The sequence below is a fragment of the Carassius carassius genome, chromosome 21 (genome assembly GCF_963082965.1).
Source record: "Carassius carassius chromosome 21, fCarCar2.1, whole genome shotgun sequence".
Lineage (NCBI taxonomy): Eukaryota > Metazoa > Chordata > Actinopteri > Cypriniformes > Cyprinidae > Carassius > Carassius carassius.
The window spans coordinates 27,155,488-27,227,576 of record NC_081775.1 but is presented as its reverse complement, the minus strand read 5'-3'; the positions used below and the strand labels follow the sequence as shown (position 1 = coordinate 27,227,576).

The 72,089-nt window shown below is 39.5% G+C and overlaps 2 protein-coding genes and 1 long non-coding RNA gene across 3 annotated transcripts in view; 2 read left to right on the top strand and 1 right to left on the bottom strand.

Moving 5' to 3' along the window:
- The window catches only part of LOC132097303 (scavenger receptor cysteine-rich type 1 protein M130-like), an 18,782-nt gene extending 6,352 nt beyond the window's left edge, over positions 1 to 12,430 (top strand). The window contains exons 8-17 of the mRNA XM_059502932.1: positions 1 to 156; positions 4,908 to 5,213; positions 6,583 to 6,879; positions 8,833 to 9,114; positions 9,340 to 9,624; positions 9,804 to 9,986; positions 10,212 to 10,292; positions 10,595 to 10,669; positions 11,257 to 11,409; positions 11,816 to 12,430. The exon at positions 1 to 156 is cut by the window's left edge and continues 165 nt beyond it. Coding sequence (XP_059358915.1) covers positions 1 to 156; positions 4,908 to 5,213; positions 6,583 to 6,879; positions 8,833 to 9,114; positions 9,340 to 9,624; positions 9,804 to 9,986; positions 10,212 to 10,292; positions 10,595 to 10,669; positions 11,257 to 11,409; positions 11,816 to 12,039 — 2,042 coding nt within the window. The 3' untranslated portion in view covers positions 12,040 to 12,430. The remainder of the gene's footprint in view (positions 157 to 4,907; positions 5,214 to 6,582; positions 6,880 to 8,832; positions 9,115 to 9,339; positions 9,625 to 9,803; positions 9,987 to 10,211; positions 10,293 to 10,594; positions 10,670 to 11,256; positions 11,410 to 11,815) is intronic.
- Positions 12,431 to 40,315: 27,885 nt separating this feature from the next.
- Positions 40,316 to 50,180, top strand: LOC132097241 (uncharacterized). The gene is made up of 9 exons (XM_059502872.1): positions 40,316 to 40,498; positions 44,697 to 44,907; positions 45,133 to 45,208; positions 45,283 to 45,542; positions 46,184 to 46,261; positions 46,628 to 46,701; positions 48,991 to 49,188; positions 49,388 to 49,474; positions 49,855 to 50,180. The coding sequence occupies exons 1-7, from the start codon at positions 40,467 to 40,469 to the stop codon at positions 49,004 to 49,006; spliced, it is 747 nt and encodes a 248-aa protein (XP_059358855.1). The 5' UTR covers positions 40,316 to 40,466; the 3' UTR covers positions 49,007 to 49,188; positions 49,388 to 49,474; positions 49,855 to 50,180.
- Positions 50,181 to 51,728: 1,548 nt separating this feature from the next.
- Positions 51,729 to 54,771, bottom strand: LOC132097240 (uncharacterized). The gene is made up of 5 exons (XR_009422702.1): positions 53,882 to 54,771; positions 53,732 to 53,777; positions 53,465 to 53,556; positions 53,179 to 53,291; positions 51,729 to 51,871 (listed from the first exon to the last, which is right to left on the bottom strand). It is a non-coding gene; the product is annotated as an uncharacterized LOC132097240 (long non-coding RNA).
- Positions 54,772 to 72,089: the final 17,318 nt, after the last annotated feature.

Genomic DNA, 72,089 nt, shown 5'->3' with positions numbered 1-72,089 from the left:
ATCCAATTCAAGCCCAGTTACCACTTCAGATAAATAATCTACCTGCCACTTACAGTAGTGTGTACTGCTCAGAAAATGTACAAAATATGACCCTGTGCAATTTTATTCCCAACAAAAACCCCACCTGCAAATCCCTAGCCCACGTGATATGCAGAGGTAATGTAAACAGTCGCTTCATTCAAGACCAAAACATTCACGTTAAAGAGTAACTAAACCCTAAACCAACTTTTTTTAGTTAATGATCTGTAAGAATGGGGCTTTATTAGTGCTGTTCATTGATTCGAGTAACTTTTTTGACATTGGAATATAAAGTGTTTTAATTCTACAATATATGGTGTAAAAACGTCTGAGTGCTGCCCTCTTCAGGTTGAATGGTGGCTACTGCAGTTGATTTTTCCTATTGGATGTTGCGGTGGCAATTGACGTAAGCGGTGGCAGGTGACGTAGGCAGTTTCCAGCTCACCACGCCCCTTGGAACGAGCTACCACGCCCTTGGCAGTATAAAACCATCTTGTTCCGTCAAAATCACTGTAGTGAGTCAGTGAGTTGGAATTGCGAGTATTGAAAACGACCAGGATAGACTATTATAGCATTTATTTAGCTTAGCAATTATATAATTATTTAGATTATTTTGTGTAGCCTATGGAGTTAATTAGCATAGTTGTTAGTGTAATGTTAGTATTGTTAGAAGCATAGTTAGTTAGTAGCATAGTATTGAATCAGTTAGGATAGGATAGCTTCAAGTTAGCGTAGATTTATCTGTATTTAGTACAGTGGCCAGGATGGTACGTAGGTGTAGTGTTGCTGGTTGCGACAGCACTGCTGGACTGCATAGTTTTCCAGCAGACTTTAAAATTAGGTGCCAGTGGTTGCATGCACTTGGCCTGGAAGACCGCGAGTTCCTGCTTAGAAGCTGGAGTGTGCAAACTGCATTTTACGCTGGATTGCTTCTCCAATGCAATGGAGGTGGAAATGGGCTTCTTCACACAGCTCGCGCTGAAAAGCGATGCGGTGCGGGAGTTAAGACCGCAGTTCGAGCCAGCGGCTCGAATTGATATGGCTCAGGCCATAGACACCTCGACATCTTCCACTTCAGGTGAAGGAGAAAAGTCCTCTACTTCAAATGAACGCTCTGTTGCAAAGCTACTTGCGTCACTACAGTCACTCTCCATTTTAGTGACTCTGACAGCAGCTGTCAATCAATCTGTCACTGCGGTTCTCAGGTTCATGCCCCACCCGCTCAGCCCCGCCCTCGGTTCATCCCCTCTATCTCCGCTGTGCTCTGCCCACTTTTCAGCATTTTTCAAATATTGCCAGTGGGTGGAGTCAGGCTCTGACCAGGGGTTTAGTTACCCTTTAACTCCTGCTTTATTTATCAGATTATTTATTTGGGCTGGTCACAGTCAAAATTGTTCAGGCTTACAATGTGTTCTGTTCCATGTTTTACAAATACTTTTATTTTTCAAGGTCCCCTGAAGTTCGCAGCATTTCAACTGAAATGGGAAAGATATAGGGCAGGACATATAGAGCATACCCACCCCCTTTTTAAAATAGTCTTTTGACAGCCACAGTCTAATAGATTACCCCCTAGATTCAATATGAAATTCTAAGTAAAACAAAATAGTGTTCATAATTATGCTGAGGCTGTATAGTTGTAAAGGTTTTTTATATATGCAGACTTGCGCATATGATCTGCTACGTGCGATCATGTCTCTGGACCGGAGCCAAAGTCCAGATCAGACTGTGTGTGCTACCGCGGTTTGCGTGAAATATCGTGAAACCAGACCTCATTTGCCCCAATCGAAAGCATATTTACACTGTCTGAATAGTTCCCTATTACCTACATTGTGCACTAGGAGCCATTCACTGTACTGGAAATACTACACTGTGAACAAGTGACCGACCGATCTGTAGTGCAGGGGGCGGGCGCTTTGGATTCTAGAGAGCATTTGATTGATCAGAAGATTTGATGAGAAGATGAAGTACAATCAAAGACTATAGAGTACCCAAGACGTGTCACACGAACAGTATAGTTTTGAATGGTGAAAATGCTAAATATGGCCGCTCAATTGCAGGAAGCCCCGTCTTCTGAATGAAAGAGCCAATTGCTTATCAGTATTGTCAGCGTGTCACTGCAGCTGCCGTTAGAAGCGTCCAGTTGCTATAGAAACAAGCAGCGCTCTGAGACGTGCATTTAGGTTTGCGCAAGCTTTTTTATAACGCTATTTGAGCAAGAGTAATAACATTTAGTTGATGTCAGATTTCTTTGGTGATTTCAAATATGAAATTTAACCTCAAACTTCGTGAACAGTTTTGGAGAATTTGATGTTTACCCATTCTAAGAGATAGGAGTTGCACTTGGATGCCCGAGAGGTGTTTCAAAGTTGGCGGCCGAGTGACAGGACTTTGGTACAATGTGACGTAAAATAAAATACAAAATAAATAAATAAATTGAAAAACAAGCTTTGAATGCTTATATCTTCTTAATGCGAATGAGAGAGGGGACCCCCCCCCCTCCCCCAACCACTAAATTAGGATTGTGCCATTCTTTTCTGTGAAACAAAAGTTTAATGTGTTTTGCAAAGTATGTTCACAAAGCATGTTTTAGTGACAATTATATCAGCAAAATAATATAAATATAATATAAACATAAACAAAGTATGAAAAATGTCCAGAGTTTTCATGTCATTATAGATTTTTAACAAAAATGTTATTACCACATCTATGAGGCAAAAGGCCCCTCAAGTCTGACAAAGAAATTTGCTTTAAACATTTACAGCAAAATCAGAGTACAGACAGTTTTTTCTTAAAATTAAAAAGAATATGATCAATAATTTTGAATTACAAAATTAAAGAAAAAACTATTTGAAACATTTTGTTAGCTGATGTTAACTGGCTAGCTAACTAGCTACCTGAGGCTAACTTGAGGTATTTTTTAAATATAAAATGCAAATATTTTAATTCAGCCAACTAGTTAAAATACATCTGATGGAAAAACAAAGGATTATGTTCAAAAACAGAATAAATACAGTAATTGCTCATTGCCAACTGGGGGCCTTTTACCCCATAGGCTATGTTTAAAAAGAATTTAATTCTGAAAATATAATTATATTTTTAAGAAATAACACGTCTCTATCTACAGGGCCTACTGTTCTCACATGTAATTAATAATTGCGATGTTCTACAAAACAACAAGCTTTAAAACACTTTTTTTCTTATTGCTGAAAATTAGATAATTTAATGTGAAATCGGTTTTCTCTCCGGTACATCACCAGTGTAAGCTTCATGGTGAAAACTTCTACATCACTCTCGTCAACGCTGTCCATAGTTACAATAAAAATTGATCTTGACTTTATCTTGTGGATATTTTGGGAAAAACAGTAAGGGGTAATAAAAATATTCATGCAAAATGAATATTTTGCCCCCCCCCCCCGCTCTACCCTAACATGTGTGAAAATGCCAATGTTTAAAAAAAACACGTAAACCAAAATTTGCAATCTATATGTCACTTTTCAACAGTTTCTCTCCGACGCTGAAACTAAAACACTGAAACTAAAACACTGAAACTTTTTTGACTGTACAGAGAACATTAATATTTCATGTCACCTGTTGTTTAGTTTAAGACTGGTTGTCAAAAGATGCTCTTTACCCTTTGTACAGAATTATAAGTGTGATATATTGTCAAACCCATGACTAAAATGGGCCTTAAAGGAATAGTTCCCACAAAAATTATAATTTGCTGAAAAAATGTACTCACCCTCAGACCACCAAAGATGTAAATGAGTTTGTTACTTCATGGAAACAATTTTGTAAAAATGTACAATTTTTATATCACTTGCTCACCAGTGGATCATCTGTAGTGAATGGGTGCCATCAGAATGAGAATTCAATCAGCTGATAAAAACATCACAATAATCAAGCACCCAATCACTGCAGATACAAAATTTCTCCAGATCTGTTCCCATGAAGAAACTATTCCTTTATTACACTACCCAGGTGAAAAAAAAGAGTGTACTTGAATGCTATACTTGTATATTTGAAAATACCAGCAAGTGCATTTATAGTACATTCATATTTTTGTGCTAAATAAAATTGTAAAAGTTATACACTTTAAATACACTAATTTAAAGTCTATTTTTACTTTTTACAGTTAAAAGTATGCCAAATACTACTGATATTTGAAAAAAATAGTGCATTGAAATAAAGTATACTACCACAAAAAATATTCAGAGGACTTTCATTTCTGTATTTCTAAACAGTTTGCTTTGAATGATTTAAAAACAAGTTAACTTTTATATAGTTGTTGTTTAAATTAAATTTATTTTAATTAACATATATTAGTAAAGTAATAGTTATAAGTACATTTTCCCAACTGTACTACTGAAGTACACTTAAAGTAAATACACGTTTTCTTTTTTGTACAAGTGGTAGGTAAATACATATTTTTAGAGGGATAAAGTATTTTAAAAGCACCATGGTTCATATGCATGGTGTCCCAAAATAGCACAGTTGAGAACCCTTAGATGTTCTTAATTTTTATTTTCTGCTTAGATTATTTTAAGAAGTACTAAATAATAATTTTTTTACATTAAGTACAAAATTAGTGTTCGGAAATAGAAAATTGCAAGTACATTATGGAATTGTACTAAATAAAGTGATCAAAATGAAGTGAATTTTACTATACTTTTTGTGTAATGTATAACACTGGAATAAATGATCAACTAACCATTTAGTTTCCATCCATTTTCTGGTTCAATATTAAGACAAATGTTAGTATGTAAAAATACATTTAGTTCATCCAAATTTTGGATGGCCTGAGGGTGAGTAATTTTCAGTTTTGGGTGAACTATTACTTAAACAAAGTTTAAAATTCCTTTTAATGAACATTTATTTGACACTCTTCACAGACAGCATCAAAGCTAGACAGGAGGATCCAAGAGACAAATGCGCTGGAAAAGCGTCACTGTTTTACGCTGGGAAATGGACACCCATCTGTAAAGACAGTCTTGATACAAATCTTAAAAAATTGATCTGCAAGGAACTATTTTGTGGCGAGAGCATAAATGACCAACATGATTGGATTTTGAATGAAGAATCTAAATCTACAGGACTATCAAGAATTAAATGTTTGGATAATGCCAACTCTGTTTCCAAATGTGACCTCAAAGAGGTTTCAGAGAAAGAATGTATTGTTGGCTATCTGAAATGCACAGGTACTCACCTTTTTTAATTTTGTGCAGACTTGATCACATTTTTCTCGTGATGGAAATTTTTGTGATCCCAACTAAGTTTTCTCTTTCTTGCAGTCTGGTTTGTATCCTTTTGAGAACAAAAGGTACCAACACTTTAGCCAAAGTTAGTTAACATATTGCCATAACAGATGCATATGAACAAGGTGACTAGATGTCTATCTGAATGTGATAATAATCATAACAACCCATGAATTGAGTAACAACTAGGGTGACCACCTGCTAATAAGCCCAAGGGGGGACAAGGGGTATGTTTCTGAGGGACAATGTGGGACACTGCTTTGCGCGGCGGTGGGTAGACTCCCCCATGGGTAGACTCCCTGATAGTGGTTTGCGCATTTCTAGCACATACCACCTTACATGGTATATTAATAATGCCCTATTCCTCTAAACATGTGTAATTGCTGATGTATGCTCATGACAGAATTGACAGATGCACTTCCACTTACGATTTACTTTAGCTATTTTATTTATTTTTCATTACAATTTAGTCACTTTAAATAAATTATAATATAAAATTATAGGATTAAAATGAATTGTAGTTGCTCAACACCACAGGAACAGTTAAAAAAAGTCTAAAACTCAAGTCCAGAGGTTCACGGAACGAGAAGGGGGAGAAAGGATGGTGAACTTGCCTGTTAGTAAAGGCAGGCGAACAGGAACCCCTTCTCTTTTTTAATTGATGATGGCGGTGCCTCACTTTCTCCATTTTTCGAATTGGAAAGCATGCATCTAAAAGTTCCTTCCCAGTGTGTCTGGTATGCACATGCGTGCGCTGTCATAACAACAACGAAAAAGTTGACAACAACCTAGTCAGCAGTTCAACTGAGGGGTGGGTGTGGCAACAGTAGCGTGCTAAACTGTCAAGTAATGTTCGTTTGGCTGCCTGGGTCTCGAGGATATAGAGCGACCAACTTTTTTTGAGCAAGCATTGATTATGCGTGACACAGTCTCAATTTGTGGGACGCATGAATTGGGCTTCAAACGCTGTGCGCGCACGCACTACGCGGGACGGGTGGTCACCCTAGTAACAATCTGAAGTAATCATATATCAAATGTGCATTGCCTATGAGTTTTCCTGATTTGCACATGAAGAACCAATTATTAGAGATAAATGATATAATAATATCATCTTTGACAAGAAGGTTTGGTTCTCCGTTGCAGTCAGAATAAGTCACCTGTAGATAATTTAACTTTTTTAGGGTTTGTCAGATGCGTAGGGGAATTTTTACCACACTCTCTGAGTGTAGTTTCTGCAAGTCCTCTGACCTTTGACCTCTGCTCCTGCACATGTGATACAAGGTTTTTGATATTTCTGCCCTTTATGTAACAGAATGGAAACGATTGCTCCTCTATAACAAGGAAGGCGAATGCAGTGGTCCAGTATATGCTCTGCGTGATAGGAAAACACCCACTCCAGTCAGCACAAATGGATGGGGCAACGAGGAAGGACAAAAGCTGTGCGAGTATCTACAGTGTGGAAAACACATATCACACATCCCTAAAGACACAAACACAAATGAGTGGTGGAACAAGATCTATAATTGCTCAGGGAAGGAGAATATTTGGGAATGCGAGAGCAATGATCAGCCCGCCCAGAATCAACAGCAGTTAAACATCCAGTGTGACCGTAGGAATGATCTCTTTCTTCCTATTGTTAGCATCCCTAACACTGTCAACTCTAATTAAAGTAGATTAACAGATTTAAAAAAAAGGCATTGCCAATTTAATTCTGAATCATTAATACAATTACAGTTTTATTCATCCTTTGAATTCATTTTTTTAATTATTATTATGTAAGGCAGTTGCCCAGACAATATTTCTAATTTTCATTGTTTAACTTTATTAAAACTTTATTTAAACTACAAAAAAATAGCAAAAATGCACTTCAATGAAACTAAAGTTGAGTTTTATAGACCATAGTGGAGAAAAACTTATTTATTTATTTGTTGCAAATTAATTATACATTTTTATGGAGACATTTCAAGAAACTTTACTAATTTTTGAAACAAATATACTAAAACAATAATTAACCCTTTCATGCATGAATTATGATAACCTCAGTCAGGATTTTTTCTCTTTGTGTTTTTATTGCTCTTATATAGGGCATGAAAAACAAGAATTTATTTTTATTTTATTTTATTTTTTACAAATTTTTCAAAGAGATCTTCATATGTTCACTTGAGTGGACAGTATGCGGTTATGGTTTAAACTGAAGATATACTATATTAAATATAAGACAACAATCAAACAGATAAAGTATGTGAATTTAACAAACCAATCAATACAATTATACATATAAAATCATGTGAAAATGATAAAATATATACAAAAAATAAATATGCGAAATATTGCAAAGGCTTCATACAACCTCATATAAGTTGCACTTCGCGTATCTTTGATATTAGAACATGAGGACGTGATTCCATCAGAATTTTCTACAGCCTGTCAAGGTACAAATGTGGAAACCACTCAGATGCTCCCTCCAGTGCACCAGAGTATGGAGATTTACCCTTATTAGCTGATAATTATGATTATGTTCAAGATGGACATGCCCTCCTCCGAGAAAACCTAGCGATACGTTTTTCCAGTCTCATCTGAAATGATCTGTGTTGGGGGTAATGCATTACAAGTAACATGCATAACACATTCAGATGACTTTTTTGATGTTATGAGTAAAGAAACGCATTACAATAACATACATTACATAATCAGATTACTTTTTGATGTTATAAGTAATGAAACGCATTACAATAACACACATTACATAATCAGATTACTTTTTGATGTTATAAGTAAGGAAACACATTACAAGTAACATGCATTACGTAATCAGATTACTTTTTGATGTTATGAGTAAAAAAGTTTTAAGTTTCAAAAACAATATTCACATTATAATTATGAATTGTAGCTGAAATATAGCAATTGATGCATGACGTCCACTACAGTGGACGTGATTAATCAAGAGTTTTCTCTAAATCTAAATTCAAAACTTGGAAAATTTTACTCTGATATGACTCATTAGATATTGATTGATGCTGCAATATGTTTTTTACCTACAAGAGTCTCCTAAAATAGAAGGAATGGGTGGATATTCTGGAGAAACTTGGCATGTCTGACTGACCCTTGGCCATCTTGGTTTGGAGTGGGAAAAATCGAAACACAACAGCTTGCCACTTGGTTGCAATTTATAGTATGATGCACCAGGGTCCAATGAAGAAGCTGATGTGCAACTTTGCCATAAAAACCTGTGCAAATTCAAGAAAATGCTTTTTTAATAGCTGTCGACTGTAGTGACCACTATGCGTGAAAGGGTTAAATAAAAATCGTATAAATAAATATTTTTATTTAATAAATTAACTCTAAATTAACTAATTTTTTTTACAGAAACATTAATAGAAAAACACGTCTTTTCCCAGAATGTTACCAATTTATTTTAATATCCTTGGTTGCAGTTCAGTCATTCTCTTATAATATCCTGAAGTGAAACAAACAGGAGTCAGTTCTTAAATGATGAATTTTTCTCAACCCTGCACAAAGAGTAATACTTGACTCACATTACAGAAATATCTGATTGTCTGATTTCACTCCTCTCCAGATAAACCTCCAAAAATTAGGCTCTCAAACAACTGCACAGGCGAGGTGCTCATAGATAAAGAGCATGTTTGTGCTTCCCGGTGGGATGCTGGGATGTCCAACAAGTTATGTGACAGCCTCAATTGTGGTAAGGCACTCTACAGCTGGACCACAGAGTCCACAGAAAAAAATACCTGGCATTTCAGCTGCACAGGCATAGAGACATCGGTGTGGCAGTGTGGCTCTAGAAAAGACAGCTGTAAGAACATCCTCTCTGTGGCCTGCAAAGGTGAGTCATACATGTATTTCTGGACTGTAATTAAGACTGTTACTGTAGTTAAATAATGAATAGATGTTGAAATGTAGTTCAGTTTTCCTTTTAAATGTCCCATAAGATTTGTGGATTTGTGTGTATAGAAATATTAAAAAGATTAGTCATATATCACATTAGTCATATTAGAATATACTAAGCTGTGCTTTACTTTCAGTGACCGAAGTTATATTTGTATTGCAGATAGTGTTGAATTCAGCTCTACTGAGAAGTGTGGTGGGAAGCTTGTGATCAAGTATCAAGGGCGATGGGAATATGTCTGTGGAAAACTGACCACGAATGATAACAAGAAGTTTTGTGATGTGCTTAAGTGCAATGATAGACGAGAACTGCTGGAAGAACAGATAATAGAAAAAGAAATAAAGGTGAAAATTGATTGCCCAGAAAACCATTACAACATTTTTCAGTGCATGCACCATCTCAAAAATGATAAATGCAGTCATGGACCTGCTGAAATCAAATGTGAAGGTAAAAAAAAAAAACACACACAGATGCCATACACTTTAATATAGGAAAATAATTTTTATTGTTCTGGGATTTGTTTTGCTGCTGCTTGCCTTCTTGCATGAAGTTAAGTAGCTGTGAGTTTACTTTAATAAATATCCATGAACATTCTAACCTGTGAAACTGTTTCATTAAAACTGCAGGCTATACTCCACAAACTGCAGATAATACTCCAAAACCTGAAGGATATACTCCAAAAACTGCAGATAATTCTCCAAATGGAGGTAATTCTTCAGTGGGTCTGATATTGGGTCTGTTAGGAGCTGTGCTGGGGTTGCTGATTTTGTTTTTAATGTGGAGAAATCGGAAACGACTACTTTTAGCCTGTGAGTATCACTTGCACCAGAAATACATTGTTCTGATTCGCAGATAAACATTATTTTTTTCATAATGAAGTTACAGCGATATTTGAAGGGCCTTCATGTTTTTAACCTGTTGGTGGCAGTGTTTCCCACTCCTTTGGCAGTGTTTCCCACTCCTTATTGTTACATCAAACAATAACCGGTAAAATTAATAGAAGCATAATTTTCTAGCCGTTTCTGTTTTTGCAGTAAGAAATTACAGAAATAAAAAGGGCAAAGACATCAACCCAGATGTGAATGAAATGGATAAGATGGATACAGAGGACAAAGGTATACTGTATAATTTAATTATTATTACTTTGAACATGGTGAATATCAAGACATAAGCAAATGCTTTCCTTAATTGCAAAATGTTATTGTTATTATTGTTATTTATTTATTTTACTTTTGTATCTAATAAGTTGAAAGATAAAATCATTCACACACACAGATAGATAGATAGATATTCACTCTTTTATTCATATTTTGATTATAAAATATTTTCATGAGCAAAGAGATTTTATCTATCTATCTATCTATCTATCTATATATATATATATATATATATATATACACATACATAATTTTTTCAGGTTTTTCTGAAGAAAAGGCATCGTTTTTAGATAATGATGACTACGAGGATGTGGATTCTCTCATGGACAAATCAGGTGAGATATTCATGTTCATTTTAGTCTGTTGCCTGACTGCCTGCACATTTGTCGATCCAAATATGGGGTGGTGTTAGCGCAGTGGATAAGACGCATGCCTGTGGTGTGGGAGACCCGGGTTCGAATCCACTGTGAACCGCCAGTGTGTCCCTGAGCAAGACACTTAACCCCTAGTTGCTCCAGAGGTGTGCGACCTCTGACATATATAGCAATTGTAAGTCGCTTTGGATAAAAGCGTCAGCTAAAATGAATAAATGTAAAATGTAAATGTAAATAAATAATCTATACTAATACTCTACAAAGTAAATTATAAAATAATTATGTTAATCTCAACAAATTATAATCAACAAAACAGCTGATTCTTTTTATGTTTGACAAACTAAAATGTCATGTAAAATACGTTTAAGTGATGTTTCCATCCAAAGATTCAAATTTAACTTCTGCGCAAAACTGGAATATCGCATAAAATTGATAGAAACAAATAAAAGGGCACATTCAGATTCTACAGGGGGAAATGAATAATGTATGAATAAATTAATATAGATGTATATCTATTCATGTAAGAATAAATCATGTTTCTCCAACAGGAGAGGAGGATGAAGATGACAGAAAGAGGGATTCTTCTGGGACAGAATATGATGACATTGAGGGACAAGCCAATGGAATCTCTCCTTCTCACACCCACCATGATGAAGACCTCGACATACCTCTCCTTCCCAAGAGACCCGAGAACATTCTTGGTACATCACTCAAATTTACACTTCACTGTATGTGTGTGTGTGTGTTTTTGTGACATATCAGGACACAACTTTGTATAATGACATGGGTATGACACAGGTATTACAAGGAGAGGGTGACTTATGAGTAACCCATGTTCCCCCTTTTACAAAACGCTTATAAACCATACAGAATTATTTTTTTTTTTTTTTTTGAGAAAGTAAAAATGCACAAAGTTTCCTGTGAGGGTTAGGGTTAGGTTTAGGGTTGGTGTAGGGCGATAGAATATACAGTTCGTACAGTATAAAAACCATTTCACCTATGGAATGTCCCCACTTTTCACAAAAACAAACGTGTGTGTGTGTGTGTGTGTGTGTGTGTGTGCCTTTATGGAAATGGTGCTGAACTTTTCTTTTGTGTTCTCATCAGATCAGGACACCTATGAAGTGGAGACAGAGAAACAGGAGGACTATGATGATGTCATACCTGTCGAGGCTACAGCCAATGAAATTGCAGGGATTAGAGGCACACGAGCACATGTAGATGTAGACGTGGATGAAGGTGCAGATTCAGATTTAGATGCTGGTCTATTTGCAAATGCTGATGCGGATATGTTGACTACAGAGGTAGAAGTTCACGCTCAAGCAGAGTAATAAAGCAGCCATGAGACCAAATTTTTATTTTAAGATAATATTAATAAAATCTAAGATTGTATGTTCTTATGACAGTAAAATATTAAGAAGAAAATATGGATAAACAAATGCTGTTTAATAATGATGCTAGCTCTCAAGATGAATAAAAGAAGGGACACATACACAAACCTGATTTGGAATAACAAAATCTTTAATTATCGTCACAACAGTGTATGAACTGAGGAAAAGAGCTCATTTTTGTACTGACAAACCAGTCAAACTTTTTGTAATTCTTAAGGTTTTGATGTGTAGTTTTGATCTGTTTGTTCCTGCTTTGCTTGATTTGTTTTTTAGTCTGTTAGAGCTCATGAGTAGGCCCACATGAACTCAGCAAAAAAACCTTGAAATTCAGTTATCACTATCTTGTTCATTTGATTTGATAATATTTTTTAAACATTTACAAGATCAATGCTTTTAAAATTTTATCACAAACAGGAGGCCAGAGTTTACTAAAATTTGCAGAATATTTCCAAGAAGAGTTTGGTCACTACAGATAAAAAAAAAAAAAGAATTAGCATTATTTCACTTCACCAATGGATCCTCTGCTGTGAATGAATGCCATCAGAATCCACAAGTAATCCATCGACTCCATCAGTTAATGTCTTCTGAAGTGACAAGATTTGTGTTTACAAGAAACAAATCCATCAAGACATTTTTAACTTCGAACATTGCTTTAGACAAGAATCCAAGTGCATAATCCACTAACATATTTTAATGTTTTGGACTTTTTTTTTGTAAACTTGTGCTTGATCTGCGCATGTTTCTCTTCTGATTCAAACAAGTTGAAAAAAAAAAAGAATTATGATTAGAGTACTTGTATTTAAGCTGGAAGCAGCAGTTTGAAGTTAAAAACATCTTGATGGATATGTTTTCAGACTGGATTAATTGTGGGTCATTGTGATTTTTTTATCAGCTGTATAGACTCTCATTCTGACGGCACCCATTTACTGCAGAGGAATTATTTGTGAGTGATGTAATGCTAAATTTCTCCAGATCTGTTCCCATGAAGAAAAAACCTCATCTACATCTTGGATGGCCTGAGAGTGAGTACATTTTCAGCAAATTTTAATAAATTTTTTCACTTTAATACACAATGTATATATGGACAGATAAATGTTCAACTGTCCATTTAGTTTCCATTCTTCTGTATCAATAATAAGGCAAATGTAAGCATGTAAAAATATATTTAGTTATGCAAAAAAATCAATTCATCTGTAACCACTAGTTTATTTAATGCTTCATAATAGTACTATAAAGATGATGCTCCCAATGTCACCAAAATTGAAAACTGTGTATTTGCCAAAATGCCACCTACAGTATACTGGGTTTTTTTTGTTAAGAGATGTTACTTATTTTAAAAAGAGTTATAGTTTAACACACTTTTACAATAAGATGCATATTTTCCATTTTTGTATATACAGTATTTTGAAAGATAAACTTAATATATGGATTGTTCAGAAATTGTGCAGAGATTTTGTTTGATCTGCCTTTTTTTTTTGGCTTGTTTTGAATGATTTCATATTAAAGTAATTGATGGCTTTGACTCTTTTGTACATGATTATGTAATTTAAATGTGTCAGTTTCATGTATCTCAGTAAATCTCAGAAGTGCTGGAGGTGAAACCGTGTCAGTGGAGTCATGCTCTGGTGCTGTGTGTTAAACTGTATTGTTCTATAACACCTATAGTTTGATTCACAGCACAAGAGTTAGCTCTCCTTGCTTCATCAGGAATTCTCCTATTGCAAACATGTCTGATTACATTTTGCATTTACTCAAACATGGCCAGCTTTAAACACAGTAACAGCTGCCGTGTACTATAACTAGTAGTACTAGTGTTACTGTATTTTGGTGACGTCTTTCTGTGGCCGGGGAAGTTCACATGTCATCGTTTGTAAGTGGTTTGTATAAACAGTTTTTTTGTTTGTTTTTAAGAGAACTAACCTTGTGTCTTTAGGGGCCAGAATCTTTGAATAGAACATTCCAAAATTCAAATGAGGATTATCCAGGATTTATTTAACATTCACTACAGTTCCATTAAGAGCTTTTTTTATCACAGTCTGTTTAAAAAGATTAAACATGGCTGATTGTGCTGATTTTAACTAATGAATGTGATGCTAACTGTTCCCTCACTTAAATCATGGGTGGACATTTTTGTCTTTTGTTCATATTGTCATCACATGACCTTGTATAACTTATTCTAGCAGTTGGTTTGCTAAAGTTATTCAGATGATGACTCAAACATAACCAATCAGATAATTAAAACACACTGTATACACAGTATATATATATATATATATATATATATATATATATATATATATATATATATATATACATACATATATATGTGTCATCTCAACTTACTCCTGTAATCTGTCCTTGTCATTTGACTGTGTCTTCTTGCGTGTCAAAGCTGCATTTGTTTTTTCATTCTGTCGTTAATATGCGTCGTTTCCCTCAGTCGTTACTATGTGGACATCCTCAGACCTCAGTCATTAAATGAAAAGGCGTCATGTCTCAGACTAAAAGGCTTCAAGGGGCGGTCACACTAGACTTTAAAGGTGAGAAATTATTTCGGACGCCGCTGCGAATATGGGCGGGAGCAAGATAAAACGATCTCTCCTCAATTATCACAACATGGATTAATATGTGCTTGTACTGAAAAGCTTCAGGTCTCAGGAAAAACGATGTCAGGTATCAGGTCTCATACAATTAGGCATCAGACGAAACGGACTCAGGTGTAGTATCGCGTTGCCCCGCCCCATGTGACGTCACACACACGCCGTTCAGAGGAAGTGGTATATAATGGTTGATTGATGGCAAAAGGAGGTAATCAGTGTCTGATATATTATATTTTAACAGTTTTATTCAAATGTTACACTAATTAAGTTATATAGGGAAGAGAACATGCATCTCGAGAGTCATGTATGCACGTTTAAAAAGTTAGTTAGCCTAATTCACTTGCATCTTAAAAAGGTCTATGACTCAAGTTTCATATCGACCTCGACTTAGTTTTTCTTTTACATAACTCCTAGCATAAATTAATAAATGACTGTCATTGTAAGATAAAAAAAATGAAGCACAAGTCTTTCTGGTTTAGTTTTGTCGTGGCCACGAGATATTAATTCGTGGGAACATGATAATGTCGTGGCCACGAGTTTAATGAATAAACAATTCATACCATAGCAACCTGAGATTATCAGAGATTGATAAAATATTTTTATCCATCCCACAGTCCCTTGATCATGTCTTTTTATGTACTATATGTGCATATTAGGCTATTATTATTTTTATCATTATATATATAATATGTCCAAGTGGATGCTGCACACTGGTGGTGGTTGAGGATAGACCCCCCACATGATTGTAAAGCGCTTTGGGTGTACAACAATACACAGTAAAGCGCTATATAAATGCATCATTCATTTAATAATATAGGCTAACCGTATATAATAATTGATAATATTATATTAAATAGGGCTATATTTTTTATATTTATTTCCCCTTTCAATTCGTGTATTGCTTACCTAATTAACATTCTGTTATAAATGAGTGTTTTCATTTACAAATGAAACTAGTGAATTGTTCATTTATAATTCTAGTATTTATTATTATAGGGTTAGGGTATTTATATAGTTATTGTTAAATTCATCCTCTAAAGTGTACTTCCAGTAAAAAAAACATCCCAGGTAATCTGTGTTAAGAAAACGCATGTCTGCCCTGTTTTGCGTTGTCACTCACTCAGGTTAATTACCATCTGCTGCACCTCGTTGGGATTATGCCTGAGTCTGAGCCGATGAGTATTAATACAGCACTCAGAGAAGCCTATGGAGAGGAACACTTCTCCCTCAGCCTCAGACTGAGATTGTGTGTTTTGTGTATTGTGTATTTTGGTGAAGTCCTGTTTCTATCCTTGAGTTGAGAGTGGACTCATACTCATTTCGTTTGGTGCTAAGAAGTGATCAGGTTTGCTTTCTAGTGTTGACTTCTTTACCTGTGGGTAATTAAAAGGTATTGTAGGTAGTCTTAGCTTTGTTCATTTTGGGGTTATCTGGGAAAAGTAGGGAGAGGGTGCCTTTTTATTTTATACAATCTTTTTCTCCTGTTTTTGGTTAGAGAGGGAGCTCAGGGAAGTGATTTGTTGTTGATTTTCATCTTTGTTTTTGTACAGGGCAGATAGCTCTCTTAAACCTTATTTAGCCTTTGGTTTTCTTTGTTATTTTAGCCCCTGCTCTCTACTGAAGATCTATTCCCATCCTTTGTCAACCATTTCAATTTATAACAGAAATAAATACTTTCTCCTGTACTTGAATCTGCTTATTTTCTTTTTGCTCTCACTCTGAAGCCTGAGGCCGAAGTGTATCCTCCACGTAATTTTATTTAACGTTACTTTTTTTTAAAAATATCATCTTTCTCTTTGTTACTTCCCCTCCTGACCCCTAGACTGGGAGGACAACATAACATACAGTACCGTGTTTCTTTAGAAATATTGAATGGACAAATGGAGTCTTTAAATGCCTCAGATGTAAAGTTATTTGCTGTCAAAGTGATGCCAAAATGAATGGGAGTCAATGGAATGCCAACTGCAGATGGGGGTCTGTTAGCCAATGGCGGCGCCCAGGGATGCTTCAATAATATATGAAACCCTGCCCCCTGCACCACTTCAGATAAATAATCTACCTGCCACTTACAGTAGTGTGTACTGCTCAGAAAATGTACAAAATATGACCATGTGCAATTTTATTCCCAACAAAAACCCCACCTGCAAATCCCTAGCCCACGTGATATGCAGAGGTAATGTAAACAGTCGCTTCATTCAAGACCAAAACTTCACGTTAACTCCTGCTTTATTTATCAGAACTTTGGGCTTGTCACAGTCAAAATCGTTCAGGCTTAGAATGTGTTCTGTTCCATGTTTTACACATTCTTTTCATTTGGGTTTGTAATCAAAGGTCCCCTGAAGTTCGCAGCATTTCAGCTGAAAATCATTGGTTACCCGTAAGCCAATCACATAATGTTTAGTTATGACATGTGTTATGCGCCGGCTCAGCCGCCTCACACTTCCACTGTAAACACAGAAATGCTTCGAAAACAAAACCATCGAGCAAAATACCAGAGTGAACATGGCAGTTCACAATTATCGCCTTGCCGGACTTTGGCTTTCCCAGTTTCTCACTAACGATCGGTAACAGTTGATAAATTAAACTTTTCCCAAAACCTGTTGAGAGTAGGGCCACAACTTCACGTTGTTCTTGTTCGGGCTTCAGTTGGCAAATGCCAGGACTATTCTCCACAGCAGAGTGAATAGCACCCCATGTCTCCGTGTCTGCAGTCATTTTTGATTTCCTTAACCTAAACTACAGTCCTAAATTCGGCGCTTAGCGCCTACGTCACAGCTCTCAGCTCGGCCTCTGTTCGTTGATAGGCCGGATGTTTTGGAGCCGGAGGAAAACTGGGCTATCTCAGACTGAGTACAGACGCGAACTGAAATTGAGCGGAAGTACGAAGTCTGATGTAGTCAGGCTATATTTTAGTTAGTCTGACTTATTCATGTCCATTGATCTTGCTTCAAATAAGTCAGACTAACCGAATAAGCCTGGCTTGTTTTCTGAAACAGCCCCCAGGTCTACTCGTAAACCTTAGATTAGTGTTATTATTTGCATATTTTAAAGGTTACATTGTTGTTTGACAAGTTCAGTAGATTGTGAACATGTAGAGCAGAGTGGGGGAACCCAAGGACTGTGCAATTCTGTGAAACAAAAGTTTACTATTGACAATGATATCAATTATAAACAATAGTGAAAATGATATCAATTATAAATAAAGTATGAAAAATGTTGAGAGTTTTCATGTTATTATAGATTTTAACAAAAAAATTATTTTTGTACCAAGGGGGCGTTTTACAACATCTATGGGGCAAAACGACTCCCAAGACTGACAAAGCAATTTGCTTTAAACATTTAAAGTAAAATCAGAGTACAGAGAGTTTTTGCTTAGAATTAAAAAAGATTATAATCAATAATTATGCATTACAAAATAAAAAAATCTATTTGAAACATTTTGTTAGCTGATGCTAACTGGCTAGCTAACTAGCTACCTGAGGCTAACTTGAGGTCATTTTTAAATATAAAATGCTAATATTTAAATTCAACCAACTAGTTAGAATGCATCTGATGGAAAAACAAAGGATTTGATGTTCAGAACAGAATAACTACAGTAACTGCTCATTGCCAACTGGGGGCCTTTTACCCCACAGACTGTTAAAAAAATTGTTATTCTGAAAATATAATTATATTTTTAATAAATAATGCATACTCCCTATCTACAGGCCCTACTGTTCTAAATAACCGTGATGTTTTCTCCCACTCTACCCTAAAGGGGCGGTCACAATAGACTTTGAATGTGCAAAAAATTTTCGGATGCCGCAATGAATATATAAAGGTTTCTCCTCACTTATCACAACATGGATTAATCTGTGCTTGTACAGTGTCTTTTGCGACCGCGTCAAAAGCGTCTTATTATATTGTACTCTCTGTCTCTCTCTCTCTCTATATATAAATACATACACACTAAGCAATAAAAAATTATAAAATGTGTCCTCATTTAAATGAACCATCTGTTCCTGTTTCCATTGACACTGCAAACCATGCAGCTTCTTTTTTAATTTTATTTTTATAATCTTTTAAAGATATATTATATAAAATAGGAATCTGCACTACGTATAAAATTAGCACTTCCTTAATTTTTGAATTTCTGTACAGAGAGGTCAAACAATGAGGTATCGATCTTCTACTGGTCCCACGTCTTCATGTGATGCGAAATTGCAGGTCAGAGTTCACCAAACTTAAACTTTGGAATGCAGTGAAATGCTAAATTTTTGGCATTAGCTTGCATTTTCGGTCTGGTGCATTCGCATGCGTATGAATGGAAGTCAATCGAATGAAATGTGCAGTGTGACCGCCCCTTAACATGTGTGAAAATTGAAATGTTTTAAAAAACTTTGCAATCCATATGTCACTATTCAAAAGTTTCTCTCAGATGCTGAAACTAAACTGTGAATGAAAATGTTTTTGACTGTACAGAGCGCATTATTATTTCATGTATCAACTGTTGTTTAGTTTAAGACTTGTTGTCAAAAGATGCTCCTGGGGGCCAAGATGGCGGCATAAGAAGTGGATGCTTTTGCTGATGCTCCTGCCTCACTCAATATAAAACTCATCATTTGTTCAGTTGAGTGCGTAATTTAATGCATGTTGGCAATGTAACCTGAGGTACTATGTCATTAGAAACTTTTTGGCCTGATTCTTTTGTGAAAATGCCGAAACCATCGAAGAAACGCGAGAAAAAGGATCTACCTGAGGGCGCAGCTAGCGAGGATTGCCACACGAGCGACGATGTTGGCCAACTTGATCCAGCGTTATCTAGGGCGCTACAGGAGATGACTGATAAAATCACAAAGGTGATTGACGAAAGGCTTGGGTCGCTTGCGCAGACTATTCAAGCCCATTCGCAACAACTTGAGCAAACGACGGGTAGACTTAATGAAGCCGAGAACAGAATTGCTGAGGCCGAGTCGTCGGTTGATACCGCGAACGCGCGGCTTCAGTCTCTCGCGCGCCAAGTTTCGTCACTCGCCGAACACCTGGATGATATAGAAAATCGAGGGCGGAGGAAAAATTTACGTATCATTGGCCTCCCTGAAAATGCTGAAGGAACTAATCCGACCGCATTTCTTCAGACCTGGATCCCAGAGTTCCTCGGCATTGAGACAAAGTCGGGGATGCTTAAGCTGGAGAGAGCCCATCGCATCTCTATGCCGAAAGCCGACGCCAAGGGTAGGCCTCGTCCGCTTATTGTTCGCTTCCACAACTTTCAAGATAAGCAGCGGGTTGTGGATGCCAGCAGACGCGAGGCACAAAAGGGAGATCTGATGTACAACAGCTGTAAAATATCGTCTTATCAGGATTTTTCCGCTGATGTTCAACGCAAGCGAAAGGAGTTTTATGCGGCGCGGCAAAAGCTACAGCAGATGGGAGCTCAATATGTCATGCTTTACCCAGCCAAACTCCGAGTTACCATCGGTAAAGTTACTAAAGTTTGTGAGTCCCCTGATGAAGTTCTGGCCTTTATTGACTCGACAAAGTGATCATTTTGTCTTGAATGGAGGTGGACTGTACCTGATGGTTTTAGGTAGGCTTAAATAATTTTATGGATCGTTTTGTTTCCCGCCTGCCTTAGTGGTATGTCTAAAAAAGTAGGCCTATCCTAATTTTTGTGCTTGATTTCGTACTCTCTAATCTGTCAATGAGTGAGACAGGTTGCGTTAAAGTGCATGGTTTCTTGAGTTGTTCAGTGTTTATCAAGTAGCCATATCTCTTTGAGGTTTGCAAGAGCCTTTTGCGCTGAACGGCGCTTTGTTGGTGCGCATCGTTCCCCTTGTTATGGGGGAAATACCCCTTGTAAAAGTATTGTTCACTTTTTTTTCTGTTTTTTTTGTTTCTTTTTGTTTTTTGATGATATTTGTTATAATGTTCACTGTTGAAGCTTGGGCAGGCTCTTTTTCATTTGAGTACTTAATCTGTTACTTTATATAGAGGGAGGAGCACTTCCATATATCTGCATTTGCTCTATACATTAAAATTTGCTCTATAGATTAATGTTGGGTAGTAAATTAAGAATATGCACTTGGAATGTTAGGGGTTTGCATGGAACACTAAAATTGAGGAGGGTTATGTCTGTTCTTGTTAAGGAAAGGGTAGATATTGCTCTACTACAGGAAACACATCTGGATGATGAGGCACATTTAAAGTTAAAACACAATTGGATTGGCCAAATCTTTTTTTCATCATTCACAACTAGTAGTAGAGGGGTTGCTATACTTATTAATAAGAACATCCCTTTTATTGTTGTAAAGAGTGACAAAGACCGATTTGGTAGATATGTTTATCTTAATGGGGAAGAGGTATCGCTGCTAAATGTGTATTTTCCTCCAAATTTTTCCCCTGAATTTCTCATCTCAACCCTTGTTAAATTCTCTGTATATCCCTCTGAAACACTTATAATAGGAGGGGATTTTAACTGCCTGATGAACCCTTTGATGGACAAATGGCCTGTTAGAAATCCCTTTCATACTAAGCAGTCAAAGGCATTAGTAGCTATCTGTGAAGAACTAGACTATTTGGATGTTTGGCGAACTTTAAACCCGACACAAAGGGACTTTACCTTCTATTCTGCCCCGCACAAATGCCATACAAGAATTGACTATTTTCTAATTAATAAGCTGTTTTTGCAATCGGTCGCTTGCTGTGAGCTGGGTAACATTCTGGTATCAGATCATGCCGCTGTATATTTAGATCTATTAGTTCAGGGAGCCCCACAACGAACAAGAAGGTGGCATTTCAACACTAGCTTACTTAAGGACTCGGCTTTTCTCTCTTTTTTCTGTACAGAACTCAAAATTTTTCTTTCAATTAACTCTACTGATTCAGTGAGCCCATCTTTAGTATGGGAAACTTGCAAAGCATATATTAGAGGGCTGATTATTTCATATTTGTCTAGCAAGCGACACAGACAATTGGCAAAACAAAAACTTCTTGAAACTGAACTTGATAATACTAAGAAGGAATTTAATGCAACTTCAGATTCTAAAATGCTTGAAAAAATATCTAACATTAGGACCTCTTTGGATTTGTTATTAACACAAAAAGCTAATACAAATTATTTATTTTCGAAGCAGAAATTGTATGAGCATGGTAACAAACCAAGTAAATATCTTGCTCAGCTGACCAAGGTTAGGGCAAAACAACAATTAATTACCTCTGTGTTGGACACATCTGGCAAACGACATTTTGATAATCCTTCAATTAATGATGTGTTCAGGGAATTTTATTCAGATTTATATAAATCTGAAAAATGTGTGGACAGTGCAGAGCGAATGTATTCATTTTTTAATAATTTACCCTTGAAAACTCTCCCACAAACTTATAAGGACCTTCTTGATGCCCCAATCAGTAGAGAAGAGGCTATGCAGGCACTTCAGAGTCTCCAGGCCGGTAAAGCACCTGGCCCGGATGGCATAAGTTCTGAATTATATAAGGAATTCCATTATGTCCTGCTGGATCCCTTTCTTGAGATGTTAAACCACTCTTTTGAAAAAGGATTGCTACCTGATTCACTAAGAGAGGCTGATATCTCACTAATTTTAAAAAAAGGGAAAGATCCAGAGGACTGTGGATCTTACAGGCCGATAGCACTGCTCAATTCGGATTTGAAACTGTTATCCAAAATACTTGCACTTAGATTAGAGCAGGTATTGCCAATATTAGTCTGTGAGGACCAGACTGGTTTTATTAAAGGAAGGAGTTCTAGCCACAATGTCAGAAGGCTTTTAAACATAATTAATATCTCACAAAATCAAAAACTTGATACTTTAGTTATTTCATTAGATGCCGAAAAGGCTTTTGATCGTGTTGAGTGGCCCTATTTAGTTTACACTTTGCAGAAATTTGGGTTTGGAGATACGTTTTTGAGGTGGGTGCAGCTGCTCTATAATAAACCCTCATCTGCTGTCATCACTAACAGCATTAGATCTAAAACATTTCTTCTGGGTAGAGGCACTAGGCAAGGCTGCCCACTTTCACCATTATTGTTTGCCCTTGCCATTGAACCCTTGGCAGAAGCAATAAGATATGATTCGGTGATTAGAGGGGTTACAATAAATGACAGACAACATAAGATTTCACTTTATGCAGACGACATTCTGCTATTTTTGTCGGATGCAAATACATCAGTTCCACGATTATTAGATGTTATACACTTCTTTGGAGAATTTTCTGGTTATAAGATTAATTTAACAAAATCTGTTGCTTTACCATTGGGCAGCCTTGCCTCGGAAACACAAATGCTCTCCTCTTTCCCTGTTAAATATTCCATGTCAGGTTTTACCTATCTAGGGCTTCACATAACCCCAACATTCCAACTTTTATTTAAAAGTAATTTTGATCCTCTTTTAAAAAAAATTCATAGTGATTTGCAGAGGTGGAATGCTCTTCCCGTATCCTTTTTGGGAAGAATTGCTATAATCAAAATGAACATTTTACCTCGTTTAATGTACCCCTTAATGATGCTGCCTATTTTACTTTCTAGCAAAGTCATTAAGGAGCTTAATGGATGGCTTTCTTGTTTTATATGGAGTAAAAGGAAACCAAAGTTAAAAATGAGCAAACTACAGCTTCCTAGTCATAAGGGTGGTCTAGATGTTCCCAATATCAGACTGTATCAGCTGGCGTGTCAGCTTCGTTTTGTGGCGGATTGGTTGAAGAATGATCCAGGTTCTATTTGGCTTGATCTTGAAGCCTCACAATCTCTGTGCCCTCTTCAGAATCTTTTGTTTGTTGTCAACCCTAAAAAGTTAAAAGTTCTATATGATAGCCCAATCGTACGGAACACTCTTAAAGCTTGGGCGCAGTCGCGCAAGTTAGAGGGTAGGTTTAATTTGTCATCAGCTCTTACACCAATTCAAAATAATCCAGATTTTCCTCCTGGTACTGATGACTCTGGGTTCAACCTCTGGAATTCTTTAGGTATTGTGAGGCTGAAAGATACATTTGAGGGTTCATCACTTATGTCTTTTGAACAGTTGTCTGCTAAATTTAATCTGCCAAGACATCATTTTTTTAGGTACTTACAGCTAAGGGACTTCATTGGTAAAAAGACCACTTTGCATACTGATAGTTCCAGGACCGAAATTGAGAAAATACTACTAGAAGACACGAGACAAAAAAAGATATCTCATATCTATGTTACACTGAGTTTGACTCTCCCAGGGGACACAGATAATCTTAGACAGATGTGGGAAAATGATTTTGTAGTAAATATCTCCAGAGAGGATTGGGATTTAGTCTGGGATCATGCTAAAAGAATATCAGTGTGTAACAGAGCACGTGCTATTCAATTCAAAATAATACGTCGGCTACATATCACCCCTTTTATCAGGAATAAAATGGACCCAAAACTTTCCCCCAATTGCTCAAAATGTAAAATATCAGTTGGTAATTATATTCATTGTATTTGGTCTTGTCACAAAATTCAGTTGTTTTGGAAGAAAATCGCAGACCACATTGGCAACATTCTGGGAATGACAATTGATGTTGATCCTTGTTCATTTATTCTAGGTCTGCCAGCTGGTATTGTTTTGAATAAATATCATAAAAGGCTTTTTAGTATTTTAACTTTTGCTGCAAGAAAGAACATTTTGATGTTCTGGATAAGTGAGAAGACTCCTTCAATTAAAAAATGGCATGGCCTTGTGAAAGAGCTCATCCCAATGGAATTTTTAACATGCATACTACATTCTTCTACAGACGTTTTCAAACGAATATGGACACCCTATTTAGACTATGTTTCTCTTACTTTGGACAATTGCTTATATTTTTCTTGAAAACTGTTGTAATGGCTCACGACAAGAAGCCTATTCCTGTGAGTATTGATGTATCTTCCCTTGTAACCTATTTATTTTATTAATAATTGATTTGAGAATTGTGTATTTAAGATCTGCCTGAACTGTTGTTCTTTTTTTTTTTTTTTTTTTTTATTTTTTTTTTATGCCTTGTCTATTCTGTTGGAAAAAAAAAGGAAAATTTCAATAAAAATATTTGAAAAAAAAAAAAAAAAGATGCTCCTTACCCATACAGAATTATAAGTGTGATATATAGACAAACCCATGACTAAAACGGACCTTAAAAGAATAGTTTCAACAAAAATAAAAATTTACTGAAAATGTACTCACCCTCAGGCCATCAAAGATGTAGATGAGTTTGTTTCTTCATGGAAACAAGTTTGTGGAAATGTACCATTATAACATTACTTGCTCACCAGTGGATCCTCTGCAGTGAATGGGTGGCGTCAGAATGACAATTCAAACAGCTGATAAAAACATCACAATAATCCATGACACCCACTCACTGCAGAGGATCCACTGTTGATGTAATGCAAAATTTCTCCAGATCTGTTCCCATGAAGAAACTACACTTTTATTACAATGTCCAGGTGAAAAAAGAGTATACTTGAATGCCATACTTGTATATTTGACAATACAAGCAAGTACATTTATACTACATTCTAATTTTTTTTGTGCTAAATAAAATTGTAAAAGTTATACACTAACACTATAAATACACTAATTTAAAGTCTATTTTTACTTCAGTTTGCAAATTACAAAAGTATGCCAAATACCACTGATATATGAAAAGATTATTAGTACATTGAAATAAAGTATACTACTGCAAAAATATTCAAAGGACTTTTATTAGTGAATTTCAAAAAAGAGTGCTTTGAGTGATTTAAAAATTAGTTAACTTTTATATAGTTATCATTTAACTTAAATTGATTTTATTAACATATATTAGTAAAGTAATAGTTATAAGTACATTTTCCCAACTGTACTACTTAAGTACACTACATATAAATACAGTTTTAAGAAAATATATTTTTTAGAGAAAGAAAGTATTTTAAAAGCACATTTTATTTCATATCCATGGTGTCCCAAAATAGCACAGTTGATGTTCTTAATCTTTATTTTATTCTTAGATTATCTTAAGAAGTACTAAAGAATATTATTTTGTATTTTAAATACAAAATTAGTGTGTGAAAATTTTAAGTACATTATGGAAGTGTACTAAATACAGTGACTTTTTTTCACCTGGGTATGTATAATGTATAACATTGGAATAAATGCTCAACTGTCCATTTTGTTTCCATCCATTTTCTGGGTCAATATAAAGACAAATGTTAGTATGTAAAAATACATTTAGTTCATCCACATTTTGGATGGCCTAAGGGTGAATAGATTCTTAGCAAATTTTATTTTGGGGTGAACTATTCCTCAAACACAGTTTAAAATTCCATTTAATGAACATTTATTTGATATACTCTTCACAGACAGCATCAAAGCTAGACTGGAGGATCCAAGAGACAAATGCGCTGGAAAAGCATCACTGTTTTACGCTGGGAAATGGACACCCATCTGTAAAGACAGTCTTGATACAAATCTTAAAAATTTGATCTGCAAGGAACTATTTTGTGGGGAGAGCATAAATTACCAACATGATTGGATTTCACAAGAAGAATATAAATCTACAGGACTATCAAGAATTAAATGTCTGGATAATGCCAACTCTGTTTCCAAATGTGACCTCAAAGAGGTTTCAGAGAAAGAATGTATTGTTGACTATCTAAATTGCACAGGTACCAGGGCCAGGCCCACCCAAATGACTGTCTTGCCCTCGAAATCAGAAATAGATTATGATAACATTAATTATTATTGCATATATTAAATCTGAAGCCAACTGTATTTTGAGAAGTTAAAGCTATAGCTGTATATGTCTGTATGAACAAAATGGTAAAATTTGAACTAATGTGATTTTAAATGGTATAACAGTGATTTTATAATGTGCACACATGAATCCATAAGCAAACATGAACATTACTGTTTCAGTGCTTTTGATGAGCCCATTAGTGGTCTTCCACTGCCATCTAGTGGTTTTAAGTAGCAATTTCTCACAACACTGTGTTTTTAACCTTTGTAGCTATTATACTATTATTTTTTACTGAATCTCTTTTAAATTTTGCATGCTTGTTTAGAATAAATTTATGCATAATTTTACACAATTTTAGAGAAGTTATGGGCTTTCTTTGAGGATTCATAGGCCTTCGGGCACACTATGTAAAGAACATAATATAAAATGTCCGGTTTATAGTTGTCCAAATGCAAATGTTCAACATTTTTTGATAATTATTGACCTTGAGATTCTAGAGAATAATACCAGGGGCACCCCCAAGCGGTGGCCACGGCCACCATTGTATAAACTCTGGCCACCCCTGTGGTCACCCCTAGGATAATTTGCATTGGGTACTATTAATTTAAATGCAGAATGTAAATTCACAATAGTTTATGAAGTGAATTAAAAAAAATGCATTACCCGCTGCAGCCAACAAAAAAGGATTGCAGATTAGCGCCACAAGAGTCATAGAAAGTAAAAGAAATGGACACAGCGACCCCATTGGATTCAACGGAAACAAGTGAAGTCAATTAGAAACACGCACTTCTTGGGGGTCGAGTGTACTGCGCAGAATCAAACTGAACTTGATGACGTAGATGTCACGTGAGCAACCTGTCTGACAATTGTAAGGCTGCATCCGAAAACTGAAAAATGCTGCCTTCGGGGGTCGCATTCCAAGGTAGGAAGGCATCAAGGCACATCCGAAATCAATGTTAGCTTCATTTCCTGTCTCCTGAGATGCCTTCATCTGGCCGGTTTTTGAAGGTAGCATACAGGTCCTTCTCAAAAAATTAGCATATTGTGATAAAGTTCATTATTTTCCATAATGTAATGATAAAAATTAAACTTTCATATATTTTAGATTCATTGCACACCAACTGAAATATTTCAGGTCTTTTATTGTTTTAATACTTAATACAAAATTTGTCCAAAAGTCCAGTGCTGCTTCTCTGTAGCCCAGGTCAGGCGCTTCTGCCGCTGTTTCTGGTTCAAAAGTGGCTTGACCTGGGGAATGCGGCACCTGTAGCCCATTTCCTGCACACGCCTGTTCACGGTGGCTCTGTATGTTTCTACTCCAGACTCAGTCCACTGCTTCCGCAGGTCCCCCAAGGTCTGGAATCGGTCCTTCTCCACAATCTTCCTCAGGGTCCGGTCACCTCTTCTCGTTGTGCAGCGTTTTTTGCCACACTTTTTCCTTCCCACAGACTTCCCACTGAGGTGCCTTGATACAGCACTCTGGGAACAGGGTGTCAGTGATGGCCTTCTGGTCAGCAATCTTACCCATGATTTCGGTTTTGAGTAATGAACCAGGCTGGGAGTTTTTAAAAGCCTCAGGAATCTTTTGCAGGTGTTTAGAGTTAATTAGTTGATTCAGATGATTAGGTTAATAGCTTGTTTAGAGAACCTTTTCATGATATGCTAATTTTTTGAGATAGGAATTTGGGGTTTTCATGAGCTGTATGCCAAAATCATCAGTATTAAAACAATAAAAGACCTGAAATATTTCAGTTGGTGTGCAATGAATCTAAAATATATGAAAGTTTAATTTTTATCATTACATTATGGAAAATAATGAACTTTATCACAATATGCTAATTTTTTTAGAAGGACCTGTAAGTCTTCTAATCGCTGTGCCAAGAGAAATCTGAATCACCCACCGAATCTTGCAGATATTGTTGAACAATTTTGTCCTGTTTCTTTTATGGACTCTCTATTGGCTTCTCCCTTGACTTTATGCCTCCACGTTCCCCCTATAACCTCATATACAGTAAAAGATTATGGTGTGCGGTCCGGTCCAAAAATAAGGCTACTGACTAGTCGTGGGAATTCAACGTACAATTGCCAGTAGCCACTGAGTTTACCACTGATAGGCCGGCAGTGTATGGAAGGCTATGGAAGGCCAGGAGGGTCAAATACACGTGAATTTTAACGCGTCAACAACACGTTAAATACGTGTATTTCATGCGTAAACAACACGTGTGAAATACGCGTTAAATACACGTGAAGTATGTGTTAAAAATCTGTTTGAACGGGTCAATGTCATTGGCTGCTGAGGAGTTGGGTCAAACCACTTCTGTGAGCTTTGTGAGCTCTGTGAGAGGAGTGTACCATTCATAGACAGGCAACCACCATTTAACATGCTATAGATCATCTTATTCAGCCTTATTATTTTGTCTTTTTTTGTATAGCCTATAGAAAAAATATATTTAAATTGCAGTTTTATGAAATTTTTACTTTTTACATGCCTTTTTGTAAATAAACATATTAGCGGACATAGTGGTTGATAGTGGTTGAACTTAAAGGCTTAGTAATTAAGAAACAAATCTTTTTTTATGGATGGTAACTGTAAAATTATTACTGAAATATTATTAGTAATTAGTTAGTTACTGCAAAATAAATATCATTAAAATAACTAAATTACTAGTTACTGCTCAACTCTGACTTTCAGTGAAAAAAAAAATAGTTTGAACATTCTCCTGCTGAGAAATAACTGATAAAAATGTAAGAAAATTTTGAGTGCTCAAGAGACATTTTTCATATCCATCTTATTTGACATTCAATATCTCAGGACATAAATAAGGTAAGTTAATATGTATATGTTTAAAATTTTGTGGTGATAGTATAAAGTTTATAAAAGTTACAGTATTTTGTAATGAAACAGGACTTTTTTGTTTAGCTCTTGACTCGCCGAAGTATACTATTTAAATACTGTTGCTTTCTGAGTGCCATACACAAAAATACCAACTCATAACTCCACGAATACAGCAAGGAGAGTCAAAAGTTATAGTCTGATTCTACTGTGACGATCCAAGGGGCTGTAGTATTTTATTTTGTCCAGCAGGTGTCTCGGGGTAACACTTTTTCTCAATTGAATGGTTTCATGTGTGTGATAATATCATAAGTAATATATTTAGATCAAGTGAACAAATTACGATGAATTTGAGCTCTTTTTAATCTGGAAAATTTTCTGAAAAAAATGACGTATGATTTTGCATGATCTATGAATGTTTCATGAAGTTATTAATAAAAGCGCAAAGTGAAACTAAAGTTATTTGTCGTGCTGTGCCTGTTGGGTTTTATGTGTTATAGCAATATGAGCTATATATTTGGATCTCATCCATGGATTACAGTATCTCTGGGCTCATTTTAATTGGGATAATTTTCTGAAAATAATGATCTATGCATGATTCCTGAAGCTATGAATGAAAACGAAACGTGAAGTATCAAGCTGTTTTTCTTTGCAGCCTCAGTGCGCCAGTCTGCTTTCATGTGTCACAGCTCTATGAACGAAATCTTTCAATCTGATCAAAGGATATATGCATGTTTGGTGAAGTTAAGAGCTAAAACGGCACGGGACTGAAACCTCCGATTTATTTAGTTATTTTTTTTTTTGCTAAGAAACATTACCTAATTTTTTTCTATGGGTTATAGCTTTATGAAGTATATATTAAGATCTAAATGATGTTTTATGGTGAGTTTCGACAGTTTTTAATCTGCAAATAGTGACGTATCTTTTTATGATATAGCCTAGCCTATGCTTTTTTCATTAAGTTATGAGTGAAAAGATAGATTTTTGGCTAAACTACATGCTCTCTGTGCAGTTTTATGTGTGTTATAAATTTATGAGGAAAATCTTTAGATATAAATGACAGATTTGACAGATAGTTTTGGGCTCTTTTTAATAATGAGAATCTGCTCTAAATGATGGTGCATAATTTTACAATGAAAACTTGTTTTATGAAGTTACAAGTAAAACGGTGACATCAATAGGCCTATTATTATTATTATATGAGTCTGGGGTTGACTTCTTGTACAAAACTCGCTCCAGTTTATTCAAAGCCTCAAACAATTTCTCAATGGTGCGACTAAAAAGACTCTGAGGTCGCACCGGTGCAACGAGCCATTCAAGGGGAAAAAAAGTCTCTGCGACACTGAAGGTCTCCCTGTGGTTCAACAACAGACACTAGAATCCTGCATTTTAGCCTGAGCCCGACGGGCCCCGACCTTTTTTACCCCCTCTAGTCGGGCTTCGATTGTTCAGATGTGGGCCGGGCCTCCAGTCTGTTTAGACTTCTTCTTACTTTTATATTTTAGACATTCATCAATTGGCAATGAAAAAAAAAAAACTTGCTGCGCTGGTGGAAACAACACGAGACCGTGATGCCACGACTGTAAAGAGTGGCTCGACGGTGTGTTGTGTCCCGCAGCAGCGCAGCTGAACAGTTCTGCGTTCAAATAATAGGCTTAAGAAGAAGGTATTTTTATTATTTACTAATAAACTAGTGTTTTCTGAATCTGTGTCGCAAGGGTGAAGTTGCAATCCCGACTCTTCATCTCCTCATTAGACGCGCCTTTAGAGATAAGTAGGCTACATCTTTATGGGTTATGATTATAATGAAAGAGTTTTTGTTTTGGATTTGTTTTATTTCGTTAAGTAATTATTTAAAGCTTTATATATATATATTTATATATATATTTATAAATATATATTTATTTATATATATATCTATATATATTTTTTTTTTCACTGAGTTTCGGTTCATTTTTGTACTCCTATTAAAGACAACACGGCAGAACGAGCAACTGTTTTTTTGATATTGTGTGTGCAGTTACGAATAATGTATTACTCTTACCTTTATGAGCACAAATGATGGCATATCCACGGGAAAAAATGCAAGTGATCATGTTGCCGTCTCCCTGTCCTGAAGCATCTCTACACAAACTATTTGATATAGCTTACATTTATCTGGGTCTAACGTTTAAACATTGTCATATGCTTCAACTGTTTTATATCTATAGATTTTATTTTAGGCAAGTCGTGATTATTTGAGAAGGCTAAATTGATCAAACATATAGGCTCACTGTCTGCCGCTGGCAGCTTGGTCGTTACTTAAAAAACCCTAAAACTTATATTTAACAAACAAAAAATGCTCCAAACGCTTTTCTAAATTAACTTAATAGAAAATTATTACAAAATATAATCACTTTGCTACAAAACGTAACTATTTTAATAGCTGATCCAATAAGTATAAGCTGTTTAGGGACTGTTCACCTGTTCACCAAATCAGACACTCATTTTTTCAGACACAGTGAAGATCTGATCAGAATCAGTATAGAGGGGCCAAGTCTGGAAGATTTTGATGCTGGAGAAAGTGTGGCCAGCTGGATAAGCCAAGGCCAAAGATCAAGAAGGCCAAACTACAGGAGTTTGTCATCCGAGGGGCATGTGACTGCAGTGGAGGATAGTCCATAAGACATTGAGCCATGATATGTTCAGTTTGAAGCCCTTAAAACCCTTAATTTAGAATTTCTTTTTATTTCATATATCTTGAGATGTTTTAAGTTTAAATTCCACCTCAGTGAAACACTTTAAGCACCAACACTTTTTCAGTAAGTTACCTTTCTTGTAGAATTGTGCTTCAAATAAAGAACATCATGTTGACCAGATTATCAGTTAATCATGTAGGCTACAAGTCAATATTGTTTATATGGACAGCTGTTTAAAAAAAGTGGACTTGTAAGAAAAAAGTTAGGCGCACTAGTGTAACAAGTGCAAAAATTAGCCCTGATAGAGCCCTGTTGTTTTATTCTACTTCATGAGACCTTTCAGATGACATATGGCACATGAGTATCCGAGTTGTGTGATATTTTTATAAATATTAGAGTACATGGCAAAATTATTATTATTATTTTTTCTCAGCAAATAACTTGGCACTATTTTGGAGTTGATCAACATGCTAAATGCATTGTAATGCTCAGACTCTAAGCTTTCAAATGATATCTATTTTTTCTTGATTTTAATTCAGCAGTTTGAAAAATATGATTAGTAATATTGATGCGATGGGGGGTTGGGGGGGTTCACGGGGGTATTATAGCCGGCAGGCAGCCATATCACCCTGGAGCCCAAGACCGGTTTCCCACTGAAGCTAAGCAGGGCTGAGCTGGTCAGTACCTGGATGGGAGACCTCCTGAGAAAACTAGGTTGCTGCTGGAAGAGGTGTTAGTTAGTACAGCAGGGGGCGCTCACCCTGTGGTCTGTGTGGGTTCTAGCACCCCAGTGTAGTGATAGAGACACTATACTGTCAACAAGCACCGTCCTTCGGATGAGACTGAGGTCCTGACTCTCTGTGGTCATTAAAAATCCCAGGATGTCTTTCGAAAGGAGTAGAGGTGTGACCTCGGCATCCTGGCTAAATTCGCCCATTGGCCTCGGACCATCATGGCCTCCTAACAATCCCCATATCTGCTGATTGGCTTCATCACTCTGTCTCCTCTCCACCAGTAAGCTGGTGTGTGGTGGGCATTCTGGTGCAATATGGCTGCCGTCGCATCATCCAGGTGGATGCTGCACACTGGTGGTGGATGAGGAGATACCCCCCTGACTATGTAAAAGCGCTTTGAGTGCCTAGAAAAGTGCTATATAAATGTTATGAATTATTATTTATTATTATGGTGATAGCAGTAGAATACTTCTGTTGTCCTGACCCTAGTACAAGCTCTCATTCTAATCCTGAAAGTCTTAAATGTTTATGTCTTATAACCACACCTGTGTACCTAATTAGTGATTATCTGATGAGTGCATAATCGCTGAAGAAAAAGTGCAGAATTGCTGAACAAAAAGAGGTTTCAATAAGTGCCACCTGCTGGCGATAGCTGTAAATGTAAGCACAATAAAAGCTGTTGATTACTAAGATGAGATAGCCGTAAATGTAAGCACAATAAAAGCTGTTGATTACTAAGATGATTGTTTTCTAAAGACAGAGATTGATTTCAATGGTTTGTATCTTAAACCTGAATTGATTGCTTACCTCCATTGTAACTATTTCCCCCACAAAAATGTTAATGCTTGATGCTAACTTAAGTCTTATACTATCACCAAAACATTTGAAACAGATACACTTTAACTTACCTTATTTATGTCCTGAGATATTGAATATCAAATAAGACGGATATAACTAATTTCTCTTGAGCACTACATTTTTTCTTACATTTTTATCAGTTATTTCTCAGCAGGAGAATTTCCAAATATATACAGTATATATATTTTTACTGAAAGTCAGAGTTGAGCAGTAAGTAGTTACTAATAATTTAGTTTTTTTAATAATATTACTTTTGCAGTAACTAGTAGTGTAACTAATTACCAATTATATTTCAGTAATAATTTTACAGTTACCATCCATAAAACAGATTTGTTGCTTTACTTCTAACCCTTTAAGATTGACCACTATTAAAGCTAGAATGTCCACTAATGTGTTTATTTACAAAAAGGCATGAGTGGTAAAAAATAAGTTTTTCATTAAATCGAAACTTAAATATATTATTTCTATAGGCTATACAAAAAAAGAAAAGAAAAAAAGACAAAATAATAAGGCTGAATAAGCTGATCTATAGCATGTTAAATGGTGGTTGCCTGTGTATGAATGGTACACCCCTCTAAGCTCACAGAAGTGGTTTGACCCAAGTCATCAGAAGCCAATGACATTGACCCGTTCCCACTGGTTTTTAACATGTACTTCACGTGTATTTAAGGCGTATTTAACACGTGAAATACACGTTAAATACGCGCTGATTTTTCACGCGTAAACAACACGTATTTAACGCGTTAAATACGTGTTGTTTACGCGTGAAATACACGTATTTAACGTGTTGTTGATGCGTTAAAATACACATGTATTTGACCCTCCTGGCCTTTCATAGAAGGCCAAAAGGGTCAAATAGTGTGAATTTTTACGAATTTTAACAATCAGCGCGTATTTAACGTGTATTTCACGTGTTAAATACACGTGAAATACACGCGAAGTACGCGTTAAAAATCAGTTTGAACGGGTCATTGTCATTGGCTGCTGAGGACTTGGGTCAAACCACTTCTGTGAGCTTAGGGGGGTGTACCATTCATAGACATGCAACCACCATTTAACATGCTATAGATCAGCTTATTCAGCCTTATTATTTTGTCTTTTTTTTCTTTTCTTTTTTTTGCATAGCCTATAGAAATCATATATTTAAGTTTCAGTTTTATGAAAAAGTTATTTTTTACCACTCATGCCTTTTGGTAAATGAACACATTAGTGGACATTCTAGTTTTAATAGTGGTCACTCTTAAAGGGTTAGAAGTAAAGCAACAAATCTGTTTTATGGATGGTAACTGTAAAATTATTACTGAAATATAATTAGTAATTAGTAACACTACTAGTTACTGCATAAGTAATATTATTAAAATAACTAAATTACTAGTAACTACTTACTGCTCAACTCTGACTTTCAGTAAAATAAATATATATATTTGGACATTCTCCTGCTGAGAAATAACTGATAAAAATGTAAGAAAAAAATTAAGTGCTCAGGAGAAATTATTTATATCCGTCTTATTTGATATTCAATATCTCAGGACATAAATAAGGTAAGTTAAAGTGTATCTGTTTCAAATGTTTTGGTGATAGTATAAGACTTAAGTTAGCATCAAGCATTAACATTTGTGTGGGGGAAATAGTTACAATGGAGATAAGCAATCAATTCAGGTTTAAGAAACAGACCATTAAAATCAATCTCTGTCTTTAGAAAACAATCATCTTAGTAATCAACAGCTTTTATTGTGCTTACATTTACAGCTATCGCCAGCAGGTGGCACTTATTGAAACCTCTTTTTTTTCAGCAATTCTGCACTTTTTGTTCAGCGATTATGCACTCATCAGACAATCAGTAATTAGGTACACAGGTGATGTTATAAGACATAAGCATTTAAGACTTTCAGGATTAGAATGAGAGCTTGTACTAGGGTCAGGACAACAGAAGTATTCTACTACTACCACCGTGACCCCCCCCCCCCAACCCCCCATCGCATCAATATTACTAATCATATTTTTCAAACTGCTGAATTAAAATCAAGAAAAAATAGATATCATTTGAAAGCTTAGAGTCTGAGCATTACAGTGCAATCAGCATGTTGATCAACTCCAAAATAGTGCCAAGTTGTTTGCTGATAAAAAAATAAAATAATAATAATTTTGCCATGTACTCTAATATTTATAAAAATATCACACAGCTCGGATACTCATGTGCCTTATGTCATCTGAAAAGTCTCATGAAATAGAATAAAACAACAGGGTTCTATGCAAATTTTTTGCACTTGTTACACTAGTGCGCCTAACTTTTTTTCTTACAAGCCCATTTTTTAAAATCGCTGTCCATATAAATAATATTGACTTGTAGCCTAAATGATTAACTAACAATCTGGTCAACATAATGTTCTTTATTTGAAGCACAATTCTACAAGAAAGGTAACTTACTGAAAAAGTGTTGGTGCTTAAAGTGTTTCACTGAGGTGAAATTTAAACTTAAAACATCTCAAGATATATGAAATAAAAAGAAAATCTAAATTAAGGGTTTTAAGGACATCTCATGGCTCAATGTCTTATGGACTATCCTCCACTGCAGTCACATGCCCCTCGGATGGCCAACTCCTGTAGTTTGGCCTTCTTTGTCACGTACGGTGATACAAGAAACAAGGGAGAGATCCGAATGCAGGTACGAGGTTTATTGAGGGGCAATCCAAAAGGGGTAAACAGTCTAGGCAGGGTCAAAACCAGAATATCCAATAACATAACAAGAACATACAGACAGAGCAGACTCAGGGAAGTATCACGCAAACGACAACGACTCCGTGACAAAGACTCAGACAGACCGGGTATAAATACACAGAAGGATAATGGGAAACAGGAGACAGGTGGGGAACAATCAATTACTCAACAGGAGGAAGATGACCAAATAAGGGAACAGGAAGGGGTAAGGTGACAGACACCGTGAGAAAGGAGGACACCTAGTGGACACCCAGGGAACACAACCCAGACACTGTGACAGAACCCGCCCTCTACGGAGCAGCTCCCAGACGCTCCACGATAGACAAAACAGAAACCAGGAGGGAGGTGGACAGGCGGAGGCTCAGGGGGAGGGACGGAGGGTCAGAAAAGAAAAACAAGGGGAACAGGCCCCAGAATGTAACACAAAACAGGGAGACCAGGAGGGAGGAGGACCGGAGGAGGTTCAGGGGGAGGGACGGAGGGCCAGACTAACAGAAAGGAACAGGGAGAGAAATTAACACATAAACAAAAGGAAAAAAAAAACATGAAGCCCCCCAGGGCGGAGCAGAGGACCACCACACCCTTGTGGTCAATGCCAGAGTCCTCCAGGGCGGAGCGGAAGACCACCACAACCGGGTAGTCAGGGCAAGCGCCCCCCAGGGCGGAGCAAGTGACAAGTCACCCAGTGACTTGACCTGAGTCAGAAAGGTCTACGATGACTAGCCTTGTCTCTGGAAAGTCCACGGTACCTATCCCTGGCTCTGGAAGGTCATCAGTGACTGGCCCTGACTCTGGACGGTCATCGGTGACTGGCCCTGACTCTGGACGGTCAGCGGTGACTGGCCCTGACTCTGGAGGGTCATCGGTGACTGGCCCTGACGCTGGAGGGTCATCGGTGACTGGCCCTGACGCTGGAGGGTCATCGGTGACTGGCCCTGACGCTGGAGGGTCATCGGTGACTAGCCCTGACGCTGGAGGGTCATCGGTGACTAGCCCTGACGCTGGAGGGTCATCGGTGACTAGCCCTGACTCTGGAAGGTCAGCGGTGACTAGCCCTGACTCTGGAAGGTCATCTGTGACTAGCCCTGACTCTGGAGGGTCATCGGTGACTAGCCCTGACTCTGGAGGGTCCACAAGCACCTGACTAGCCTCTGGAAGGTCAACCGGAACCTCACTCAACTCTGAAAATTCAACAATCACCTGACTCCACTCTAGAGGGTCCACTGGAACCTGACTCGACTCTGGAGAGTCCACTGGGACCTGACTCGACACTGGAGGGTCAACTGGAACCTGACTCGACTCTGGAGGGTCAACTGGAACCTGACTCGACTCTGGAGGGTCCACTGGAACCTGACTCGACTCTGGAGAGTCCACTGGGACCTGACTCGACTCTGGAGGGTCAACTGGGACCTGACTCGACTCTGGAGGGTCAACTGGAACCTGACTCGACTCTGGAGGGTCAACTGGAACCTGACTCGACTCTGGAGGGTCAACTGGAACCTGACTCGACTCTGGAGGGTCAACTGGAACTAGCCCTGACTTTGGATGGTCGATGGTGACTAACCCTGACTCAGGAGGGTCCATGAACACCTGACTCGACTCTGGAGGGTCAACCGGGAACTGACTCAACTCTGGAAAGTCAATGGGCACCTGACTTGAATTTGGACTGCCTGTGGAGACGTGAGATGCCTCGGCTTCGGGCACCGCCTCTGGAACGGCCTCGGGAGCGGTCTCGGGCACCGCATCGGGAACAGCCTCGGGCACCGCCTCGGCCTCCAGAACGGCAACGGACACTGCCTCGGCATCGGGCACCACCTCGGCCTCCGGAATAGCATCGGGCACCACCTCGGCCTCCGGAATAGCATCGGGCACCGCCTCGGCATCGGGCACCACCTCGGCCTCCGGAACGGCATCGGGCACCGCATCGGGCACCACCTCGGCCTCCGGAACGGCATCGGGCACCGCCTCGGGAACGGCCTCGGGCACCGGCTCGGCCTCCGGAACGGCATCGGGCACCGCATTTTGCATCGGGCACCACCTCGGCCTCCGGAATGGCATCGGGCACCGCCTCGGCCTCCGGAACGGCTAATGAGGAGATGACGAGTCGGGATTGCAACTTCATCCTTGCGACACAGACTCAGAAAACACTAGTTTATTAGTAAATAATTAAAATATCTTCTTCCTATTTCCCCCTTATCACATTTATTGTAATTACTTTTGCCGGTGCATTGTGGCAAGCTTAAGCCTATTATTTGAACGCAGAACTGTTCAGCTGCGCTGCTGCGGGTCACACAAAACACCGTCGAGCCACTCTTTACAGTCGTGGCATCACGGTCTCGTTTTGTTTCCACCAGCGCAGCAAGTTTTTTTTCATCGCTAATTGATTAATGTCTAAAATATAAAAGTATTGAGAAGTCTAAACAGACTGGAGGCCCAACCCACATCTGAACAATCGAAGCCCGACTCGAGGGGGTAAAAAAGGTCGGGGCATGTCGGGCTCAGGCTAAAATGCAGGATTCTAGTGTCTGTTGTTGAACCACAGGAGACCTTTTTGATTGCTTCCATTGTCCCTCATACACTGTTTGTGACGGATTGAGAGACGATAGAGCAGACATTTGGAGTCACCGACTTTGCAAAAAAAAAAACAACACACCCCTTCCTGAGAGTCCAAAAGCATTCACTGCGCAATGAAATCTGTTAGAATTAATAAATACAGTTCGAATGTCCTTATAATTTAAGCCATGAAAAAAAAAATGTTTCACGTTTTTATATTCATTGCACATTAAGCAATGCTTGAGTATAAGCAAATGTGCGCGAGCTCAAATGTGCTATTAATTTTATAGTTACAGTGCATAGTAAAACATAAAAAAAATTGTTCCTTGAATTCATCAGATTTTCAACGAATCAAGTGAGCCAGTGATTCAACAGTCCATTTGGATGGACTCACTTGTTTCCTTTCTAATGGAATCAGCCATTTTGAACAAAATGTTTGATTTGAACGATTCAATAAATACTTAAACCATGGATTTGCGGTCACCTAATGGCGGTTTTATTGTCATCATTATTTATCCATGAAAGGCCTAAACCAGACAAGGTGCCAGCACTAGCCTACTACCAGCACAAACACATATTTAGCAAAATATTTACCAAAATTCATCAGTTTCATTTAATGATGCCTGACCAATGAACAACGCCAGCCAGTGCGACTTGGCATGCTGAAAAAACATTTTTATGCATGTGTATGCTTCATTGTTAAAACACTTGGACAATATTTTCATTAAATATCTTAACGGGATTTTATATTGCAGTAAAGAAAAATAGCAAATTCGTTTATTGGTTGGAGTCAGCCAATGAAATGGGACGTTTTTATGTATGCGATGACGTCACCTCAGAGCCGATCGCGCCGTTTGGCGGTCAATGTAGCAGTCTGTCATCATGATGGAGGCATCAAGCATCTTTTTATCTTTTTAATCTTTTTAATAAATTAAGACAGTTTCAATAATCAAATCATTATTATGTTTTCCTTGACTGATATGTATCACCGATGACGACTACTATCCACACAAAAATAACTTTTTGCCATTTGTTTAAATGTGGTTGTAAATGCTCAACATAATTCATTATTTAAGGCATTTTCTTTGATGTAACTCTAACGTAATAAATGACGAGAAGGTGATAAGAACGCCAATGCGAAGTGTCACCATGTTATCACACTAAATGGGGTTTATTTGTAGACAATGGCCAATTGATTATGATGTTACATGCTGTTTATTACACGTTATAATGAAGTATTCCAGATTGCCGCGTTGTGATCTTTTAACTAGCTACCACTCCCCATGCCTTTACCTATTGAAAATACTAATACTATATATATATTATCAGTGTTTTTAAACATCGTGAGTATTGATAAAAAAAATAAAAATAAGACAACATACTCCATGACCCATGTAGAATTTTTTTTGTAATAGAATAAATACTCTGTACCATGCATGTGGGGGTGGGTTATTACTTGATAACAATAATAATAATTATTATGATTCTTGTTGTTATTGTTGCATTTTATGTGAATGCAACTTATATTGTTTTCTTTCTACAGGAGCAAAATTCAGAAATAGAAAGTGCTGTAAGGAATCTGCTTAGCTGCATCCAAAGTCATAGCAGCCCTCAAGCACATGGAAATCCCAACAGTTCTCCCACCGTGGCACCTCAGCCTGGTACTAGTGCTTCCTATGGGGTTGGCCAGGCTGTTAGTATGCCAAACACAGTTCAGCAAGAAATGCAAAGGTAAGGAATCGTGTACTCCGAGCTCTCAGGTGTCAATATTTATATAGTTAAAAAAATTATTATGGGGGGGGGGGGGGGGAAATTATATTTATTCTATATTTGTATATAGCAATTTGTTAGTGTGATGTGGTAAAGATGTGGGCTAGTAATCAATGGATTAAATGAACCCCACAAAGACCCATATGTGATTTGTCATCAATACAGCCCTGAGCAGGGCTCTTAATCCAGGTTGTTAAAGGAGAATTCTACCACTAATTAGTACACTGGGAGTTGTTTTGGTTGAAGATGTCCATTAAATGTTCCCAATGAAAACCACATTTGTACACTGTATCTATATAATATTGTATTTAATAACAGTTTACATCATATGTTGAGTGAGTACACTCATATATCATTGGTGAGTGTGTGTGGAGAGGACGCTGGCGCTGGCTGTTCGCCGCTTCTCTGCAAATTCGCGCAAATCCGCTCTACCGTACTATTCTTATTGTAGTTACTGAAATCGCTACAGCAATTGACGGATATTTTTTTTGCACTCAGTAGCCAACTGATTGCTACGTGAAGTGTTACCTGGCACATACCTGTTACTAAGCTGAAACCGGCAAAGTCACAGTGTATTCTCCACTCTTTGGCTTCAAATCCCTGAACCAACTTCGGGTTCTGCAATCGCCTCTGCCTTCAAGCGGATGTCTGCACGTGGAATACCATCTTTGTGGAAGCTGTGGATTACCTTGGCTTGTGTCGTTGTCTTTCACCGGTACTCGCCTGGATATCGGCTAGCCGCTAACACATCACGCATCATGTTGTGGTCCGACACCTCGATGCAACATCTCCGAGCTCTCAATAACAACAACCGAGCTCCCCTGCAGCAACTGGATCTTCCGTACCGACCTCGATATATCCATAGGGGATCAAGGCGCCGGTTTGTTGTGTTTAAATCCGGTGACCACAGCTCCATCTCATCCCTCTGGTCGGCATCGCGTCCCGTTGCGCAACTGACACGTCACCGTATGCGTTATCAGAGTACCGCTACTCCTGGCATAGATAGTGCTGGGTGTAAACGGTGCACTGTAAAACCTGGAGTGGATCGCAGGGTTCTCCGCCCTGTCAATAAACTGGATTTTAGAGCTCAAATGACATTTGAACTGCTAAATGTGCAGTCCCTGTCAAACAAATCTGGACTTGTATACGACCACATCCTGGATAAGGGGATAGATATTCTCTGTCTTACAGAGACATGGCAGCAGCCTGGAATATACTCATCCCTAAATGAGGCCTGCCCACCCGGGTATAACTACCTCGATAAGGCTCGTACAACTGGCCGTGGTGGGGGCCTAGCTGTTTTACATCGCAGCAACATTGAATTATCCCCCGTGTCTGTGCCCAGTACTGGCTCATTTGAAAGTCTGGTTTTTAGTTGCAAAAAAGCTTTTTCAGCAACAATAGCCCTCGTCTATCGCCCTCCCAAACCACAACCAACTTTCATTCCTGACATTCATGATTTTCTAATCTCCCTCTGCACAGCTCACTCAAATATTCTGGTTATTGGTGATTTCAACATACACTTGGACTCCCATAACTGTAAACTGGCCTCAAATTTCAAACAAACCCTGGATTGTCTTAACCTCCAACAGCTTGTGGATGCCCCCACACACAATAGGGGGCACACACTGGACCTTGTCATTACAGACTCCCTCTCAGTTTCAGGCCTTCAGGTGTATGACGTGGGTGTCTCCGATCACCTGGCGGTTACATTTGAAGTCCCAATATTAGTTCCTCCCACCAAACCAAAACGCCATATTACCTTCAGAAACATTAAGAACTTGGACGCCACCTCCCTCAGTCAACATCTCCAGCATCTCTCCCCCTCTCCTCACTCATCAGCTGATGACTTAATGGACTACTACAACACCAGCCTCACCTCTATTCTGGATTGTCTTGCTCCATTAAAAACCCGGACAGTCACGTTTACCCGCTCTGCCCCCTGGTTTACAAACGAGCTGAGAGGGATGAAGAGGTCTGGCCGTGTCCTGGAGCGTGCCTGCAAAACATCTGACCTGACGGTGCATAAGTTGGCCTACCGGGAACATCGTAGGGCTTATGCCAAAGCACTCTCCAAGGCTAGGTCAGAATACTACTCAACACTTATAAACAACAACCCAGGTAACTCCAAAAAACTGTTCTCCACAATAAATCACATCATCAAACCACAGATTTCCTCATTCTACAGTCCAACTGATATAAATTGCAACCGGTTTCTTGATTTTTTTACATCAAAAATTGACATTATTCGCTCCTCATTTCCACTTCTAAATAGCACCTCACTAGACCTGCCCGCAACACCCATCTCTCGAACCCTATCACAACTGTCCCCCACAACGCAGCAGGAGGTCGAGAACATCATTCGTAAATCCAAAACATCCACTTGCCGCCTTGATCCCCTCCCATCTCCTCTGCTTAAAACTCACACTAACTCTATCAGTTCCCTCATAACCAAAATAATAAACATGTCCGTAGAGACAGGCTATGTTCCCACCTCCCTCAAAACTGCTCTCATCAAACCCCTCCTCAAAAAACCCACCATGGACCCTACACCACTGTCGAATTACAGACCAATTTCTAATCTCCCATTCATCTCCAAACTCCTGGAAAAAGTTGTTTCCACCCAGCTCCATAATCATCTCAAATCCAACAGGCTATATGAGAAATTTCAATCTGGTTTTCGTCCCTCCCACAGCACAGAAACAGCTCTTATCAGAGTCACCAGCGATTTGCTGATGGCTTCTGATTCCGGTTCCACATCCCTCCTCATTTTTCTCGACCTCTCTGCTGCGTTTGACACTGTAGACCATCACATTCTCCTGCACCGACTTCAGCACTACACAGGTCTTTCTGGTACTGCCCTGAAATGGTTTCACTCCTATCTCACTGATAGAACCGAGTATGTAGCTCTGGGTGATGTAAAATCCAGACCCCACACTGTCACCTGTGGGGTCCCCCAGGGCTCCGTACTCGGTCCAACCCTCTTCACCATTTACATGCTCCCCTTGGGTCGTGTCGTCAGCAGGCATGGAGTTAATTTCCATTGCTATGCTGACGACACACAACTCTACCTTCAAGTCACTCCCTCTAGCTCCCCCTCTACCACGACTGCCCGCCTTAGCTCCTGCCTGGAGGAGATAGAGGCGTGGATGAGTCAAAACTTCCTGCAGCTGAATGGCTCCAAAACAGAGGTCATTCAAACTGGAACTGTTCATCAACTCCGCTCCTCTCCAATCACCACTGTTTCACTCTTTGGACACACCACTCCCCTTTCTTCCTCTGTTACTAACCTAGGGGTAAAATTTGACCCCCACCTTTCCTTCGACAGTCATGTCACCTCCATCTGCAAAACTGCATTCTTTCACCTCCGCAATATTTCCAAACTGCGCCCCTCCCTCTCCATTTCTGCTGCAGAGAAGCTCGTCCATGCTTTTGTCTCCTCCAGGCTGGACTACTGTAATGCACTCCTCATTGGGATTCCTGGCAGGAGCCTTCAAAAGCTCCAGTATGTTCAGAACAGCGCTGCCAGGGTCCTGATGAGGGTGCGAAAACATGAGCACATCACCCCCATCCTTCGTTCGCTGCACTGGCTCCCCATTCAGTCCCGCATAGAATATAAGGTCCTCCTTCATACCCATCACTGTCTGCACGGTGCGGCCCCCACTTACCTCACTGAGTTGCTCACGCCAAATTCATCAACCAGAACCCGGTCAGGCCAACAGCACCGTTTGGTCATGCCCAGGACACGGCTCAAAAAAATGGGCGACAGGGCCTTTCAAGTCGCTGCTCCCTGCCTGTGGAACGCCCTCCCAGACCACCTCAGGGCCCCGCAGACAGTGGACACATTCAAAAAAGGACTAAAAACCCACCTTTTTACACAGGCTTATTTTAACAGCTAAAGCTTGTTTTTAGTCCCGTCTTTTAACATGTTGTGTTTTATTGTAATACTGTATTGTTTTTAATTATGTTCTACTGTAGCACTTTGAGATTTGGTGTCAAATGTAAAGTGCTTTACAAATAAAATTTATTATTATTATTATTTATTATGTTAGGTTTTCTTCTATTTTAGCCTACACTGCAAATGGTCTGTTCCTGCAAGAGTTAATTTTATAATAATAACTTTGCTTATTTGCACATATATTTTGTTATTTTATTAAAGAGCTTTTCCAGCACTTTACCATGGAGGCCGTAAACGAATGAAAAAAATGGCACCTGAACCTGCAAAACTTACATCTGTAAAGTTCTTAGAATTCCAGTTCTGCTTGCTATCCAAAAACTCCCAAAAGACTCCCAAAGATGAAACAGTTCTCTTACAAGCAGGGCTAGGCAGAAGAACTGTAAATATTCCAGACAATGCTGATCATACTGAGGTGAGACATGGTGTAAAACTTGATGTTTAAATATGTTTTGGACAAAAGATATTACAAGTTTTTGTTCCTGTTTTATTTACATTGTTTTATTTATTTATTATGTATGTATTTATTTATTATTATTGTTGTTGTTAGTATTATTAAATTTTTAAAAAGAAGGAACAATTTTTCCTATTTGTGTTTTCATAAAGTATTTTACTTGTATATCTGCCTTCTAATATCCAGATAACCAAAGTACTTCTTCAGGAGTACCCAAAGTTGCAAAACTTAAGAGGTGGTTGGCTGCTCCAAAAAGCCTCAGGTAAGTTTATGCATTTACATATTTTTTATCCTTTTACCAACATTGTTATTGTTTTTCACATGTCTATTTAAAAGGGGGCAGTGGACAAAGGAAAACAACATCTCTGGCCCAGGATTCCCAGGGCTACACAGCAAAAATATTGAAGACGTCCTCTAACAATGGGAAGAATGTCATCTACATCGTCCCCCTCCAAGAAGAAATCGATATAACCCCGTTGCCATATAATGCACCTGAATTTCATAACATGCCCAAAAACATCTGCATGACATGTGGTATATCAGTCCCATTACAGTTGCTGCCGTGTCACCTTGAGGATTGTCAAAGTAATAATGCGGTAAGTGATATTTCAGTGTCATTCACAAAAAATGAAAAATTATATTCTTTAAAACAGATTTTGATAGATAATTGGTTAGTTATCTATTTTATGTCCCAGGTCAGGTGTCCTGTTACACTGTTACACATTTTTTTTTTAAAACAAACAGCTGATTTTTTTAGTTTTCTCAACCTATTTTTGTAAATTTTTGAGTTTACTCAACTTTTGTTTGTATAAAACTGAAAACAAGTTGAGAAAAGTCAAAAATCTGCTGAAGCTGGCATTGGCCTTTTTAAGTTTAACTTTTTAACTATTTTTTACAGTGCTGTAAAAATCAAATAAATCTAAAGTTGAGAAAACTCAAAAAAATCTTCTGAAGCTGGTTGCCTTAAACATTTAAGTTTTCTAAATTTTTGTTTTTACAGTGTAGGTTTCTCCAGCTATCACACATTTATGCACTTACTGTATATATGGTGGGCTCAGCTGCTACCCTCAGTCACACTTCTTGAATACGAAAATCTTCTTAAATATAGCCATCTATTATTCTTGAAGTATTTCTGTTATGCTCTTTTACAATAAAGAAACTTTATGGCATCGTTATAATGAGCCTCTTTTTCAGATAGAATAAAAATATAATCTGAATTATTGTTTTTTTTTTTCAGATAGAATCTGAATCTGACAAGGAAAAAGAAAATGAAGAGGCCCATGGACTGAGCCATGAGTCAGATGTAATTTGTCTGGTAAGAGACTGTCTTGGTTAAAAAGTGATGACAAAACTTAAGCTAATGCAGTCATTGGTAAATTGAGGATGTATCCTGAGAATATATTTAACTCTGGTTATAAATATATTAAAGGACCTTTTGTACAATATTAAATGATTGACCACCGGTCATTTTTATGACTTTAAACTTTAAACATTTTATTTTTTAAACTGACTTTAACTGTTACTGCTAGTCTGTGTTTGTTTCTGGTTCTCTCGTTAAGTCAGCATACACTGTTTTTAGACAATAAACCTGATTGTGCCTAGTCATAAGATCATAAGCAATGTGCTTATGGTTTGCTTGTAGACCTGTTTGATGTCATATTGAGCCTGTCTTATTCTTCAGGATGCCTGTCCGATATGTGGAGAAGAATTTTCTGCAGAAGTGATGCCTTACCATGCCAGTACATGTGGAGAAAGGTACTGTAGAAATGTTAGAGTTGTGAACAGTAAGGAGAGGTTTTCTTTTTTTGTCTACAACAAATACAGTCACTGTTTTACCAAAAAAAAAAGAGAGACAGAGAGAAGAATTATTGCATTTCTGGTTCAATGGAGTTAAAACAAATGAGCAATTTTGAAAATCTCAAATTTGGGATATCATACTGCAAACAATTCTCATTAGGCTTATGTTACATCTTTTAAATGTATTCTAATGTTAAGTTTTCAAATGTTCCTTAAAGGTGCCATCTGTCATATCTGGCAAAAAAATCAAGTCATACTCCACATTCCATAACAGATGGGGGCAGTATGCCTCAATAAAGTGAATTGGTCTACTCTAGAGTAACAAACGAGAAACGGCATAGTCTTCACAACAACCCTAGAGCATAGCCGAAGCCTATAAGACAGCGGTTCTCAATTGCAGTCCTCGCGCCCCACTGCTCTGCACATTTTGAACGTTTCTCTTAGAGCTTCAGACATTTGTTCTATTCGAACATAAGTGCCCTGCGAAGTGGACATCACAGGATATTCAGCCATGATTCCAGTTCGAAGCGAACGTAGCTATATGTTCCAATCAAAGTGCATTGAAGTGTGCAAGACGTGAATTTAAATTGTATCGATTTACAGAGGTATATGATGTCACAGTTGTCCATGTTTAAAGACGCTGCACAGCACAAATCAGTGAATGAATGTTTCGATGTGAGGTAAACTTCAACAGACTTCCCCTGCTCAGAGAGTAGGGAGCAATGAACATTTGAAAAACAGTTCATGCACGGAGTTCATTTCTAACGAGCTGATTATCTGAATCAGGTGTGTTAACAAAGAGAAACGTGCAAAATATGCAGAGCAGTGGGGCGCGAGGACTGGAATTGAAAACCGCTGCTATAAGAGGACGTTTTGCCTCCAGAGGAACATTGGGTGATGTCAAGTGATTTTGAAACATGACATCTTCAAGCTACTCCCCTTCACCTTTACCAGTGAATATGTTCATATTCGTTTTGTTCATATTACATTGAGTTGTAAATAGACATTATTGGAATTAAATTAATTTGACAGACAGCATTCTGTCAACATCATTGGTCAACACCAGACAGCTGATGTTGACCAAGCTAGCGCCAACCAAGGTAACCAGAGCTGCCAACTCTCACAAGCATTCACCGTGAGACACACGCAATTGACTCTTTTCACACGCTTTCACGCCACACATCAATTTTCTCACGTACAGAAAAACCACGAAGCAAAGAGGACACGGAGACCAACAGACTAGACAGAGCAGGTTACTTATGATATAAAAAAATGGGTAAGTTATAGCTAGCTAATTATCAAACGCAGCTACGGTTAGCCATCGCTAACATTAGCACGTTTCTAGAACAGCCTTCGATACATTTCTATGTTATAACTTCCCGGGAAAAAAATACACAAACATATAAAACAAACTTCTAGCGAAATACTAACAGCATCTAACTTACCAATCCAAAAGAAATGTTGCAAGTTCGGTGTCGGACCTCATTTCTTTCAGGTCCATCAGTTGGTTTACTCTGTTGTTTACTCTGGTTTGGCTCCTTTTCTTATCGGATTTGATTTGTGATTCCGAGCGCGGTTGTTTCCCTGTAGCGGGTGGTGGTCTCTTGCCAAGGGCTTAAGTCACATGAAGTAGTGGGCTGTACTTTCCACATGATTGACATCAGGTTCAGGTACGCCTACAAGCCATGCGAGTTATTCGTGTATTGCAGGTTGGCTGGTGGTTATGTTGCCCGCATACCGCCTCCCATGGCCGAAACTGGTATTACGACACCTGTCGGACCGGGGCTAGTAATGCTACTGCTAATTAAGGTTGATATCTCTGCAGCACTATAACTTTACATTTTTTTTAATGACATCATCGCCCTTATTTCTTCTCATACTTTTGATGCGTGTAGGTCATTTATTGAATATTTTTAGCTCAATTTTTGCACATGGCACCTTTAAAGCCTAGATGGGCAATGGATGTTTATGTATTTTACTGTAGTTTCCCTGAGATTTTCCCCTCGATACTGGATGGAAATTCTGTTGATGAAACTGCCTCATTACCATCCCAAACCAGTACCAGACTACAAAGCACTACTTTCCAACTTGATCCTGATCATTTAACACCTGGGCCATCAGTTTCAGCTGAAAGTGCACCTTCAATGTGTGATGGTACTGATTTTGTGTGTTTTATTCTCTCGGAATGAAAAAGTTGATGTTAAAATTATTTCCATGATACCATACCATGAGTTTTTTTGGCCACAGATTGGAAGAGGATTGAGCTTCCAGAAAGGGCAGCTATACAGTACAGGCAGTGTACACTTCGACAAAAAGAAGACGAGCCCCCACTGAAAGTAAGAATTGATATTAGAGAAGACATGGAGGACCAGGAGGGGAGAATAATACATTTTTACAAGGTTCCCAAAATTGATTGGACTAGACCTCTTCAATGCCGATTGGAAGGTACTATAACAATATAAAACTTAATAATGTAACTAATAATGAAATCTTGTCATTATTAGAAACCAAACATCCTGTCCCATTGGATTTTGTCATACACTATATTCCTTTAATTATTTACACTTTTTAATTATACAACTTGTTTACATGTTCTTATTAACACATTTTAAAGCAGTTTACAATTATTTATTTATTTTTTTAGGGGATGTTGCCACTGGGGATGGTGTTAAGCGCCATTTTTTCAGCATGGTGATGCACAAGCTGCAGAATGGATTCCTCTTTAATGTTGGTTAGTTCTTTCATGGTAGGAGGTTATTTTAACAACATTAAAGAGAAAGTTTCAATATTTAACTTACCCTCCTGTTGTTTAAAACCCATATGGCTGTCTTTCTTGTTTATAGGATAGTTTTGGACAAAAATCTCTTATCATTTTAAAGCCTCAAAATCTTTCTGGAACCATTGTATGAAAAACAGCCCATACTATTCTGGCAAATAGCTTTTTTTGCGATCTGTAGCAGAAACACAGCCATACATGTTTAGAATAAAATAAAATAATTGATGTCTATAAAAAGATGTCAGTTACCATTTTGTAAGCACTGTGTGATCAGTTTACTAACAGACATTGTCAACTTAACTAAAAATGCTTTGGGTTTCCTGCTTAACAAACAGGAAATGGAAACGGAACTGCATTATTTATAGGGGAAACTGACCACCTTATCCCATCTACTTCCCAAGTCCTTTTGCAGAGTGACTTGTTTGTGATGGCAGGTTGATTATTGGTCATTCTTTCCTCCATGGTGGGCCTTCATTAGCAGGTGTGAGCCCAGCAATTGTACATGTATTATTAGGTGGCTCCCCACAAACAGCAACCATCACAATTGAAGATGTGGCTGACATCGACATTAGGGAGACAATACAGATGGTAGGTTGGTAGGTGCCATATTGGTAGAGGTAAATGTGTTTGTATATTTAATTGTATTCTTTCACTATTCATACAGCTTGCTATAGGTGATTCAAACAATGATTTAAGTGAGGATCAAAAGGCAGCCATTGACACACTGGCAATGTCTTGGGACCTTCCAGTGTTGACTACAACCAACCGCACTTGGCTGTTACACAATCTTCTTCAGCATGCAGTAAGTGTTTTTGGTAAGACTATTTTAAGGTGGCCTTGTTACACATGTTACAGGGACTTACAATTATAATAACAATAAATTAACCGTAATACTAACCCTAACCATGTAGTAAGTACATGTAGTTAATTAATATTACTCGGTACTTAAATGTATAATTAATCTGTAACCAGAACACCTTAAAATAAATTGTAAATTGTTTTTTTTCTTTTATAAGCAATTGAACTTTATGTAGAAGTTCACCAGTAGACCATTAAATTAGGCTTATGTGAAAATCAGTCAAATGTGAAAAACTGTTCTGTTTGCATCATTGATGAATATTTAACAGGTCTTTACATTAACTTGCTTATGTATTGTAAAATTTGTGTTTTAATAACTTATGTTCTTCATATATCTGCTCCATTTCAGCTGATCAATGTAAATTGAAACAGCTTGTCAAATTCTGGGTGGGCTGGGAGCTACCAATGAAGGAAATGCAGGTGAAAGTGGTGCAGGCAGAAAACCCTACATCCTCCACCTGTTTTTGCATTCTTCGTCTACCAGCTCATTACACGACTTATGACCATTTAAAAAAACACCTAGAAAGCTGTATTGCCACTAATGATGTTGGTTTTGGCCTTGTATAAAATTACATAAACTGATTTCAATTGAAAATATCAAAGTGAAACGGTAATTTCAGACATTTTCATGTTTGTTTTACTGTAAATGTCAAAATAGGTAAAAGGAACTGTTTTAGAATGTTTAGCTGTTGCAGTGTTTTACTTATTATGATGCTTTTGTGTAATTAAATAACCCAGACTGTTTATATTAATGTGTTCAAATAATACTGTTAATTGTTAAATTAACATTTAAACTTTTTTTTGAGACAGCTACAGTTTTAGTAAGACAAAAGTCTGCTTAAAGTGAATAGATTTATTTTGTCTTCTACAGTAAAATATCAAAACAGAACTTGTTCTTTGTGGCTTTTTTGGGGGGGAGGGTTATCTCAAAGATATTTCCACTGTCTTACATATAGCCAATACTGTGCATGTACTGCAGTGTAGCAATGTAAACATCTGCCCCAAAATTTCCTGATGGTTGCATTGGGTCCACAGCAGCCTTTAGTTCATTAAGTTCCTCAGAACTCAGTGGTCATTCAATTTCAGGACCCTGGATGCCAGAATTTGTGTCACTGGGGATAAGACCGCTGCTTTCCCAGTCAATTTGTGGAATCTGTAGATTCTGTAAGAAAAGATAAAATTAGTAAAAAAAAAAAAAATAAATAAAAAATGGAATAAGAATAGATAAAAAAAAAAGGGAAAAATAAACCATGCCTACTTCATCACACTCTTCTGAATGGTACTGCTGCCCCAGTTGCCACAGCTGATTAGGAGAGAGGTTGCCCTCTAAATATATTGAGATGGACTTGGAGCCGTGGGATAAAGGCATAGTGACAGCAGAAGATGTGAAGACTGCTGGACAGATCAAGATGCCCATCCTCTTCCAGCTGGTGCAGAACATGGTAGAAGTGGGAGGTAACTGCAGTGAACACATCCCGCCACAATCGCTCAATTCTGTTTTAAGCAAAGGAGTGGAAAATATTTTAACATGGTCAGCACTTTAACAGAAGCCCAAGTAATTTATACAATAATATTTTATTATAAAGGCTGCAACTTACAGGTTTAATTAATACTTTTTTTTTTCAAATAAAAATTTGATAAAACCTAACCTTTGTGTGCACACAACAATAATATGGCATATTTGCATAATCTTCAGTTTAATTTTTAAAAGGGTTTTTTTCTATTGTAATAATGCTTGATTTTACAATGTTAAAAATCTATTGCACAACTGAGCTTATATTACAGTTTATCTAGTAAAATAGTCCAGTGTTGTATGTAATAGCAAAGTGATTATATTAATTTTTTTTATTAACTCTTATTAAGTTAATTTAGAAAAACGTTTGGAGCATTTTTTTTTTGTTCGTTACATAGCCCTAGTATTGCCAAAAGCATCGTAACTTAAGAAGCACTTGAAAATCATTGTAGATCTACAAGTGCTCTGGTGTAATCGTAAAGCCCTAAGTGCATTGTAAGAAGACAGATTTATGCGGTCACCTGCAGGACAATCGGCAGATTACACCTTTAACTTGATTCAAGTGCAATGTGATTATAATATAAGAATTTGATTGTACTTTATTGTACATTTTATTACTCGTTTTTGTTGATGTTTTTAAAGGAATTTATAAATTAAAAATAAACCAAAAAATTGTGTGAAGTATAATATTCTACGTATAATGCAATATAAATGCTCTATAAAATAATATAATAAAAATATTATATTATATTTGTCTGGAGTTGGCTGGAATATTTTAATAACTAAGCTACTACAGTACTACATTTACGAGCCATTCTATAAAGTGAAATTTCAGCACTTGACAAACAGATAATGATTCCTAATAGCACTTAAAGCACAGCTACTTGCGATTGTTTAAGTGCATTTTTGGGAATTGCACATGAAACAATACTTTTTACGATATCGTAGAAAACGCTCTTAAGCTCAAAGATAAGTCATTATTGGGAAACCCGGCCCTGTTCAGCGGCACTGACGGCTCGCACCATACAGGCTGCTGCTGGCACGACAATAAACATCTTTGAGCCGCTCTCGACAGCTTTTTTTCACCACTAATTGATGGATGTCTAAAATATAAAAATAAGGAGAAGCCTAATACAGGCCCGGCCCACGTTTGAACTATGACATGAAAATTGGCCCGATGCCCGGCCTGAGGGGCCAGAGCTTTAATACAGGGCTCTATCTTAACAGCCCCAATATACATGCTAAATGATCAGTGCACAAGGGTTAAATATCTTATATCAAAATTTACCTCTGATTGTGAACACTTTTACCAGCAATGAAGCTACTTCTCCCCGTTCCTCGGTCAGAGAACATAAGGCAGGCCACATCTACACCCCCCCCCCCCCATGATCCCCCCGAACCCTGGCAAAAAATATATTGGTAACAAATAATGCGACAGCATATAGTGTTTACTAATCTTCCAGATTTATATAAAATGATTTTAGCATCACAATAATTTAAGCCTCTTTTTTTGCTTATTTCATTAAAAAAAATACATTTTAAAAAAACAGCAACTGCCAGTGGCCAATTTTTACATCAGTGGAAATCCAAACTTCTGAACTGCCTCATGGAAAAAAGACAGTGTTGTGGAAGCCAGATTGTTATTTGACACACCAAGGTACATTATCTACATTAATACACAAAATAATTTTTAATAAGTATTCTACATATTAACATGTTAATAGTCTTTAAAATATTATACCACTTAAGTTGCATGTTTTAACAAGTTTAAGAATCAAAATAACTATCATTCACTAATTCATCACTCTTCTAGCCTAAGTAAGCAGTGTCTTTATCTTTACCTTCCTGGAGAAGCCATCGATGCCTCCAAATATTACAATGTTATACCTTGAAAAAGTATATTTCTTTCACATATGCTGAACTGAGCATACAATATATACTTGAATAAAATCAAATAAAAAATAAAATAAAAAAATTTTTACTTAACTTACCGTATCAACTTGTGGTTTGTGTCAATGTGCATCAGGGACTTTGGGCTGGGGACAGAGTATGTCCTCCTAACCACGCATCCTAATTGTGACATCCTGGAAACAATGCTTGCAGTGTCAACTCGATGCATTGAAGAACGAACTCTATCCCACTGTACCCAATGACCTTGTGCTCTCAGCAGACCCATCATCATTCTGTAACCTGCATTCGGATTGCTTGTGTGGATTGTTGCCACAAGTGAGTCTAGCTCGGCATCTGCAATGTTGCTGTAGGTTGCCATCACAGATAATCCCCATTCCACCATGCGTCTATGAATTGTAAACTTGGACACCCCTAGCAACCTTGCAATACATGTCACAGGCAATCCTAATGTAAGCATTTGGGATACAGAGTCTTCAGAAATCAGAATCCGTGGACGGCCATTTTTTCCTCTCTCTTGGGAAGCCATGATGTGTGGATCCATTTTAGTATTTCTTATGGCTATCTGGTGTACTTGATAAAGTGCATCATACAGTTCATCTGGAATGGGTATCTGATTTGAGATGACACTAAAAATGACCAGCTCCTAAGAACACGTAAATTCTAAGAAGTCCATGTCAAGAGGAATGCGTTCCAGCCAAAGTGACAGACGTGTGTAAAGCCGTTGTAATAAATGGTTCAACAACAATTCCTGCAAGATGATATGAATATATCAATAATAATAATAAAAAAATGTAAATCCTTCAATTCATCTATCATCTAACAATGCTTTTTATGTAGTATTAAGCTTTAGTATTTTCAATAGGTAAAGGCATGGGGAGTGGTAGCTAGTTAAAAGATCACATCGCGGCAATCTGGAATACTTCATTATAATGTGTAATAAACAGCATGTAACATCATAATCAATTGGCCATTGTCTATTGTGTGATAACATGGGGACACTTCGCGTTGGCGTTCTTATCACCTTCTCGTCATTTATTACGTTAACGTTACATCAAAGAAAATGCCTTAAATAATGAATTATGTTGAGCATTTACACCCACATTTAAACAAATGGCAAAAAGTTATTTTTGTGTGGATAGTAGTCGTCATCGGTGATAAATATCAGTCAAGGAAAACATAATAATAATTTGATTATTGAAACTGTCTTAATTTATTAAAAAGAAAAACCTACCCTGGGATTGCTTGATGCCTCCATCTGTCACGATCGGCGTTACAGGAAACACAGGAGAGGGAACCAATTGCAGGTAAGTCATTTATTTAAAGGGTAATCCAAAGGGGTAAACAGTCCAGGCAGGGTCAAAACCAGAATATCCAAATCCAACATAAACAAGACACGAAGACACAAAGACAAGGTAAGGCAAGGCAAGGCAAGAAGCGACGGACATGAATAATCATAGGACATTAAACAAGGACTCCGTAACACAGACTCAGACAGACCGGGTATAAATACACAGAAGGATAATGAGGGAACAGGAGACAGGTGGGGAACAATCAATTACTCAACAAAGAAGAAGGTGACCAAATAAGGGAACAGGAAGTGATAAGGTGACAGACACCGTGGGAAAGGAGGACACCTAGTGGAAACCCAGGGAACACAACCCAGACACTGTGACAGTACCCCCCCCCCTCTATGGAGCGGCTCCCAGACGCTCCACGACAGACACAAAACAGAGATCAGGAGGGAGGCGGACAAGTGGAGGCTCAGGGGGAGGGACGGAGGGCCAGACTAACAGAAAGGAACAGGGACAGGAGTGAACACAAAAACAAAAAGCAAAAACAACAACATGAAGCCCCCCAGGGCGGGGCAGAAGACCACCACATCCTTGTGGTCGACGCCAGAGTCCTCCAGGGCGGAGCGGAAGACCACCACGTCCTTGTGGTCAAAACCAGAGTCCTCCAGGGCGGGGCAGAAGACCACCACAACCGTGTAGTCAGGGCGAGAGCCCCCCAGGGCGGAGCAGAAGACCACCACAACAGTGTGGTCAGGGCGGGAGTCCCCCAGGGCGGAGCAGAAAACCACCACAGCCATGTGGTCAGGACGAGAGGCCCCCAAGGCGGAGCAGAAGACCACCACAACCGTGTGGTCAGGACGGAAGCCCCCCAGGGCGAAGCCGAAGACCACCACGTCCTTGTGGACGAAGTCAGAGTCCTCCAGGACGGAGCGGAAGACCCCCACAACCGTGTGGTCAGGGCGGAAGGCCCCCGGGGCGGAGCAGAAGACCACCACAGCCATGTGGTCAGGACCAGAGCCCCCCAAGGCGGAGCAGACCTCCGTGCGGCTGGACCAACGGGACGACGAAACTCTGGTAATTCCCTGGTGTCCTTACTGGACTCCAGAAGATTGGTGCTGGCCTGACACTGCTCATGAAGATCATTGGTGACTTGCATTTGCTCATGAAGATCAATGGTGACTTGCCTTTGTTCATGAAGATCAGAGGTGACTTGCCTTTGTTCATGAAGATCAGAGGTGACTTGACTCAGTCCTTGAAGATCAGAGGTGACTTGACTCAGTCCTTGAAGATCACCGGTGACTTGACTCAGTGCTTGAAGATCACCGGTGACTTGACTCAGTCCTTGAAGATCACCGGTGACTTGACTCAGTCCTTGAAGATCACCGGTGACTTGACTCAGTCCTTGAAGATCACCGGTGACTTGACTCAGTCCTTGAGGATCACCGGTGACTTGACTCAGTCCTTGAGGATCAGCGGTGACTAGCCCTGACTCTGGAGGATCAGCGGTGACTAGCCCTGACTCTGGAGGATCAGCGGTGACTAGCCCTGACTCTGGAGGATCAGCGGTGACTAGCCCTGACTCTGGAGGATCAGCAGTGACTAGCCCTGAATCTGGAGGATCAGCGGTGACTAGCCCTGACTCTGGAGGATCAGCGGTGACTAGCCCTGACTCTGGAGGATCAGCGGTGACTAGCCCTGACTCTGGAGGATCAGCGGTGACTAGCCCTGACTTTGGAGGATCAGCGGTGACTAGCCCTGACTCTGGAGGATCAGCGGTGACTAGCCCTGACTCTGGAGGATCAGCGGTGACTAGCCCTGACTCTGGAGGATCAGCAGTGACTAGCCCTGACTCTGGAGGATCAGCAGTGACTAGCCCTGACTCTGGAGGATCAGCGGTGACTAGCCCTGACTCTGGAGGATCAGCGGTGGCTAGCCCTTACTCTGGAGGATCAGCGGTGGCTAGCCCTGACTCTGGAGGGTCCACTGGCACCTGACTCGACTCTGGAGGGTCCACTGGCACCTGACTCGACTCTGGAGGGTCCACTGGCACCTGACTAGACTCCAGAGGGTCAACTGGAACCTGACTCGACTCCGGAGGGTAAACTGAGACTCTCATCCTGTGCAGCGGCGCTGGGCAAGCAGCCATCTTGGGCCATGACTCTGAACAGGCGGCCCTCTTGTACTGTGGTGCTGGGCAGGCGGGCATATTGTACTGTGGCACTGGACCGGTGGCCAATTTGGGCATTGGCGCTGGGCTGGCGGCCATCTTGTACTGTGGCGCTGGACCGGTGGCCAATCTGGGCATTGGCGCTGGGTTAGCGGCCATCTTGTGCTGTGGTGCTGGACTGACGGCCATCTTGTGCTGTGGCGCTAGGCTGACGGCCATCTTGGGCTGTGGCGCTGAACCGGTGGCCAATTTGGGCATTGGTGCTGGGCTGGCGGCCATCTTGGGCTGTGGCGCTGGAACGGAGGCCAATTTGGGCATTGGCGCTGGGTTAGCGGCCATCTTGTGCTGTGGCGCTTTTCTGGTAGCCATCCTGGGCAGTGGTGCTGGACTGGCGGCCATCTTGGGTTGTGGCGCTTGGCTGGTAGCCATCCTGGGCAGTGGTGCTGGACTGGCGGCCATCTTGGGTTGTGGCGCTTGGCTGGTTGCCATCCTGAGCAGTGGTGCTGGGCTGACGACCACCCTGCCGGAAGAGACAGAAGTGGCTGGGGCATCCCACCGAAGCCGATGCTGCAGGTAGCGCACGAATTCCCAGAATTCCAGTGTCTCTAACTGCGCCATCTTCTCCTGAGACACTGGATCATCCAGCCCGCCATTGAAATAGTCCTTGAGGGCCGCATCGTTGTAGCCCATGCCCTCGGCCAGGGACCAGAACACCTGAGCCAGGGCACCCACTTCATTGCCCTCTTGGCGGAGGGCGATCAACCGAAGGTACTTGGTTCGCCGCTCCGCCATCTTGGCTGGGGAACGGAAAAATGACATACTGCTGGTTCCTACTGTGACGGAGTCCTTCTGTCACGATCGGCGTTACAGGAAACACAGGAGAGGGAACCAATTGCAGGTAAGTCATTTATTTAAAGGGTAATCCAAAGGGGTAAACAGTCCAGGCAGGTTCAAAACCAGAATATCCAAATCCAACATAAACAAGACACGAAGACAAGGTAAGGCAAGGCAAGGCAAGAAGCGACGGACATGAATAATCATAGGACATTAAACAAGGACTCCTTAACACAGACTCAGACAGACCGGGTATGAATACACAGAAGGATAATGAGGGAACAGGAGACAGGTGGGGAACAATCAATTACTCAACAAAGAGGAAGGTGACCAAATAAGGGAACAGGAAGTGATAAGGTGACAGACACTGTGGGAAAGGAGGACACCTAGTGGAAACCCAGGGAACACAACCCAGACACTGTGACACCATCGTGATGACAGACTGCTACATTGACTGCCAAACGGCGCGATCGGCTCTATGAGGTGACGTCATCGCATACATAAAAACGTCCCATTTCATTGGCTGACTCCAACCAATAAACGAATTTGCTATTTTTTTTACTGCAATATAAAATCCCGTTAAGATATTTAATGAAAATATTGTCCAAGTGTTTTAACAATGAAGCATACACATGCATAAAAATGTTTTTTTCAGCATGCCAAGTCGCACTGGCTGGCGTTGTTCATTGGTCAGGCATCGACCAATAAAACGGATTCAATCACACAAACACCTCCAACGTGCTCTCTCTTGCGTCTGCGTTTACAAGTGCACAAGTCAGTTTTGCCACAGGAGTATCGCAAAAAGAGTAGCAAAAGTCAAAGCGCCAGGAATTGAACTTGTACTGCAAGATCTGAGAGGTTGTAAGCGCCGACTTGAGGTTGTATAGAGAAACTGAAGTAAAGTGCAAAAGACACACATTTGTGTCTGTCATTTTGTACATGTGGATGACATTTTACACATTTGCAACTTTTAATCTGCAAGTTCAGATTTTAAACAGGGGATTTTTGATCATTGTCTGTGTGTGCAAATCGAAAGATTCAGCTTTTCATATCAGGGTCGTGAGTGTAAATTTCAATTTACAAATACAAATATTAATATGACAAGTTCTCAAATTCCAACTTACAACCTCTCGAGTTTTGCAACTGATTTACCTCCATATTCGCTGCGTAAGTCGTTCGCTGCTTGAGAAAAGTGATTCGTTCACTGAGGAAAGTGAGTCATTCGCTGCGTGAGGAAAGTGAGTCGTTCGTTGAGGAAAGTGAGTCATTTGCTGCGTGAGGAAAGTGAGTCGTTCGCTGCGTGAGGAAAGTGAGTCATACGCTGAGGAAAGTGAGTCGTTCGCTGCGTGAGTAAAGTGATTCGTTCGCTGAGGAAAGTCATTCGCTGCGTGAGGTGAGTGTGTATACTGATGCACCGCCGGCCTATCAGTGGTAAACTCAGTGGCTACTGGCAATTGTACGGTGAATTCCCGCGACAAGTCAGGAGTCTTATTTCTGGACCGGACCGCACGCCATAAAAGATTGCCTGCGAGCTTCTCCTCCTTTACATACGGTGATTTCTCTACTCTGCGACAGAGAGTCTAACAGCAGGTGGGGGTCGGCTAATCCACATATTCTTAACCATAGGGCTGCGGCCCATGCTTGGGCCATGAGCGCCACCTGGAGGGCCGCAAAAAACCTTACGTTTTTCACCTGTGGGCCGCAAGGGCCGCGGGACCAAACAAGTTATCAAATGAAGACACCAGTATGACCACTGTTATCCATGAGACAGTTACAATACACCATCCCACCACCAGTGGCAGTAAAGCCTCAGTTAGTTGTTTAACAAGCGCTAATAAGCAGAAGAAGACACTGTAGCCTGTAGCAAACATAGACATGTATAGAAAGGCTAGATAGCTTACCGGCGCTGAGAGCCAATGGGACTCGACGACGTCACACGGCGGCCATCTTAGGACAGGACCGCTCGTCCAGTTATAGCATTAAAGTCTATTGTGCATGTAGTGCTGAAATAACTATATTTTGCTCAATTTTCAACCGATTTTCAAACGGCTTGGTGTGTCATAAACTTCAGGGATGCGGCTATTTAACTGCATACTTGTGAAAAATTATAGCCACGGAGTTTATTAAGAAAATAGTATATTAAGTAGACTAGACAGGTAAAGTACTAGGTATACCCATACACACACACAGTAATGATGTCAATATTTATAAGGTACATGAAACATGAAATAGTGCAATTTAGTTTATTACTAATATTTACATTATTAAATACATGTGTAAATTTATGTATAATATAAATCTGTCTCAAGTTGCCATTCTGTAAAATAAAGAGAAAAGAGATGGGTCTTTGTTTTTTGTTTTTTTTTACTTAGGTCCAAAGGCACACAATTAGAAAAAACTTACAAAAAAAAAATACAAAATATACAACAAAAAAAAAACATTACGACACAATTGGACACAAAACTCTTTCCATCAATACAATATAATCAATACAGCTCCCTCCCTCTCCTCCTCTCATTTTCCACAAGCGTAATCAGAAGTTCTGTAAACAAAAAACCAACAAAGTAATCCAAATGTAAAGATGTTTTTAAGAAACCAAACCACTTGGAAATCATGTGTAACTCAAAGCTATGTTGAAACGAAAGACTAACCCTGCCTCTCCCACCAATTTACAATTGCTTGGTGACTCACTTACGACCTCTTCACTGCTAGCCAGCAAATAAATACAACCACATCCACAAAATGACATTTAGACAAAAGATTAGGTTGTCAAGAAATGTTCACGTTATAGCATAATGTTATTTACACAAACCTAGACGTAAAGTGCATGAATAATGTGTTGTTTATATTTGAGTTACAAATATAAACAAATGTCTATGAAATATTGTTACTGTACTGTGATAAAAGAGTATCACAATAATGAAAAAGCTGTTTTTTTTACATGATTTGAAATATAAAACAATGAACAAATGTTGTGTTTGTGGACTAAACAGCCGCGGATCAGTAGTGGACTGCAAACACGTCCTGTGTGAACGCAATGAGTTCCTGCTGCTTCTGCACCACAGACGTAACACACATGGACTGCATACGCAATGCAGACGGAGTATGTGTGAATCAAGCTGAGAAATTTTTAAAGTGAAAAGGGGAAACCAAATTGTAGTTGCTAGAAAGAATAAAAAGCAGCCCATTTTATTAATTTTTTTTTTGAAGATTATAAAGCTATATTTTTTCATTTGCACTTTATTTCAATTTTCATTTACAACTTATTTAATTTGAAAAATATTATTTTTAATTTATTTTAGAAAAACATTTGATTGTTTTTATTTTATTTATTTTTTTATATTTTTTATCTTAATTTTTTTTTTGTAAGTAAAATCTGTCAAATCTTACTAATTTTTTGTGTTAATATGACTGACTTGAGCCTTTTAATTTTGTTCTTGATGCAGATTGATTTGTTCCCTGAATTGTTGTGTGTTTGGCATCTTGTTGTATGTGCAGGTTTATATACACATGAATAATAAACTGTTAAACTGCAAGTGGATTTCATAGTTACTGAATACAAATCAAACCAAGGGTGAGATCAATAAACCAATACAGTGCTAATATTTGATTGGGCCCTGGGCCACTTTGTACTGTTAAATTTGGGCTCTGACATCAAAAAGGTTAAGAACCCTTGAGATCCCTAGTAGCAACACCCTGTTTAGATAGGTATCTGAGGATATATAGATGGAGTGGTGCCCAAGATGAATGGGGCTTTTACAAACTCAAGTAAGGACACGAAGCAACCGCGCGAAGCCCTCACCATTTAGGATTTTAGAAAGAACACTAGCGTGCAAACTTATCACAGTACTTTTTGATGAACTGGCAGTAGAAATTACCGAAGCCCAGGAGGCATTGGAGTTCTTTGATCATGGATGGTAAAGTCCAGGAAGTGATTGCTTCAATCTTCCCCTTGTCCATGTTGTTTCCTGTATTATCTATTACATAACCTAGGAAGTGCACTGAGGATTGGTGGAAGGTGCATTTTTTGGCCTTTAGGAAGAGTTGGAATTGTCTTAATCAGGCTAGGATGTTCTGACATTCATGTGATGTTCGGTGAGGCTCCGGGAGCAGATGAGGATGTCGATGTACACAATGACAAAGTGGTTGAGATACTCCCGGAGCACTGCGTGCATGAAATCCTGGAAGATCGAAGGGGCGTTGACTAGGCCATACGGCCTCACCCGGTATTCATAGTGGCCAGTAGGGGACACAAATGCCGTCTTCCAATCATCTCCCTTGCGGATACGGATGAGATTATATGTACTGCATAACTCTAGTAGGATATGGTGGCTCCTCAAAGTTGTTCCAGGGCAGCTGGGACGATGGGAAGAGGACAACGGAATTTGACAGTAATCTGGTTCAATGCTCGATAATCTATACAGGGCCGCAAGCCTCCGTCCTTCTTCGCCACAAAGAAAAAGCTTGAAGTGGCAGTGGAATTGGATGGGACACTGTAGCCTTGTCTGAGGGCTTCCTCCACATATTCATCCATGGCCTTCTGTTCAGGCAAGGAGAGGGGATAGATCTTTCCAAGGGAACTGGCTCACCAAGAATCAGATCAATCGTGCAATCCCAGGGGCAGTGAGGAGGTAGTTGTGAGGCTTTGTGAAGGCAGAAGACATTGTGGAACTCTTTGTAGCAGGAGGGAATGTCGATGGAACGTTTTTACAAGAGGCTTTCGATGGAGGTGGTGTTAAGGGGTAAGGTCTCTGGAGGGGGCTTTGATGGAGCTGGATGGTTGGGGAAGCATGATGAGAAACACTGGTCACCCAACCAGAGGATTTTGCCAGATGACCAGGAGATGATTGGGTTGTGCTGCAACAGCCAGGGATGAGCCAGAATTATATCCACCGTAGAGCCTTCAAGGACTAATTGATGGACTCAGTATGTAACAGGCCAAGAGTCAGTTGGACTGGACCAACACTAAAACGGACATGCCGCCGATTCAATGGTCTTCCTGTTCCCCCGAGATGAAATGCCTGGCTGACCCAGAGTCGAGGAGGGCGGTAACTGGAAGAGTGATGTGGGTAGCAGTAAGTTGGGCACTAGTGGTGAGTGGATTCATCTTAATAGGAGATGGCTTTAGATAACTCACCACTGGGCGAGGAGGACAAAGGGGACAGGCCAGGATGTGATGCCCACTCACGCCACAGTAGAGGCATAGACCCTGGGTCATCCTTCTTTGCCGCTTAACAGGTGCCAGAGATGAACCCTGAAAGTCAGTTTATTTTATTTGTATCTTTACTCTATTGTATTTATTTGTGCTGTTGCTTGTAGTTAGAATATTCTTAATAATATGATAATATATATATATATTGTAATGATATAAGACTTCCTAGTCATCGGGAAGAAGGAGGCGGGAACCGGCGGACAATCCAATAACATTTTAATAATGCAAAATAAACACAAAACATAAAATGAAACCAAAACACAACTAAAAGCCCAGGCCTGGTCCTCTCTCGTCCTTCACTGTCGTCGCTCCAGTTTTATATCCTTCCATCTCCTCTGTGGGACTCAAGACCGGTGGTGGGTTGCAGGTGTAGCGGATTTCCCAATCACTCCACCGGCCTTGCTCGTGTTCCCACATCCCTCGGCCCCGCCCCACTCGTTACATACCCCCATCGCCCCTCGCAGGCCGAAGGGTACCCTCGATACTGCGCTCTACTTCCCCCCCCCTCCCTCCGGGGGGGGACCGCTCACGGGGACCTGCGGGAACCTGGGGGTAGGACAGACGAGGCGAGAGAAACGGAGATGGAAGGAGGAGCGACAGAGAGGAGAGAGGGGAGAGAGAAAAAAAAAGAAAAAAAAAAGAAATTCCGGTTCCCAGACGCACTGCTGCTCGGCCCTCCACCGGCTGGGTGATCTCCTCCGCGGTGCCTGGCGGTGGCACTGGACGGCCCTCGGCGGACGGCACGACACTCCTCCGCCGCCCGGTGGACGGCGACAGCTCCTCCGGTTTTGGGCAGCCGGCAGGAGTCCCCCGTTCCCTGCTCCTCCGGATTCCTTCACGGAGGCAGCAGGCTCCAGTCCCCTGGCGAACGGCGCCGACTCCTCCGCTCCCTCACGGACGGCAGCCGTCCCTCCATATCGTGGGCGGTCGACAGCGAGCTCGCGAAGCAGCGAGCTTCAAGGTCTGTATCAGGAGACATCATGATCGGCGAGTTATCACGCCATTATAAGGTGATCGCTGGGTTCCCGTAAAAGTCACCAACGTCTCTGACGAGCCAATTACTCTCAAGAGAAATCGCAAATTTGCAGATGTATCGCCATGTGTCGCCGTGGAGGACTTTGAACTTTTCCAGGGATTGAGTCAAACTGAGTTGTTTGAGAAGGAGAGTCAGTGCTTACCTAATCCATCTTCTGATTTAAGACAGCGACTGGAAACTGTTGGTCTTGCTGATCTTGACATCCAGTCTTGTTCTGTCAACCTTGGGACAAAAGAGAAGTTAGTCCAATTACTGGAGAGATACAACAATGTGTTTTCCAAGCATGCTTTGGACTGTGGAGAAGTAAAGGACTTTGTTCACTGCATTCGGCTAATGGATGAGCGTCCATTCAGACTCCCTTATCGTAGAGTGCCACCTGCACACTACCAAAAGTTGCATCAGGTTCTGTCTCAGATGGAGGAACAAGGGATAATTAGGAAGTCTGTAAGTGAATATGCTTCCCTGCTAGTCTTAGTGTGGAAGAAGGATGGCGGTCTGAGGATATGCACAGATTTTAGATGGTTAAATGCAAGAACGATAAAGGATGCACACCCACTTCCACACCAGTCTGACTGTTTAGCTGCTCTGGGTGGTAACACACTTTTTAGCACCATGGACCTGACATCAGGATTTTATAACATACCCATGGCTGAAGAGGACAAGAAATATACTGCGTTCACGACTCCTGTAGGGCTGCACGAGTATAATAGGATGCCGCAAGGGCTATGCAACAGCCCAGCCTCCTTTATGCGGATGATGGTAAGCATTTTTGGAGACTTAAACTTTAGCAGCTTATGTTATCTCGACGATCTGCTGGTGTTCGCTCCAAGTGAGCAAGAGGCATTGGAAAGGCTGGAGGTTGTGTTCAGTCGCTTGAGGCAGCACAACCTTAAGTTGAGCCCTAAGAAATGTCATCTGCTGAGAACCTCTGTAAAGTTCCTAGGTCACATCATAGACAGGGATGGAGTTTCTGTAGATCCTGCTAAAGTCGAGGTGATCTCGAAGCTCTACAAATTTGATCTGATGGAAAACGACAGATGTACTCCATCAGTGCAAAGAATTAAATCCGTCCTTGGTTTGATCCTTTATTATCAACATTTCATTCCTGGATGTTCTTCTTTGGCAAAGCCAATCTTTGCTCTTATGGCTGGGCAGAGAAGGAAGAAAGGAATTAAGGGAGATATTAAAGCAGGAACTTATAGGAAGCTCAAACCCACGGATTGGACGAAGGAATGCGATCATGCATTATTTAGTCTCAAGGAGAATTTTCTACTAAGTGTGGTTCTGGTACATCCTGACTTCACTCGACCTCTGATTCTTGCAATTGATGCTTCGTTAGACGGTTTGGGAGCTGTATTATCTCAAGTGCCTGCAGGCGAAGAGCGAGCTCGTCCAATCGCATTCGCGAGCAAGACCCTAAGCAAATCACAGAGGAACTATCCAGTTCATAAGCTCGAATTTCTGGCACTTAAGCGGAGCGTAACGTCAAGGTGCTCAGAACTTACAGATCTGCCCTCAGTCCTGTCTTGCCTCCCCCTTTGACAGCACCACTGTCAAAGCCTGCTTAAGTTTACATGATCAGTGGGAAGAAACATCAAAAGCAAGAGCTGTGCAGATAATTCAGTCTTATCAAGATCTAGTTCCAGCTGGTGCTGATACCCTTCCTATGATTACTGCAAACGAAATCAGGGACTTGCAAGAGGCTGATTTGGTCATTTCAAAAGTTATGTCCTTTATGAATTAAAAGCGTCAACCATCAAGACGAGAAAGGGCCAATATGAATTCCAGAGCATTATCTCTTTTCAGGCAATGGGATAAACTTAAGATTGTAGATAGAATACTGTACAGAGTCACACAAGATGCACACAGTAAACATAAGCGGTTGGTCTTACCTTCCAGCCTCAAGGACCAAGCTTTGACAGGATTACATAAATTGGCGGGCCACCAAGGGCAAGCAAGGACCACCCATCTCACCCGCCAACGATTCTTTTGGCCAGGAATGGGGCATGATATTTGTGGATATATCATGTGCTGCTAAAGGTGCATTCTAGCTAAGGCTCCAGAACCATCCGCGCGGGCCCCACTTGAAAGTATCAAGACCTCCATGCCTATGGAGCTTGTATGTCTGTATTTCTGGACTGCTGAGGATGGGAAAAAGCATTCCGTTGATGCGCTTGTTATGACAGACCATTTCACAAAGTTGGCTCACGCCTTTCCTTGTGCAAATCAATCAGCAAAACAAGTGACAAGGAAACTGTGGGGCTGTGTATTCTGTGTGTACGGATTCCCGAGTTGCCTCCATACAGACCTGGGAGCCAATTTTGAGAGTACCCTTCTAACGGAGCTTTTCAGACTGTCAGGAGTTGCCTAGTCTCACACCACTTCATACCACCCAATGGGAAATGGGGGGGTAGAGAGGTTTAATCGGACCTTGGGGAGTATGCTTCGAACTCTGCCCCTAAAAGAGTAGCACAAGAGGCCAGAGCAAATTCAAACGTTGACCTTTGCCTACAACGCTACAGTCCATGAAACAACAGGGTACGCTCCTTTCCAGCTTATGTTTGGTCGCGTACCAAGATTGCCGGTGGATGTTATGTTCAGACAGGTACTACATGACCCTGTAGTTGTTGATCATGATACTTACCTAAAATCGTTGATGTCATACCTCCATGAAGCTGCTGAGATCGCACAGCGAGATTCTGAAAAAGAGCAGAGGAAACAGGCAAATGGTTACAAAAAGAAAGTCAGAGGGACATGTCTGGATATTGGGGATCATGTGCTAGTAGCAAATAAAGGAGAAAGAGGAAAGAGGAAATTAGCAGATAAGTGGCACCCTGTAGTGTACACCGTAGTGGACAGGAACCTGCAGACGCACACTTATAAACTCAAGGATGAGAAAGGGAATGTGAGGATAGTGCACAGGAATTTGATGTTGGACATTAGTTTCTTACCTGTTGAGTCACCTCATGAGGAGGAAAGCTTCCTGCTTTCTGCAGGAGAGTCAGAGGATAAAACCTGTAGTGCTAGGAGTGAGTTCTGCATCGAAAACGTCGATCCACCAGACCTGGAGGAAAGAACCATGAGATGGGTTAATCAAGAGTCTGAAAGCCCTCTAGTCCAGAACTTTGACGTTGCGGAAGCCATGGGCACAAATCATAAAGAGAATAGTAACGGGGATCTTCCTCAAAGTGAAGCTGAAACCAGTCTAACATCTCTTGACGTTAACCTTGACAGTGACATGGATACACATACACAAGTTCAGGCTGACATTCAAACTGACACTGACAACAGAAAGTTTCAGTTTCTGATGTTCAGGGTGTCAGAACAAGGGCAGGTAGAGTTGTTAAGAAAGTGAACAGATTAATTGAGTCAATGGTTCAGAAGCCTTTTAACCTCCAAAGTGTAGGGAATCATTTGAAAAATTGAAAGATAATTTCTTTCTCTGTTTTAAGAAGTATTCTATTGTATTTTGTTTTGTGTGATGAAAAGACATAATGACTCCAAACAAGAGATTTAAGGGTCAGGTCATATTATGGTGTACCAGGCATCGTAATGTTCCAAGATGATCTTAGGCTTGATCACCCTGAGGTTTTTCTTGACCCATTAATGGGTAACTCACAAGTTGAATTAATGAATGTTTCACTGTGGACCTGTACCAGGTGATGTGGATTCAGTGCGGATTTTAGTGAAATCTAGAAGGGGGGAATGTAACGCGTTATAGTGAATACAGTTTGAATGTAACACATTGTTCTTTTTCACTAAAATCCTTTTTATTGTATTATTGATTTATTTCTGTTTTTCTTTGAGCAGTATATGTCGATACTGTTGTTCATTGTTTAGAGACTTTTATTATGAAAGTTCCTGTTGGCGCTCTACTGACGCCATTTTCAAGCGAGTGCGCACTTCTTTTCAGTTCGCATTGTATATACTGATGAGAGGTAAGCGTTTGTCAGAGCTCTTCATTTTACGGGTGAATTAAGTTTGCAAAGTGTATAAACTGACTAAATATTCTATTATATGTGCTTCTGTGACTGTATGCAGTGTTGTGTTATAAATTTTATGCGTGAGTGGATTAAGAATATGAAGTTATATCGTGTGGGCCGTATGATATGCTTTTGAGTCATTAATTAGCTAACAAATATTATATCATACAGGAATGTCTTTGGAATGCCCATGAGAGAGATTTGAGATTTGAACTTTATTCATATTAATCCGCAGGTATTTCACTCTTATTGTTTATTTTCTTTTATATTCTTGCACTATGTTAATACTCTGTTTCAATGTTAATGGTGTCTTTCTTAATTGTTATACTCAATTGTTAAAGTCAGTTCGCATTGTATATGCTGATGAGAGGAATGTCTTTGGAATGCCCATGAGAGAGAATGGAGTAAAGTTATTGCTGGGAGTGACTGTCAATAAATCCCCTTTGGTGAGCCGAAGTGAAAGTGTCCTGAGCCTTCTTACACACAACGCAGATGATAGTAGCAGCGGTCAGAAAAGGACCGGTTACACTAGCACACTGTTTTACATATGGGGATACAGTATTTTTTTAGTGCCAAAATTGACCAGAAATTGATTTTCCATTTCTAGCAGGATATTGCCGGCAGCCATATCACCCTGGAGTCCAAGACCGGTTTCCCACTGAAGCTAAGCAGGGCTGAGCCTGGTCAGTACCTGGATGGGAGACCTCCTGAGAAAACTAGGTTGCTGCTGGAAGAGGTGCTAGTGAGGCCAGCAGGGGGCGCTAACCCTGTGGTCTGTGTGGGTCCTAGCGCCCCAGTGTAGTGATGGGGACACTATACTGTCAACAAGCACCGTCCTTCGGATGAGACGTTAAACCGAGGTCCTGACTCTCTGTGGTCAGTAAAAATCCCAGGATGTCTTTCGAAAAGAGTAGAGGTATGAACTCGGCATCCTGGCTAAATTCGCCCATTGGCCTCTGACCATCATGGCCTCCTAACAATCCCCATATCTTCTGATTGGCTTCATCACTCTGTCTCCTCTCCACCAGTAAGCTGGTGTGTGGTGGGCGTTCTGGCGCACTATGGCTGCCGTCGCATCATCCAGGTGGATGCTGCACACTAGTGGTGGATGAGGAGATTCCCCCTAGACTATGTAAAGCGCTTTGAGTGCCTAGAAAAGCGCTATATAAATGTAATGAATTATTATTATTATTAAAAAGGAAAATGACTCGCCCTCATGTCGTTCCAAACCCGTAAGACCTCCGTTCATCTTCGGAACACAGTTTAAGATATTTTAGATTTAGTCCGAGAGCTTTCAGTTCTTCCATTGAAAGTGTGTACGGTATACTGTCCATGGTTAGAAAGGTAATAAAAACATCTTCAAAGTAGTCCATGTGACATCAGAGGGTCAGTTAGAATTTGTTGAAGCATCGAAAATACATTTTGGTCCAAAAATAACAAAAACCACAACTTTATTCAGCATCGTCTTCTCTTCCGGGTCTGTTGTTTGTGCGTTCACTGCAGTGTAGTGATATCCGGTTCGCGAACGAATCACTCGATGTAACCGTAATGGTTTGAAACTGTTCGCATCTCCAATAAGGATTAATCAATAATATCATTAATAACATGATTTTCAGTTTTGGGTGAACTATCCCTTTAATGTCAACGGTTTATGGTCTTTTCTTCAGATTTGGTGACACAATCTGATATTTTATATTTCTAATCTTCAACACGATGGTTGATGTTCACTTAAAAGTCACATGATTAATTGTATTCTGATCTTCTCCTGAAACAACACTGTAATTGGCTATCACTTTGCATAATTTGAGAATTTGCCATTAAATCATAATCATTTAGCTGAGTGTAATTACCCACAGTGCAGCCAATGATTTACTGTTATATCAACATGAAATGGCATTAAAAACCCATTTAACTTCTAAAATGTGATATTTCAGAGAAGAATAGAATGCTAAAAATATGGAGGGTGGGGCTTGGTGTTATCTTCTAAGAATCAATTAATGAAATGTGGTGAGGAATTGGAAAATGTTTTTATGTTGACTTGAAAGTTGCAGTGAAACTTAAGTATCAAAAGATATTTCTGTATTGTGATGCTACATAAAAATAAAATAAAGAATTAATTAATTTATTTAATATTTCAAACATAAAAATTTATATAAATAAATACTTTTTTTTTGTGGACAAATTAATAGACATATTTAAAGTTTAATAATTTTAAGATAATAAAGATAATAATTAGTAATTTGTGTTTTTAATTATAGTTTAATAAAACAATAAAAAAAATAGACACGTTTAAAACTTAATTGAATTCATGTTTTAAAACATGGATTAATAAAACAATAAAAAGGTAAATTAAGTCTTCTTAAATGCACATTTTAAATCGCTTTTAAAAAATGCATTTGGCAATTTCTTTTCTCTCTATTTGCCAATTGCTTTTCTTTATCCTTTTTTCAATTGAGATAAAAAAATGCCATTTGACAGTAAACACATGAGAGCAACCAATAAACATTCACCTCGATCTGAAGAGCCAACCCCTCTCTCGCTTGTAAATGTAACACGAACAGGGGGAGGGATGGAGGGCCAGGTCCATGTGCAGGTGGAATGACTGGGAACCAAGGCAGAGCCAACGGAACAGGAGTCCACCAGGGTGGAGCAGGCAGGTCCAAAGCCCACCAGGGCAGCACAGGTGGAACTGGAGGCCACCAGGGCGGAGCAGAGGACCCCCACAGGCAAGCAGACAGGATAGAAACCCAACAGGGCGGGGCAGAGGACCACCACAGCCGAGCAGAGGAGACAGAAGTCCACCAGTGTGGAGCAGACGGGACAGAAGCCCACCAGGGTGGAGCAGAGGACCACCACAGTTGAGCAGACAGGCCAGAAGCCCACCAGGGCGGAGCAGAGGACCACCACAGTCGAGCAGATGAGACAGAAGCCCACCAGGGAGGAGCAGAGGACCACCACAATCGAGCAGATGAGACAGAAGCCCACCAGGGCGGAGCAGAGGACCACCACAGTCGAGCAGACGAGACAGAAGCCCACCAAAGTGGAGCAGAGGATCACCAAAGCGGAGCTGCTGGGCTAGAAGTCCACCAGGGCGGAGCAGAGGACCACCACAGTGGAGTCGAACGCACAGGAGAGCAAGTCTGGTCAGGTAGGACTGAAACAAAGAACATAAACAGGTTAATGATGGCCTCCGTGGCCGTGATGAGGTGGTTAGAGAGTTCCCAAACAGCCTCCATAGCCATAGACAGGGTGGGGCGAGAGTTCATAGATGGTCTTCATAGACCTGACAGGGTAAGACGAGAGTTTATAGACGGCCATGTGACAGGACAGACTGTGAGTTCATGGATGGATACTACGGACACCTCCAAAGGTTCTGCAGCAGTTGCCACCACTGGAGGTTCCACAGTGGTAACAGTCTGCCATGTTTTCCATGGTCAGATCTATTAATTTATTTGCAATGCTGCTTTTATTTTGCGTGTCAGTCTAGTTTGAGCTCGTGAAACCATTTTCACTTTGCGCTTCATTTTTCTGTGTGTCTTGCTTTCTGGCACTGTTTTGACGTGGGGGTGGAGTCAAGGGATGGGGCGTGTACAACATGCCTCCCTGAAAGTGACGTCATCGATCCGAGCTCACTGATCCAGGTACTGTCATGATGAGCAAAGGCTTGCGAGTGGATCGCTTCTTTTTATTCAATAGCATTAAAACATGCAAGTTTTCGTTTTATTTACTTTGTTAACAAATGTATGTGTGTATTAGCAGTGTTT

Excerpts from the sequence above, each read along its gene's own strand:
- LOC132097241 (XM_059502872.1), top strand. The coding sequence starts at position 40,467 with ATGCCAAACACAGTTCAGCAAGAAATGCAAAG. Across the intron at positions 44,908-45,132 it reads ACAATGCTGATCATACTGAG|ATAACCAAAGTACTTCTTCA; the intron begins GTGAGACATGGT and ends TCTAATATCCAG. Across the intron at positions 46,262-46,627 it reads AGTCAGATGTAATTTGTCTG|GATGCCTGTCCGATATGTGG; the intron begins GTAAGAGACTGT and ends CTTATTCTTCAG.